Source organism: Chenopodium album, chromosome 6 (assembly GCF_948465745.1).
Source record: "Chenopodium album chromosome 6, dcCheAlbu1.1, whole genome shotgun sequence".
NCBI classification, from domain to species: Eukaryota; Viridiplantae; Streptophyta; class Magnoliopsida; order Caryophyllales; family Amaranthaceae; genus Chenopodium; species Chenopodium album.
Window position 1 is genome coordinate 21,487,141 of NC_137839.1, and position 72,089 is coordinate 21,559,229.

The window sequence follows — 72,089 nt, forward strand, 5'->3', positions numbered from 1 at the left end:
AGGAACTTGTAAACCGCTCACGAGGTGAAGGTTACACCCTTAACGATCCAAGAGATCGTCAACTCCATAAGGTCTTGAACCAAATAGGGTTCGGGGACGAAGGTACAAATCCAACCTAAAAGAGATTGAACCTGCCCTAATAATACGCCTCTACTTTATTCTGATCGTATTCATGTGCGCTTTCTGATTAACATATAATCAATAGGTTTAACCCTAAACCTGTTTATCTATGTTGGTTGAATTTAATGCACAAATAAAACTATTATTGGCGATCACTTGAATTATAATCATAATTAACCCTAAATAAGATTATTAATTATCTTATTAAGCGTGATTACAAGTACAAATTCCCTTTAAACATGCATAAAAGGTGTGATCAAGCAATAACAATAAATATATATCAAGCAACATAATAATCATAAATCATAACAATAATAATAATTATAATCATAGTAAATCATGTTCATGTTAAAACATAATAATAATAGCAAGATCTTAGGCATGATACTAACAAGATTAATAACAAACCCTAGCATGTCACTAAACAATAAAGATCAAAGCTTTAACCCTAACATGATACTAACAATCATAAATATTAGGAAGAACATAGGAAGCGTCATACTTTTAATCATACTTAATATTAAAGTTACCCTAGACATGATACAATGAATCAAAATAAAAATCTAAGCATGATTTCTATATAATAACATCAATAAAAACCATTAAAATACTTACTTTGATGCCTCGTACCTCTTTCTAAGAACAAAATACACACGTTAGTAACTTCAAGGAAAATAATAAACAAACAATTAAATTAAATCATTGAAAGAGAGATTTGGGACCAAACCCACAGAATTATCAAACCTTTCACGTCTAGGGCGAAGGCAACTTCGAATATGGCTAGGTGTATCTAGATCTTGCGAATGCGGAATTTTTACATTTGAGAGAAGGATAGTTTAGAAAAGAGAGAGAGAGAGAGTAATCAAGAAAATCTTGATGAGAGTTGGTGAATGAAAACAGAGTTTTTAACACGTTATTTATAGAGAAAATCAACCAAAAAGATAAAACATCAAAAACAGAATTCTGATGCAAAAGGCCAAGTTAGCGCCAAACGCTGACCTTAGCGCCAGACGCTAAAGCTAGCGCCAGGCGCCAAGCGTAGCGTCGGCGCTACAACTGGTGTTTGGCGCTGACTCAAAAATTCACGGGTTATCTCAAAATCAGATAGAAATTGCTGTACAGGAGGATAAAATCGTATTTTCCTCAAAAACGTTCTTTTATTCTGATTAAAACTCTAAAAAGTCAACAAAAGTCAATTTATCAATGCTAATTGAATTAAGAATGAAAAGAACTTTCTAGAAGAATCTAGAAGACTAAAACCATTCCTAATTGCATTACGAATTATAAATCTATATTAGGCCTTCCTCTAGATCATTGGGCCGCATATAAGGCTCAAACCGGGCCCAGTTCAGTAAATTGGCCATAACTTCCTCAATATTCATCGGAATTGGGCTTATAATATATCGTTGGAAAACTCTTTTAAAACCCAATCCAACTACACTACTATTGGACCCATATCATGGACCAACCAAACTGGATTGACTGTTTTCTTAAAATAAGTTTTCAAAAACAGAGAGAAGAGAAAAGAAATTAAAACTATCCGCAACACTAAACTTTTTACACTTTCACTTTGTAATACCCCAAATTTTGGAGTATTAATTTTGGAGTATTTTTAGTCAACGATTTCTTTTCAAAAAATAAATAAACTTTAAAACTAATTATTATTATTTTTAAATTGTAAAAAAAATTATTATTATTATTATTATTATTATTATTATTATTATTATTATTATTATTATTTTCGGATTTGATAAAATAATAATAAAAAAATAAAAAAAAAAACTGATTTTGGATAACATACAGAGATTGGTTTGGAAGCTGATAAAAAGGAATTTTGAAAATCTGTTTACTGAGTTTATGTAACAAACTCAAGATAAGTTTGACCCTTATCTTGTGAAATTTCTAGAGTGCTAAACAACTCAAATTATATAAAGCCCCCTTAACCTCAAATTTCAATACCGTACTTTCAATCTTTTCTCAGGTAAACTATCTCTTCTAAAAAAAAAAAATTAATAATAAATATTTTGACGAGTTCGGAAGTCACCGCAACTCGTCACTCCATTGTTTCGGTTTCAGTATGTATTTGGTCTATTGGATTTTTGTGCTTATTGATTTCTAAAATTTAAAAAAGAAAAAAAAAAACGATTTTGTATGGCTTCAGTGGAATTTGGGATTTGGGTTTTAGTGGAATCTTGGGGATATTGGTGATGATGATAATGTCGGTGATGATGATGATGGGTGATGGTGATGGTGATGGTGATGATGTACTCTGTAGTCTAATGGTGGAGATGATGATGATATAATACTATCCATCTAACTCTATAATTAGTTGTTTATATTTTGTTTTTGGGGTGACTAGATTATGGATTGTGATAAATTAATCACACCCTCAATTTTTTATATATATAGTCGTATAATTATCTAACTTAGAATCATTTATTTGTAGACGGAGGCTACTAAGTGACCATTCCAGGGGTTAATTACCTTGAGTTTTACGCACGATCAAGGTAATTTTCAGTGTCCATCATCTTTAGAATCCCGTTAGGAAATTATTTTGAAATTATATGTGATGAGTGTGTTATCGTATGATATTATGGAATCATATATTATATATGAGTTTTCTATTTTGTGTACTAGTATATGTAATTTCAAAAAAAAATATGATTGTTTGTTATCGTATGAGTTTTTTTTAAATATAATCTTGGGTATTGGATGATTGATTATACGTGATCGATGGTCTATATGTCATGTAGGATGACTATGGTCTAATAATACTGAAATTGAAGTGTTGTTACTTGAAATTAAATTGATTTGTGCAATACTTGTGTACAGTGTAATTGGATGATATAATCTAATAAAATGTACGGTGAAATTTAATTTAAGAAGGGAAATGAAACTCGAAAGGGTGAAGAACAGGTTGCCCACTAGTAGTGATGGTTGCTACTAATTGGTTTAATTTATTGTATATTGTTGTTAGTCTTCCTCCTAATCACTGGGTATTATTGAGGGGTGTGCACACTAGGGACATTCTGTTTTATTTTATGGCCAATTGGGGTTACGCGCGATCCTCTGTAAAGTAGGTGGTGACAGGGACTAGTCCCGGCTTACTGGCGTTTTCTTTCCCTTTGTTAAATAAAGTAATAATATGTTATGTGACTATTTGAACTTGGTTGAGTATTAAAATATTTATGAGACTATATTATGTATAAACTGTTTTGAAATAAAATTTATTTATTTTACGGGATGGAGTTGGAATTACTCAGTTTATCTGATTTTTGGGAGTTTTCTCTCTTTTCTTGTTTCTGATTTATTTTGCAGGTTGGTAAAAAGGGTACTCGGTTACGTATGAGGAGACGTTATAATAATCACGTAGCTAAGACAATTTAGTTTATCCCCGAATTTAATTATTTCCTCTCAATTATTGGTTTCAAATAATTGCAGTTTTGATGTAATGACTATTTTATTTTGCCACAACTTAAACCACTTAGTTATTTTAAATATTATGTTATTTTTGCTTTGCAGTTATTTTCTACGGAAAATAAGTGTAGCAATAACACTTCCAGAGTTCGATGGTTGAGTTTTTGAAAGTTAAAGGTTACTCTTATTGTTTTTAAAGACTCGAATTTTGGGGGTGTTACATATTTCATTCGATTATGATTCGACGTGAAAGGTACTCATCATTGGGTTTGGTTTTGGGGAGACACAAATGGGTGTCTACAGGTAGCTTTTATGAAAATTTAGAAAGATTAGCTTTTGAAATAAGAGGTAGCTTTTGAGGTAGCTGTTGAAAATTTAATCTATAGTTTTAAAAATAAAATGTTGATTTTTATATGTAACAGCTAGTCAACCGCTACTTTATCGAACCCTCATATGTAAATTATTTATCTTCACAGCTAACAGCTTGTTGATAGCTAACAGCTACATACACAGCTCACAGCTATCTCCACAGCTACAGCTACCTTCACAGGTATATTTTGCCGAACATAACCTTACTGGATCATTTTTTTTTTTAAATCCGAATATTTTTTTGTAAGTGACCAACTGGCAATCGGAACGTGTTTTACTGTGTGGTTTTATTATTTTAAATTCTTTTTAACAAAAAAATCTTTAGATAATTTAAGCTATTTAATTGTTTTCCTTTTTTTTTTAAAAAAAATGACTATTATAATTATCCATTTACTATAGCTATCATAAAAGATAAAAAAAACAATATATTGTGAATATTTTTTGTAAAAAAAACGTAAAAATAATATGCTGTTAAGATTTTTTTTAATGGATTGTTTTTTTATTTTTTTTATTTTATTTTTTTTAGTGGAAAGTTAATTTCTTAAAAAAAAAAGTAAATTAGGAAATTGAGAAGGGCATTTTGGGAAAACACAAATTTATCAACCAAAACCCCCTTTCTCTTTATATATTTAAGCTCTATTTATTTACATTTAGGCTACTAATACCATTGATACAATATGTTGGTGCATAGAAAAAGAATTTAAATTAGATTAATGCTTATTAATTTAACATAGTTCAAATAAATTTTGCATAAACTAATTTATTTAATGAAAAAAAAGTAAAGTATTTATTTAAATAATAGAGGAATATATAATAATTTATTCTAAAATTATGGGGGATTACATACATGTATCTAAATTAGCGTATCAATAAACATGCACTAATATGATTTATTGTTAGTAATTATTTTTCTACAAAAAGACTTGCGTGGACCTGGTTCACAATAATATTATCGTGGAGTCGAGGTTTACACACACGCAACAAACATTATATTGAATATAGTGATCCTTATTTTTAACATAGTAACCTTACTTATAACATAGTAACCTTTATTAAAACTTGTATAACGTTTAATATTATTGTGAACTTGAAATACGACATTATGACCCTATTGTGTCAAGTATTATCGGACGGACAAAAATGAAAACTGTGTCAAGTATTATATGACGGAGGGAGTACATAATATTATCATGTTCATTATTAATATTATAGATGTTCTCTCTCTCTCTCTCTCTCTCTCTCTCTCTATATATATATATATATATATATATATCATGGATGTTCTTTACAAAATAGTTATATTTTCTTTATAAAATAGTTACTACCTCCGTCAAATGTTATGTGCAACTTTTGCAAAAAACAGATAATCAAGGTCATGTGCAACTTTCCATTTTCTTTCCTATTTTAGAAAACAGAAAAACTTAAAAAGACCGATATACCCTTACTTAAAAATCAGTGGGGTGGTCCCATTTTCTCTTTCCCTCCAAATAAAATCAGTTTTCCCCACCTTATTTAAGTAGGGTGGTCCCATTTTCTCTCTTCCCTTTCTTTAATTACTTTCCGTTAACTCCCTTCAAAGTTGCACATAACATTTAACGAAGGTAGTAAATATTCTTTTCGCGTTTTTTTGTCTATACCAAGCAAGATACAGGCGGCAGTACCTTAAAATTTTCATGTGGCAAAATATAAAATACTCCCTCCGTTTTTAAATATTGCTCCATTTCTCTTGGGCACGAATGCCGATGCTAATCTTTGATCAATAATATATTTAATTACCAATAATTATAAATTCTAACAATTGAATTTTAATAATCTATTAATTGAGATGATTCCAACAAGTACCCACAAGATTATATTTTTTCTTATTTATAAATCACAAACATTAGTCAAAGTAGGACGAATAAATAGTGTAAAAAATAGAAATGAAGCAAGTATTTAAAAACGGAGGGAGTAATATTTTAAAGAAAGTTTATGGACCTTATGATGTTGAGTTGACATCCACTTTACTAAACAATGAAAGTTTAGGAACTAACAAGATGACTAGCTGGCACAATTTATTATACTATTGTAAGTTTAGGGACCAATTACGCTTATGTGTCGGAGCTCATCATTGCAAGGGAAGTTTAGGGACTTGTCCATATTTTAATGAATTCCATAATGATTGGACATTTGGACCATGTTGATATTAGGGATTAATAATTAGGCAAAGACATTTTATTTTCAAAAAAAATTAATTATATCAATCTATAAGAGATTAATTAAGATATTTTTAAAAATTATATCAAATTCACTGAAAATATACATAATAAGTTTTTTTTTTTTTTTTTTTTTTTTTTTTTTTTTTTTTTTTTGAAAGATATAAGCATTTTTTTTATTTATATTTAAATTCATTTTTCTTATTTAAATGGATAATGCTAACAAATTATCCATCCAAAGAGTACAAAGAGTAGCAGCTTAATTTTACTTTGGTTGTACAAAAATTCTTCAACATTAATTGTAAAGTCCCTAAAGTTTTTCTTAGTCATCACTCTTAGTCCCTAAACTTCGCTTAGTCATCACTCCCACTCCCTAAACTTTCTGACTCGACGCTAAAAAGCAGACTTCCCTAAACATTACTGACTCAAAAGTCCCTCCACTAAAGATGGCGAGACAAGAGTAATAGATAGACCAATTTACCTTATATGAAAGACGAAGGACATTCTGTCAAAAAAAAAAAAAAAAAAAAAAGAAAGACGAAGGACCAGATATATAACTAATAACAAAATTTAGAGATCATATTTTAGCTTATCTCTAATCTAGGTAGAGGGGACGAGTCTTTAATGACAGAGTAATGTTACGTCCACAACATTTGGATTACCACGGCAGTTAAAATTGACGCATAGAATAGTCAGCCTTAAGTCAAGCCCAGTCTCTATTAAACTATTAAAGTTGTCACACTCTCATACTTTATTTTTTCTTTTTTAAAATTCTCAATTAAGACATCAATTACCTTCTCCTTTCTTCTCTTAATACCCACCAAACTCACAATACAGTTGATACTGTGTTACAGAAGACGCTACTCAATTTCATTTCATAACAGCTGAATTCTCCAGGTCTTCTACTCGAATTCCTCTTATTTTTCTTAATTTCATCTTTAATGTTTGATTTCTGCATTTTGTTGTCAATTTTGAGTTGAATTTTTGTAGTGTTTTTGAATTTGCCTTTGTTAATTAATCTGAAGAATTATGCTATGAAGAATTAGTTGAATGTAATAATTAAAGATTTCTGAAGTTAGGTTGTCGTTATTGTTGGTGGTTGTTTCTGTTTTTTTATTTGCTTATTTCTTGCAGATGACTTCTTCAATTTGCAGTAATTGTATTGATTTTGTCTCCATTAAAAAATCCAAATTATTAATATCGCCCTAAATTTTCGTAATTGTTTTTCTTATTTTATTATTATTATGAGTATTATTATTATTATTTTTTTTTTGGCTCTGATTAATAAAATTTAAAGAATGTTAGCTTCTGTTGTAAGTTTCTTGCCATGTCACCGATTCCGGCGGAATTTCAGATTCCCGACCATTCTTGGGCTTTTGTGCTTCAAAATTATAGACACGTCATTTTTTTTTTTTTTTTTTTTTTTTTTAATATTGCGAATGAGCCACGAGACCATTACAAACAAGGGTGGGGATTTAAACATTCCCTCAATCTTAACCATTAGACCAAGACCTTGTTGGTGAGTAATAAGCATAACAAGGTACCCGTTAAAATTCTTGGAATCGGAACCGGAACCGGAACCTGTTGCTTGGGAACCGGAACCGAAACCCAAACCTGTTGAACATGTCCTCGAAATTGGGAACCGGAACCTATAGGTTTTGGTTCCAATTTAGGGTACCCTGTCTTGTAATATATTTAATATTTTTTTTGCAGATTTTTGTGTAAAAAACTAGATGGTTACTAATATAATGTTTATAACTCGCAAACAAAACAAACCAATAGTAATTATTGAAAATTTGTAATGCATATATTTATAATTGTAATTTTGATATTTATTAATTAAAAAAAATAGTATAAAATTGGTGTAAAATTTGAACTTAAGTGATACTATTATCAGATTACAGGGTACCCTACACGTTCCGGTTCCAAAAAATTGAGAACCTGAAGTGGAACCTATTACAATAGGTTCCCTATTTTGCTACTCGGAACCGGAACCTCTTGTACAGGTTTCGGATTCGGAACCTGCGGTTCCTAACATGTTCCGGATCAGGGTATCCTAATTTTTGCTCAGCCCTAATAATAAGTTTGCGATGATAATGATTACTGTAAAGTGGTACGAGTAATTAACTTTTTTTAGGTAAGTTTTTACGTCTTCACCGTGTCACAAAGGTACTCCGTTTGTGATGGAGATGTCAGTTTTTGACCCGACCTGTGAAACTTCTGTTATTGACCTGCACCCAACCTGGTTACGAATTATGACATAGGAGTTGGTTATGACCTGATGAGTATCAGAAACTGATACCAATAATCTAAGACCGGAGTCCAATCTGCAATTGATTTGAGTCGACCCATAATAGACTTGATGCATATGTAATGACTTGCCTAGAGTCTGGAACTGAAAGTCTGGAAACATTATGTCCCTGAATTACTTCTCTACCTTTGTGAGCTAAAATGGTTGGAAAACTCACTCCCACAATGCCACACATAGCTGTGCAAAACTATGCTTACAGGTGGAACATTGGCATCACATAATTAAAAGATGTGGTCTGATGCCCTAGTCCGAAACTAGAAATGATATTTTCTGATGAGTTGCCATGTAGGCAATAGCCAGAATAATGTTTACTGATATTGGCTTAACAACTCCTGCCCCATGTTTGTCCCAATTAGAGAAGCGGTGGGTCACTCAGATTAGTCAGATACCAATATCACAGCGACACTGTGACAATGCGGCCTGGATGGGATCTGAGGCCGAATAGATCCAGGTGTCTAGCTGCTTTTAACTACCTCAACATCCTTTACTGTTAGGAGATAACCATACCAGTTTTGGTTCTATTCCTTATTTTTATGTGTTTAAAAAAAATCTTTCTTAAACGGCTAAGTTAACTGTCACAAAATTCTCAAAGAAAACATTGGATTAATTTGCTTGTGTACTCAATTTTTGGTTAGTCTATAGTCTTCACTGAGACAACCTGGCTATGCTTTCTTCATATATGATATGATTTTATGTCTATCCCCCAGCCACACACCCAATTTTAATTTCTAATAAGGTGGTGTTCATTTAGGGACAATAACTGCCATAGCACCAACAAGTTATAATTTTCTACAACTCTAGTAGAATTGTGAATTTCTGTACTTGCTATTGTAATTGAGGGACTATGACTTACACGTGGCACCGTTCTTTGTTAAAATTTGGCAGGTTCGGGAGCATTGATATGGATGCTAATGAAAATGAAAGGGATGAGGTGCCAATGTTGTCTGTTAACCCTCGACTAATTTCCGATGATCCAGAAGATTCTTCATTCTATAATTTTACATCACGGGCTCGAAGTGCATCTATGTCTGCTCGTATGAGCTCTTCAGAGTCTTGGCGGGAAAGTAATTTTTTAGGACATACTGGTCCTTTAAGAAGTGAAAGAACTTCATTTGTACAGATGAGTGGTCCTTTGTATGTTAGAAGTAAGGCAGAAAATTCTTATGATGACAAATCTGAATCTACTGATAAAAAATTGCAGTTGAATCACAAGTATCCTGTGAATAATGGAATAATCAAGAATGAACAGGTTCATGATAGTTACCCTGAGAAAAATGAACATCTATTGAGATCTGGTCAACTGGGAATGTGCAATGACCCTTACTGTACAACTTGTCCCTCATATTACAATTACAGGCTTCCGCAGGGAAAATTTAGGAGGACTTCTGATATATTTGATACAAAGGTGATTTCTCATGTATTCTCGAAATGCATCATTTTGAATGGCTTCTCTATTTTGTGATACTATTCTAGCTCTAGATGAACATGGAATATTTTATGCATCTAATCTGCTTCTTGCTTTACTTATTTTTGGGCTCATTGCACCCATTTTCATTGTTCTCATCTTTGTTCTTTCCCTTTCTTCATTACTTCAGTGTTCTAGTGGTTGATTGTTGCTCGTTGGGGTGCTACTATATCCTAGGAGCCATATAGGTAGCTTCAAAATCAATGATAATGTTATCCAAATACCTTTAAAGAAGATCTTATTCAAAGTGGGGTGGGGGTCAAATATATGTATCCTTACCATTGTAACAACAGAGGTGTACTTAGCAATTTTAATCTGTTATGCAACATTGTTCTGTTACTTCACAATTAGTGGAAATGCAAATACTTTAAGGCCTTGCTTGGATTGGGGGTAATATATTAAGGAGTTAATAAAAGTCAAACTTGAAAAAAACATAAGTAATTAGAGGTGTTCTTGTAGGAGCCAATGTGTTTACAAATAAAATAAAGTGGTTGTGCCAAGAGGAAAATAGAGAGATGGAGGAATTATTACTTAATATTGAGGGTAATAGCTACCCACCCTCCTCCTAGTGTAACTATTACCCCAAAATGAGCACTTCATACCCCAAAATGGTCCATCACTACATAATTTTCCTTAATCACTATCTTTTCCTTCCCTATATTCACTTTCATTTTGCTTAGTTTGACTTTTATTACCTTAGTAATACATCTCTCTCAATCCAAGCGTGCCCTAAGGAGCGATTTTGATTAGTCCATTATTATCCAAATATCTGCAACAGTGATTTACCAATTTGTTTGACTGTGTACATCATGTAGATATGTTAATTGTGGATGTTAATAATTTCAATTTCTTTCCTCCAGTTTCAATATGTGGACAATATGCTTTTTCTATTTGTGTAGATGTGACATGTAAGTGTTCTAATTGTCAGACTGTCTCAAATTCAATCTGTCAATTGCCTTACCTATATGAGTGGCTTAGTTTTGTATTTTTCCGTAGTTTCTGTTTGAGAGCAGTTTGTCTTCATATTTTGTATTCTCTGGTTGATATTAATGTATAATTCTTATTTCTACAGATTACTATAAAAATAAATAGTTGCATAAGTTTTGAGATCTTAATACTAGTGCTATATGACATCTTGCTTCATCAGTTATGTGCTTTATATACTGGCTGTTAACAATGTGACTGGTGCATGTTTGTCAAATATATGTAGTAAGTTAAGTGCTCTATAACTGCCTGTTAACATATTTTATCTCCCTAAGATGAATAAGAGTAGACATGGTTTTTAGTTAATGAGTAGGATGCTAATGTTGACAACGATAGCTGGAAGCTTGTATGTAAATATTTATTTATCTACTTGCTGTAAATTTTTTTGGGGCAATATTCTTTTGCACATGTTGTTAGAACAGCCTTGCTACTTCCTAGTTTATTTTAAAGGCATGCAGACGTGTCTTTCATTTGCACTATTAAATTAAAAGCGAAGTTTAGCCATTTTTTTTTCCATAAATTCCTTTACTAGTACATTTTTCCATATTAAGTGAAATATCTGATTTCATCCTGCTGAAATGGAATCGAAACAAGAAAGGCTGCGTGTTGTTACACATTGAATTTCACTTCAATTGCACGTCCTCCTTTGTCTACATTTAGCTTTATGTAATGTAGTAATTTCTCATAGGTTGAGGAAAAGTTCCAAGCTTTTTTTTTTTGGTTAGTTATGTTATCATTTATACTGTACTGCAAATATGCATGATTTAGCTTATGATCTCCCTATAAACATCAGGACTTCTTTATCAATTTTTCTTTCAATCTGTAAGTTATTATTATTTTTTTAATTTTTTTAATATTTTTTTTAATTTGCAGTTTCATAATGCACTCTATGGAGATGCCAAAGGATGGGCAAAGAGATTGTGTTCTTTTCTGTACTCATATCTCCCTGGAGTCATGAATCCTCATGCCCGAATCATACAGAAGTGGAACAAGTTTTTTGTCATCTCTTGCCTTGTTTCGATTTTCATTGATCCATTGTTTTTCTTTGTGCTAGCGGTACTAAAGGTAACTCTCTTCCTTTACCCTTTGTTCTTTCAACTCCTTTCTCCATCTTCATATCTCATGTCTATCAAAGTGTGTACTTTCAATTTCATGCACAAGCATGGCTGCTACATACAACAAGGTGTGCACAAAATGAGTAAGGTGCCTGTTTTACATCTCGAGCAGAATGAGGTTTCACATGGCTGTTATGATAATGATATGTCTCCAATGAAATCAAAATTCTCTATTAGCACTCAGCCAGTTGGGATGAGTGGCGGATGTTCATTGCATATACAATTTGCAAGTGCTTATTCTTAATTGGAAGAACATGGGATTTTGGCTTTTATGAGGATAAGTTGCTTGGTGGGATTATACAAAGTAGAAAAAATTCAGGTTACTAATGGAAACAAGAGGGTTTGATTGAGCGAGGGATTCTGTAGCATAAGGGAAGGTAGGGGGGATGGACTGTGCGAGGTGAAGGAAGCTTATGGAGTTGTGCATGCAGAGTATTATTTTTTTTTTCCCTTGTCTTTTTCTGTGAGCTTTTCAAAGTATGTCATGATTGTTATCTAGAATGCTTTTGTATGTGTATGTGGTGATTCTGGTGAATGTTTTGGGGAGTTATCCTAAGAATTAAGTAAGCTTTCCTAGCAATATCACAATATTAATTTCAAAGTGAATATTAAAGAGAGGTTATCTTGGGTTTCGTCTTCAAGGGAGAGTTACAATTCTAAATTGTGGGTTTTGGTAGGGCAAATAAGTTTCTTTAGCAAAATGCACTGACAGCAATCTTTTGGTGGTTTGGTATAGATGATAGGATGTTACCGTCCTGTTTGATTTTCCATGGGATAATGTGACGGTTTTAGCTTCATTGTGGGTTAAGATGGCTATGGATTTCCTAGTTAATCTATGTAGGCTGGATTTGTCCATAATGCATGCTACTTTCTCTTCAACTCACAAATATGTGATTTTATTCTTATTTTTTCCTTGCTGCACTACTTTCTTATTGGAGATGTAAAACCTCAACTGATTCAACATACCAGTTATATTGGACCGTGTCTTAAGGAAAAGTTTATTATGTCCTATTTTGGGATTTTGATAATGCTGCACTTCTATAATTGGTATAATTCTTCTCTTTTATAGGATTCAAAGTGCATAGTCATGGAAAAGGCTGTGTCAACCACATTGGTAGTTTTCAGAAGTCTTACAGACTTCATTTACATATTACATATCATTCTTCAGGTAAATAATTCAATTTCTCATACTTAAGAAGTCATAAATGATTAAGATTATTGTAATGTGAATCATCAACATTTGCTGCTTTAGGTTATCATATAATAGATTCTTGCAAAATTGTCAACATATTTTGTTTGCGGTTGTTTATCATGGGATGTGACTTGGTGAAAACATGTTCATGCTGAGTATAAGTCAATAAATAGTCAACAATTTCTATGTCCTTTTTATTTGCTAGTAGATAATATATTACTATAGTAGCCCATGGTTTATACTTTAATATTTTTAGTAAAATGGAACTACATGTATTGCATTGAGTGTTCTCCATATCATTATTTTATCATTCTTTAAGAATATGTTTCCTCATGAGGCATTTTCAACATGAATTTTGGGAGGTGCTCATGTTTGTGAGTATGACCCTAATGAATTCCAATTAGCAAAATTATCCACAAGTCAGAATTCTGCCACTGACAACTTTACAGGATCACTATCATGATGGTTGAAATGTCCAAACAATTAAGCTGAAGAAAAGCACAACTTGAAAAGCATAGTATTGGGACTTGGAACTTTGTTTAGGGAGCAAAGCCTTTGATTCCGCCATCACTGTGAAGAATCCATAATAATTACAAATAACTTGAAAAAGGGGTGCGTTTGCTTAAATGAATGTGATAGGCTTGGTGTCCTTTTTTTTTTTATATAAATATATATTTTTTAATCAATTCTAGCTACATTACTGGGTGTTTTGTTTATTGTTTAATCTATTGATCTTCCCATATTGAAATTCTGACTTGCTGTAGTTTAATGACAGTTTCGGTTGGCTTATGTTGCTCCTGAATCTATGGTGGTTGGTACTGGAGTCTTAGTTGATCAGCCAAGCAAAATTGCCCGTCATTATGTGACTGGATATTTTTTTATTGACTTTTTTGCCGCGTTGCCCATTCCTCAAGTAAGGTTCCCCCCCACCCCCCTTCCCCCCTCTCCTTGCATGCTAATGTGGTTAATTACAACTAAGCAGTGTGCTTTGGCCTTGCTGAGTAAAAAATGAAATTAGTCTTCCTTGTACTAGAAATATGTAACACGGATTGCTTACTATACGGATACTGTCCTTTTTTTTTAATTTTATTTAATTTTCTGGAGAATCATTGTGGAATCATGCTGTGTTTTTTTTTTTTTTTCCGGTGCTTATTGCATTGTATTTTAAGAACAAGAAGTATTTGTTCTGAATGGATATCATAAGAGTAGAGGAAGTAAAATTTAGTGTGCAGTGATGTTGACACAGTAATGCCAAAATAACTTTACCCTTGTAATTTACTAGCATTCTTTTCCCCAATAATACCGGTGAAAGGATATCCTAATGTGCAAAGCTCTAGAATATCTTCCTCTCTATATCCTCCCGATTCTCACCCCCGCCCTTGTGGCTCTCTAACACCAAAAAAAAATGATGTTGGAGACTACACAGTCATGTGACTCATGGTACATGATTATGTGCCCCTTTGTTAAGAAGAAGGCTAGTTATATGACACGTGATTGTGTAACTTGTTCTTTTCAGAAATGTGTGTGTTTCTCACTTAATTTTAGGGCCTACTCTATCAAGATCATTGATATTATAAGTGCATGCTATAGACTAGGAATTTCAGAGATTAATATTCTAGAACTAGGATGTAAGTAGATGAAAGCTTGGATATTTGATTAATGGCTATTTGAAACTAACGGTTACAAGGAATATAGCTTAAGGCTATAACTCTTAAGGAAGATTAAAGCTACTTCTACTCTACAGCCATTCTCACAAATCTCTTGCATACTACTGTTTCATTGCTACTTCTTTTTCTACCAAGCATTCATCCATATCCATGTACCCTAATAGTAAAGACTCTTGTCTTGTTCTGCCATGGTGGCCTTCAGAAAACAGAACATCAGCTACCACTCTCCAAAGTGCTTCATTAATAACTTTTGGCCTCATTCTCTTTGTTGATTCTCCTTGCTGCCCTGTTACAGACCTTGTCCCCCAATGCTGCCTTGCTGTCTCTTCCTTCTTCCATAGACCCGAATAGCCTGAGGTTGTGGTTCGATCCGGTTGATTGCAGTGCATATCTAGACCTAATATGATCTTAAAAAGGCCTTTAATTTAGGGCCTACTCTATTAAGCTCATCATATTATAAGCGCATCACTCATTCATATTGTTAGCTATATTAAATAGCTTGCATCGATCTCCTATGCAGATGCATGATTCATCCTAGAAACTCATGCTTAGGCATCAAATGCTTTTGCACGATCTAAGACCTTGGTGCTTTGGTCACTCTGGATCCCATCAAGCACTTCATGACTCCATGAGTCATTGTATAGCATATGCAAGCGGCTTCAAAGCTATCTGTAAGCCATGCCATTCTAAAGGCATGATTAACTTGTCTTGCCTACGTTGACTAAAGTAACAGGAATCTTGTTGCATGTTGCTGTTGGTTACTTCTATTGCTTGGACTCACTGCCCCCTTTTTTTTTTTTTTTTTTTTTTTTTTTTTTTTTTTTTAATAAAAGCCATTAATATAGTAGGAATCCAAAATTTACAAATTGTTAGCAAGCTTTTTAAAGAGCAAGTGTGAGAAAGGAATCACATTCTTTCTAACTATGAAATTTGAAATAGCTAAATTACACAGGATGAGAGCAAAACATGTAGTGAAGAATGATCATTTGCCTACCTAAAGTTTTCTTGATAAACGAATTTTATATATGTTCCTCTTAACTTAATGTCTAGGATAAAAATATCGAAAACTTTGATATGAAGATTGAAAACAAATTGAGACAATAATTTTCATGTAAATGACTGCACCGAATGAACATTTTAGTGGATATCATTCCCTTTGTCCATATGTGTAGTATACTACTATGTATTGAGTGATGCATTGGTTAGCAATTGGACTTCCTAGCTTATTAACGATAAAATTGAAAAGTTAATGAACTTCCACATCTATACTATTCCCTTTATCTCAAAATAATTGACATAGTTAAATTTAGTACACATGCCAATGCTCTGGTTTGACCAATATATATAATTAAATATGAGTAAAATTATAAAAAAGTTTATTATAAAACTTTATTAAAATATTCAAAAACAATATTTCACAATGAAATTTGTATTAACTGCTTAGTAAGAAATTATAGTGAAAGTTAATATATGAATAGGCAAACGTGTTTAGTTATTATAAGATGGAGGGAATAATATTTTTAAAAAGAGAATTTTACATGTTAATATGCCACGTGTCATACCTATGAATTCTTATCCCTTATTTTTATTCTAATTTTATGTATATATCTATTTTAATTAATTTTACAAATATCCCATGATCTCTTTTCTTCTCATTTGCTGTTCAATTTAATAAATTTTATTAAAGAATATTATCTTTGATGATAATCATAAATACGTCTTGTATAACAATAAGAATGTCATTTTCCCAATACATTTTACCATCTTAATCTTCAATTTTTGTGTTCTAATTTTTTTTTTGTTTTTTAAGAAAAATAAATAAATTATAAATTCCTTTAACTTCCAATATTTGTTTCCTTGCAAGTTTGATATATTTGCTACATGTACATGGAGAAACTATATAGCTTTCTCGTTTATCCCATGCATTAGCACAGTTACATTTTAGGAAAAATAGATTGTTTGTACTTTGTATTATCTTGTGTTAAAGTGTGAATTTTTGACAATTTGCCAAATTAGTATTATTTTTTACATTATCCACATGCTATACACAATCTTCTATACCTGCTTTCCTGAATTTATTTTAAAAGAGTGACTTTTGCATCACATAAGCAGAAAATAAAATCAATAATTTATTGGAAGGTTATCCACGATTATAAAGATTGTGTTTCCTAGAATGATAGATAATGTGACTATGTCCAAATCACATAGGGATTACTGTACTAAAGATTTAATATATAGTTCATGTATATTAGGAATCAGTAGAGGGCGCTGAGTATTAATATACATGTGTGCATGTATATGCAAACACGTGGAATATATCTTGTATTTTCATTTAATTCATGTGGAAGTACACAAATTAGAGATACTCGCTCTTTGTTTGGTGATTTTCCAACTTCTTGTTTTGACTAGTTTATTGTTTTACCTTCCTTGCAGATTATAATATTGTTTATATTGCCTACATACTTGGGTTCATCTGGTGCAAATTATGCCAAGAATCTCCTCCGTTTTGCAATTCTTGTTCAGTATATACCAAGATTGTATAGGTTTCTACCTTTGTTAGTTGGACAATCACCCATTGGCTTCGTATTTGAGTCAGCATGGGAAAATTTTGTGATTAATCTGCTCACGTTTGTTTTATCTGGACATGTGGTGGGCTCATGTTGGTATCTTTTCGGTTTACAGGTTAGTGAGGATTGTTAGCCCTAGCATATTTAATTTTATACCATTTATTGCATGTCTCTTCTCTAGGTTTTTTTTGAATGAATGTCTCCTATCTAAGCTCTTGAAGTCATGATAAGTACTTTGAATAATAGAGGAAAGTTAATACAAAGCTAGAGTTATATTAGGCCCTGTTTGCAAAACATAGCTGTAGGGGTAGCTGTAAGTGGTTGTAGTAGTTGTGTTAGCTGTGGGAATAATTGTTAACCGTCAACAAGAAGATATGTTAGCTGAGAAGGTAGATAATATAAGCATGAGTGTTTGGTAAATTAGATGTTGTGCTGTTAGATATTTTTGTTCCTATATTGTAGAAAGAATATTAGCTACTACTTTATCATTTAAAAGCTAATGATATTAGCATTTGATAGAAGCTACCTCCACCACTAAACACTATCCCCACCATTGCTTTTCCAAACACTCAACAACTACTTCCTCCATTCTCATCTACTTGCAATGTTTGGAAACTGCACTTTTCACATTTTATCATTTGACCAGCTTTATTGATTTATCTGTTGCAAAATCTAGTCATATGAGATCTTGTAATATTAGTCTCAATTTATATTTTCACAATATGAATTTTTGCAAAATTAAGGGTTTAAATTATGCTTGGCAAACGTGAAACGTTGCGAGTAAAAACTTGAGAGTAGGAGATTTGACCTGGAATCCTTGTATACCTACGGGATGAGACTATTAATGGAGGTAATGAAAGGAAACAAACACCATGGTCTGATTGCGATAACCTTGTGGGCAAGACTTGATGCTCACAAAATGAGCAATTCCATGAACCTTATGAAAGTTTAATCACTTGGGATTCTTGGCTTTAAACAATTTGAGTCACATAAATGTGACTTAATACCCTCTTGAACTAGTACTTGTGGTCTCTCTTGGGTTGAGGATGGGACTCAACTTCGTTAGAGAAATAATCCTAAAACATTTCATTTGAGGAGTCTCCTTCAAAAAGACAATTTTTAAAGCAATGATTTAATTCATCATTGCCAACCTAAGCTGGGTATGTGTTCTTTCACTAATCCGATTAATATCAAGGGAACTCAATCATTGACCACAGAACCAGTCCTCCTTTAAAACAAATGTTGATAAGTATTGCTTAACTAGAGGACCTTGTAAATACTGGCTCCCACTTTTCACTTTTCTTATCATTTATCGTCCTGAAGTACTTAGTACCAACTGAGGCACTTCTAACTTCAGAACCATGACCTCGAAGAACCATGACACGTGAGTTTTTCTTCACAAGAAACCACCAACTTTTAAACACCTAGATTTGGAGTTAATACAGACAAACCCATGCTCAACAGGGATTGGACATTTCCTTAAATCCCAATTATTGCCAAAGCTTGAGCATATCGAAGAAACATCCAACCTTGAGGAATGGTCATGCAACTACAACCAACAACCTCAACCAATAGATCTCCTCTAGCAAGATACAAGATTGCCAAGAAAACTGCGGATAACAACTGAATCTAACACAAGGAAACTATAAAACTCCAAACACTACATTAAGCAGAGAATGAATTAACTGAAGAGGATTTCTATGCTTACCCCTTGAAATCAGATCTGAAATTCTAATTGGAAGGTAAATGTATTCGAAATAGAAAGTCAATCCCCAAATTTGCTGATTTGACAGCCAAAAGCTTGAATCCTTGTCATTTTCTACTGAGATTAAGGGGTTGCTATGCATATTCGAAACTTACTGGGAGTCCTTTTCTAGTAACCTAGATCAGCAGGAGGATCAACCTAGCTTGGAAAAGTAATTGGAAAGTTTCTTTTATATCCTTTTTCTCCTCCTTCATCTGAGCTTGAGACCGGTAGTGAATGGCACTAAGTGACATGCACATGCAGAGTTGGTTTATGAAAATAGAGATAAACCAATTTTCTGTTATCATAGCTTTTGTTTAACTATTCTCGTGACCACTCAATTCTTGATTTATATTAATAGAAGGAAGAGATGGAGAAAGACTATAACATAGTAAGAGAAGGAGAAAAGGAAGGGAAGTGGGAAGAGTATGAATTATGAGGAAAAAAAAAGTTGGAACATATATTAATGATCTTCATTACCCATTTACCCCTTTAATTTTTTTTTCTCAAAATTATAAAGAAACACGTGGGAATTCATGAGCGCATGGCACATAATTTTGGGTTTGAATTTTTGTACATTAGGTATAGATTAATTAATTGGTTAATGTATTGAGTATTGACAAATTCCAACTACTTTTCTTCTTCCCTTGTTACAGAGAGTGAATCAATGCCTGCGAGATGCTTGTCACCGTACTGGAAATAGTTCATCATGTATGAAGTTCATTGATTGTGGATATTCGAATCCAAAGCAGCATGCATGGAATTCAGAGTGGCCTAACTGGACCAATAATACAAATGCTCTTGATTGTTTTGTCAGCTCAGATGGTTCTTTTGATTATGGGATATATGCAAAAGCAGTGAACCTTACATATCGCAAAGTTGTGAGCAGATATATATATTCCTTGTTCTGGGGATTCCAGGTATGTAATTCTCACAAAGTGTGTGATTCACTGCTTTTTTTTCATTTATTAATGAGAATAATGGAACCATGAACATTATAGGCATCCTGAATTCTGATGTTCCTTTTTTTTTTTTCTTATTTAATATGTATATATATATATATATATATATATATATATATATATATATATTGTTATTTATTTATTTATTTTGTTTTATATTTTTAAATTTTCTTTTGCATTATCTCTGCTGCTAAAAACTTGAAGGTATAAATTGGATTAGTATCAAACTGCTGGTGAACTGTGGATTGGTCCTCAACTAGTTTGGTCCCAATAATCCTTGATGCACATCTTCACCATCATCCTATCGTTGCATCAATTGTTAGCCATAAGACATGTTTGTTTATGTTCATGCTCCATTATTATTCATCTCCTCTCCTCTACTCTCTCTCTTTCTCATGCCCTCACCAGGTATTGTCAAAAGATGACAAAGGCTATTATTTCCCCAGTGAAACTAAATAAATTAAACTTGATTGGTGGGAATAATCTTTACTCATCTTAAGCTAAATGCGAAGATGTATGTTTAATGGTTTGGTGTGTAATATTTGCATGCTGTAATGATTTCTGTAGAGACCAATGAACGTTTGTTGTGGAAGGCTAGTGAACACATAATTTTTTTGTCACCTCATGTCTATTAGCTCTTTTCTTCTTGCCTAGTGCCAACATTACCTCTAAAGGTGTCATGCTTGATTACGTGTTTGAATTCTCTCATTGTCATATCTTCCTTCAGTGATATTCTGTATACACATACAACCTGTGTATATATACTATAGCCATGCATGCATGCATGCATTCATACATACATACGCTCATATATTTGTCATGAACGCAGTTATGCATGCATGCATATACCTTTGAATGGAATTAGATTTAAATTTTTTTGCAAACTGGCTAACACTGTTTATTAGTTGTAGGAGGTTTCGTTAGAAGTTCCACTGACCTAGGGGGGCTAGGTACACGTTTTTTTCCATTTTGTGGAATGCATAACTTTGAAGCTTATGTCAAATGAACTATGTATTTTTGTTTTTAACAAGTACTTCCGCATTCTATTTAAAGTTTTTTCTGTGAGTTTCTAATATGCTCTATATAATTACTTTGGCACAATAAGAGAATGGAGTTATGAACTCAGATTTCCTACTGTACTTTCGTTAGCTTGATTCTCTACAATATGATTATGCTGCTATTGGAAAGTCAACACTCACAACATTATCAAAGGCTGAAATTGATTAGCATGTGGGGTTATGCAGCAAATCAGTACTCTGGCTGGGAATCTTGAACCAAGCTACTTTGTTTGGGAGGTTCTTTTTACCATGGCTATTATTGGGCTTGGTTTACTACTCTTCGCTTTACTGATTGGAAATATGCAGAACTTCTTACAGTCTCTTGGCCGTAGGTAAGCTTACAATATTCCCTTGGCTCCTACTACTGTTCTTTCTTTTGATATATATATATATATATTTTGTTTATGCACATGGATGTTTTCGGTTTGGCCCTTTGAATGTTGTAAGATGGTCATAGGCATGTAATATACGTCTATACATGCTTAGGATGCAACTGTTTATAATGATGCAAATTGGCAAACTTTTTCCTGCAGCAATGCTTATTGTTGAACCGGTCAATCCCTATGGAAAGTTATATTAAATTGAGTTGCACATATCTGTTGTTGCATAGTAATTTCTGTTGTGACCTAGATTCCTTTCTCATATTTCATGCAGTCCCCTGAAATATTGCTGAGCTCAATACTACACTGTCACTCGACTTACATTTCAACCACAGCCATGAATATGATGAGAACATTAGGGAATTGGGGTCCTTTGGAGCTTAGAAAAGACAATAATAGCTACTTTGATCTAGATTTATTTTTCAAGTGAGTCTTAAACATGCTTAAAACATGACTGGTGATTCCAATTTTACTTTAGTTTACCTTTTATGTAATTCTTCTTACAGAAGGTTGGAGATGTCACTAAGAAGGCGTGATGTTGAGCAGTGGATGAGCCATCGCCGTTTGCCTCAGAACTTAAGAAGGTATTCTTACTTTACTCATAACTTGACGTTTGAACTTTGAAGAGATAGAAAAGAGTAAACTTTTCTTGTGGAAGAAGCTTGTCAAGGTTTGTACTATCTCTCCGCAATATGACTACTGTCAAAAAAAAATTACATTACTTAGGTTGCTGGAGAAGATTTTTGAGCTTATGTCGAATGTCTTTATCTCATAGGTATTATAGGGTGTTTTATGGGTAATATTAAAGGGTGAAACTGAATGTTTCATATGGAGTACTTGGCTATCAAAGATTAAAAGTAAATTATAGGGTATTTTTATGGGTAATATTCAGTTAAAAGTAAGTTTTCGATATAGTCTATTCTATGGGTTACCACCACACTGTTAATTTTACGAAGTTTCTGTCAATTTGGTGGTTGTTAGGTAGTTAACAGCTTAACAGGTGAACCAGTAAGAACTATTCATATTATCAAGATAGCAAAAAATTTAATGGTTTTTTTTTTCAATTTATTTTTTTATAAAGATTTACTTAAGGCATAATTATTTCAATAAAACGCATATAACATTTATAATACTAATTTCAAGTGTCATATACAATGAATCCACAATCCAATAAATTAAGTTCTCTTTTTGGTCATGCAATTTTTTATCCACCCAATAAATTTTACCTGTAATTGAAATAAATTATCATGATTCATGAATATGCAACAAAAAATTAAAACCGGTATTTATGATCATTACTAGTAGATGGAAGAGGCTAAGTAACAATTACTACTATAGGAATTTATAGATGCGAGTAGTGGATTTCAGGAAAAAATTCCCTAATACCTAAACTGAATCTCAAGATATACACAAATTTTGTCAAAAAAAAAAAAAAAAAAAAAAAAAAGATATATACAAATCAATTCAATCCGCCTATAGGGGAAAAAGAAAATACAAAGAAAATTTTCAAGACCTTAGTTGCCTACTGAAGTTCAGCTTTCGTAGCTGTGCAATTGCCTGTTAAGTCAATGGTCACGATTGGTTGCATCTCTTTAAACACCATTTCCTCTCTTTCGATCTTTTTGTATAGAGAAACCAAAAAAACATTTTGATCGAATATGCTAAAACGGGAATAAATATTTCATGGAAAAGATGTACTTGACACAAACAAACAAAATGTATTGTATGTTAAACATGTATGTCCATCCTGGCATGTGATCCAACAACCTTGCTTTTTACAAGTCAAAAATTTACAATCACTTCGAGCTTATGGACATTTTATAATTTTTACTAGATGTTTGGATGGTGTAGAAGAAAGGAGAAATATGGAGAATGTCGATGATATATATGCACTGATATTATTATCAAATTGCTAGTACTGACACACAATAAAAGGTTGGTTGTGCTACCTGCAGTCAACTAATTCAGGATTTCTTTACTGCAGAAAAATCATAGAAGCAGAACGTTACAATTGGGCTGCCACTAGGGGTGTAAATGAGGAGATGTTGATGGAAAATCTTCCGGAAGATGTTCAAAGAGAAATAAGACGCCACCTCTTTAAGTTTGTTGAAAAGGTAAGATATGTTACTGTTGATGGAATAGATCTTATAAAGGTAGGAAGTGTAGAATTTCTCATGTTTCTCAACTTTCCTACTATTTTTTTCAAAGAGCATCTATTTATTTTATTTTATTCTAATCAGTTTGAGATAATGGTATATCTTGTGTGGTGCCCATCACACGGTGTGGCCACATTAATTTATAAAAATAATTTGTACACATTCGCTAGTATAAAAATGTGGTCTCAGTTGCAATTGCGGGAACGGTTGTGGTATCACGGTAACTGTATTGATGTGTTGATCGTGGACCGGGTCGTGGTTGTGGCGGTAGAATTTTATTTAAAATTTATTAATCCAAATGTTATAATCTAGGATTTTTAATTTATTTTATACGGGTTTTACAGTAAATTATTATACTCCGTACTTTATGACCTTTAAACCAAAACCATAAGTCCGTATTACTCCTAATAGTCTTAAGATTGTTTGTTTTTTGTTTATTCATTCACAACAATTTAAAAAATAAAAGGCCACCTATCATAGCAAGTGACCATTGGCCCATTATTGTCAACCAACTTATATTACTCTATAATAAAATAAAATATTAAATAAATAAATAAATACAGCCTACCAAACCCATTACTTCAACTTACATGTGATACCTTGTTACAGCTGACCTCCTATTTACTCTCTCTGTCTCTCTTTGGTTTTAATCTAAGAAACTCATCAGTTTCAATGGAGTTTCTCCTTGTTTTTTTTATCTACAAAATGAGTAATTCTTCTAGAAATTAACTGTATTTTAAGTCAATAATGTTCGATGCGGACAAGATTAATTTCGTATCGGCTGTATCGGCCAAAATCTCAGCCTTTTGAAAAATGTCGTGCTAAAACGGTAAATATCGGATCGGTAAATTCGAAATATGTTACAAATCGATCAGTTCACAACGTAATGGCCGCATTTTTATACCATGCTGATTCGTGCGAGAAACCCAATTTATTCATAAAAGTACCCCATTTTGTCCGTAAAAGTAACCCAAATTCATTATATGAGTAATATCAATTTATTTAAAAACTAATACATTTGTTCATTCAAATAACCCTATTCTTTTGTTTACATCTGTTAACTTATAAAGAAATGGAGAGAGAGAAAGAAAGTTTATTCAAGTAACCCCTATTCTTTTGTTTTACATCTTTTAACTTATAAAGAAATGGAGAGAGAAAGAGAGAGAGGGGAGGGGGGGGGGGGGGGGAGGGAGGGGGGGGGGGGGGGAGGGAGGGAGGGGAATAGAGAGAGAGAGACAGGGCATTATTCGGAGGTATCAACATATTTTCTAAATACGTAACCCTTCTTATCTTTTATTACTTACCTTCTCGTCTAGCAACTCTGGAGCATACTAAAGGGATGGGTAAAGAAGGGTCCACCTTCAAAGTTTTGATTGATCTCATGTATTTGTAATCCAAATCACATGCAATTTAGGTGCTACACGCGAGTGCAAGTTGCTCATCTTGCTTCCGTAATGACATACATATCTAAATATTGCAACACATTTTAAAAAAAATGTATTCTTTAACTTTGAATTGTGATCTTTTGGGTGCATGATATGCATCATGCTCTTGAGTGCATGATCGAAGCGTTGTAAATCATAAACAAAAGAGAGAAATAGTAGGGTTATGAAGTGGGATGTATTACAATTTTTCTAATCCCTCCATTTCCTCCAAATTCTTCACTGTCTAAAGCAACACTTCAAGTTTGTATGTGCAAGATTTGAAAATGATAAGGCATTATTAGCTCTTTAGACCCTATGTTACTCACACAAGGGTACGAGTTATAGTCTTGGTTTCTAAGAAGCGCGCGAGCGCGCCTCGCTCCATGGGAATTTGGCTTTAGCTAGGCGAGGCTCAGTCACTTACGGTCAAGGTAAATAACTAAGATTTAAGCTATAATTGAAGAATGATGGACATTTTTTCAAATTTAGACGACCTTAGTTTTACGTATATCATTATGTAATTTATTATGAATCTTTTTAATTGTCATTAAGTACAATTAAAGTAAAAGATAATTTGAAATAAATATATAAATACATGCGCCTTGCTTACAAAAGGCGTGCGCCTTTGCCTTGCGCCTCGCGCCTAGGCTGCAAGGACCATTTGCGCCTTGGTGTGTCTTGCGCCTTTTAAAACTAAGGTTATAGTACACGTACATATCCGTTGGAAACTTGGAATTTGTATAGAAGACATGGGGAGGTAGGGATAGAGTTGTCAAAAGCTGACTCGAGCCGAAGAATTTACACGTGCCCGATTATGACCCAACTTGTTTAAATTCGAGAAAATGGTGACCCGAATCTAATATGACCCCACCTGAAACATACCCTAGACCAGAGTTAACCGAGTATTTGAGACCCGAACCCGATCATGATCCGACTTAGAGATGACCCAACGTGAATATAACCTGTAAATTATTAACCTAAATCAAACCTAACTTGAACTGAGTTTGCCCCAAACCTATTTTAACCCGTTAAACCCTGAATTTAATCCGACGTGTAACTAACCTAACCTAAATTCAACTCGACTTGTTATTGACCCGACCAAATTCAAATCGACATGTTTCTGGCCCATCTCAAACTCACACTTAACCTGTTATTGACCTAACCTGATTTCAAATCACCTCAAATTTATCATGACCACCTTATTCATATATAGTTATATAGTTACCTACTAAGAATATGATGTTTGTTGTGCAAATAAGAATATAAGATAATATTATATAAATTTAATGACAATTTGTGTCCGATATGTGCTTGTGCCAACGAGTTACCATGAGAAGTTCAATAGTAAAGTGTTAGAATATTTCTATTTAAATTGAACCCGATCATGACCTGACGTGTTTGAACCAACCTAAAACCAACTCGAGACACGAGTTAACCTAGGTTTTTGAGACCCGACCAGACATAACCCAACTTTAAGATGACTTGAACCCGAGAATGACTATAACCCGTTATAACCTGTTGAAACCCGAATTTAACCCGACCTGTTGTTAATCCGACCCAAATTCAACCCGATTTGTTATTAACCCAATCTGATCTCAACCCAAACCCGATAGGATGTATGATTCAATATGACCCGACCCACATCAACCCAACCGAACCCGACCCGCAAAGGAAATGATATTCACCCGACCCTAGTTGACCCGACCCACATTGACCCATCTCAAACCCGACCCGATTACCTGAATCGACTGCTCTAGGTAAGGGACAGTGTCCTAAAACTAGACACACTTGTGTTAACATGTCTTTTATATAAATACTTCCTCACGTAAATACTTGCATCTAAGAATTGCAAACTTTCAAGGTAACGTATAGAACCTAGTTTGATGTTGGATGTGCTAATGAAGCACATATGTCTTGTTTGTAAAGAAAGTTTTCAACTTTGGATTACTGTGGACTACATGAAATTCTCTGTAGTTTGTTGTTTACTTATTATTTAGTTGAAGGGATAAGTCACGTAAGTGGATCTGGGTTAGATAAGCGATAACAACCTCTCTAATGTTGTACCTATAAGATGACTATTGTTTATATCTAATTGCAGCCATTTTGAAATTTTATGCAAAGTGGGTCAAAAAAACTTAGGATTTTGGGTTTAGGTCCTTTATAAAATCATCCTCTTTTATTTTATTTTTTCTTCTTATCCTTATTTGGTGAAATAATCAAATACATTTAGCAAAAATTAGGATAAAAATAACCAAAAGGATTATGCCTATATATATCTTACATGGACTATGTATGCAACCAGGTCATAGTGAAAATAAGGCTACACAATTTTGGCATCTTCTTTGACCTAGAGCAATGTTTAGGCACTAATGTAATGGTATGGAATAGTAGAGATTTTATACACTCCCAAGTCTATCAGTACAGCCATGGAATATATTGGTATGTGAGTATTTTTTTGAGGTTTATCCCAATTTGTCACTTAAGTAGTAAATCTTGTAATATCCAGAGTTTATGTAGTATCATTTCATTAGTAAATCTTGTTCCTTTTCTCAAATGAAATTTACATCAGTATTCATAATCTTGATTTATCTTCACTTAAGTAGAACAAAACAAGATCTTACACAATCTACTGTATCAAAAATTTGTCTGCAGGTTCGAATTTTTAAATTGGTGGATGAGAAGGAGCCTATTTTAGATGCTGTTTACGAGAGGCTTAAACAAAAGACATACATCAAGGACAGCAAAATTTTATATCAAGGAGGTATTATAGACAAGATGGTATTCATTGTACGAGGTAAAATGGAAAGCATTGGAGAGGATGGCATTGTTGTTCCCTTGTCTGAAGGAGATGTGTGCGGTGAAGAGCTTCTTACGTGGTGCCTTGAGCATTCTTCAGATAATAGAGGTCTACCTTTACTCTTTTGTTGGTGATTGGTATAGTATGTTATCTGACATCATAGTTACTTTAATTCCCCCTGCCCGATTGTGGAAATATCTTCTTACCTTTCTTTTGATATCCTTAGTTTGTAAACTTCGAATCTGGTATGAAGTTGTATTTACCGATGGGAACGATACATCATACTCCCTCTGTTCCATAAATATCTTCCCACTTTTTCGTTTTGGGTTGTTACTTGAAATTTTTTTGCACTTCTTTATTCCTTATTGTTGTTAATGATAGACTAATCTTACCCCAATTTGGCTCACTTTGTAGGACTAGTTTTTTTTTTTTTTTTTTTTTTTTTCCCCTTATTAAAAAAAGTAAGAACAAGTAAGCACATACACTACTTCATTCATATTCCTTGGCAGGGTAGGTCCACAATAAGTAGGAAGAATAGTTTGTGGAGACTTTTTTTTTTTGGTTGTGTCTGGGGGGAGGGGGAGGTCTTGAGTATTGTGTATTTTACACTTTAATCTTCAACATCAATTGGTGTGTGACTACTCATTTTCTTTTCTAATGTTACTCACTTTGTTCCACCTACTTTTAAACATATTTCAATGCTACCGAACTGTATTTATTCTGGTTCTCGGGCTTTATTGCTTTTGACTTTTAGTACTCAATGCACTTGAAGAAATATTTACAAATGTCTCACATTTTAACTCTTGCTCTATGTGGTGATAAAATCACCATAAGGTTTTTTTTTTTTTTCTTTCCTTTTTTGAACCTACTAATAATCTGTATGTCAATTGAATTTTGTTTTAGATGGCAAGAAAGGTAGGATATATGGACAGTGGTTAAGGAGCAACAGGACTGCAAGATGTTTAACAAATGTTGAAGCTTTTATACTCAGAGTTCGGGATCTTGAAGAAGTCACAAGTTTGTTTCCAAGAATCTTGCGAAATCCAAGAATCCAGGGAGCTATAAGGTTTGTTTACATCAATACTTTTTTCTTGATGAGTACGTAATTAGCAAAGTTGGCTTTGTTACAAACTATGTTCAATGCCTGGGTATGTTAGTTTTAAATATTTATGTGAGAAATGCTAATTAAGTACGAAATAATTGCTCTGAGGCATATATTCCCTTATCATGTCAACTTGAAGTCCATGAGCTCTTTTTAGAATAACATGTCTGTATTTTGTACAACAAAATTATTTTTATTTAAATTCTCTCCCCCTCACTTGTGTAGAATAAAGGTGGGGAAGAAGCTTTACATGTGCTCAGGTCAAAACTGAACAAAAGCTTCTCTAAGGCATATACTAAATGAAGAAAAAATCAAAGCTAGACTATAATCAGCAGCCAATAAACTCAGCACCAGACCACACCATCTGAAAAAGCACTCTAAAGTTTATAGTTTCAGAAAAAACAATCTGAAAAAGAACAATTTATTTTCTGCAGGCTTTGGTTGCTATAGCAACTTCAGAAAAACTTTGAATTGGTCTAGCAAATTTAGGTAGAGATAACACCCGATGCCAAATACCAGCATGACAAGATTTTGCCAAAAAAAAATAAGTGCCCCACAAAGAGAACAAGTGTAATCACAAGCTACGTTATTGCACTGCAAGAGTCTGTCAGTAGTAGCAGTTGTTTTGAACAGGCCATTGGATTAATAAACTCTTTGGACTAGCTTTTGTTATTGCACATAAGCCTCTTCCAGGTTACTTAAGATAACTACTCCTGTTCAGCAGGATAGAGATACTTAATAAAGATCCCTAGCCAGCTTGTTGACAGGTCCGACCACCAATATCATCAATATTGGATAGACAACCCAAAATCATTCTCATCATCTAGGACTTGCAAGTTTCCTTCAGTAGACTGTAGATCTCTTCTCATAATAACAGTGGATTCATTCTCTCATAGATAGAGATTCTTCGTATATAAACTTTGTGCAGTAAAGGCATACTAACTGTGTTCAAAGAGACTGAAGCTTTTCTTAGGAGCTTCATTGCTATTCATCCCGAGAAACATTATGCAGCAAGACTCCACCTCCTTTTGAAATTTGGGCATAACAAAGAGCTGGGACCAATTGTTCACATGCTAAATTAATATCATAAATTTTTTAGGATAATAATGCCGTTTAGTGATTAGGTGAGGTTGACAATGAAGACAATGTCCAAATTTTTGTTTACAAATTGGAGATGCAGTTTCATTGCTGAGGAGAAGAGAAAGCACGCCCTAAAAGAAAATTAAAGGAGAAAGTATTAGTCTTTGAGCACAAAGGCCCTACTACCCTACCTAAAGTGGTCCTTTTTGGAACAATATGTTACTTGCAAAATCGGTTTCTGTGTTACCAGGACTCAGGTTTGGGTGTTCTATATAGGTACCTGTTTGAGTGAAAAGTTTTTAGATTTTATACTTCCTGTAAACACTTGACATTTAAAACATCCCAACTACTGCTTTGCAGCAAATTCTCAGGTTTGTAGGATCGAGCTTTCTGTTTGCCCAGGTGTTAATTTAATTATTATTATACCTTCTTGCTAGGCACTGCTTTTCTTCATCTCGAATGGGTAAAGTTCCAATTTAGAGCTGTGAAGAGAATTTTCTTTTTTCCATTATGGGATTCTAGCTCGAAAGTGAGTGTGGACACTTTATGGCAATTCCCCATCTCTTGGGACCCAAAAATTAGCTGGAAAAGGCAAATTACCATGGATAAGAGCTTTATAGTAGTTGTTATCTTGTGATTGATGATATTTTGCTCAAGTGTGATGTGATTGTTGAGAGTTGTTGTTTTAAGTGTGATGCGAGTAGTTCGCAGGAAGAGAGTTGGTGTAGTTATTATCTTGTGATTGATGCTATTTTGCCTGTTGGTATCTTGGTGAGTTGTCTAGAGTGCCATAGAATTATAATAGTAGAAGAATTTGGTGTGATGACCTCCCTTTCGAGTTTGTCATTGTGTGTTTTCATCGTTTGGTTTCATTTCTAGAAATTACTGCTCCTTAAGGCTTCCTACTTTCTCCCCATCCACACACACAACGAAAGTCAGGAATTAATGCTGCCTTGGTTATTAGCATGAGTTTAGCATAACGCCTTCTTATTTTCAGGTATGAATCCCCGTACTATAGATGCCAAGCTGCAACAACGATTCAAGTCGCTTGGAGGTACAGAAAGAAGTGGCTAAATCGCATGGAGACTAGAAGTAGGTCAAAAGCCTAGAGTCACTTGTACAAAGCTCTTACTGATTTGCTGTAGCTGTGAAATGACAACCCTTTTTGTATACTTCGTGTATAGAAACTCTTTTACACACTTTTATACTTGTAGACCTGTGGTGACTATTGTTATAGTCTTGTAGAATCTTTGTTTTCAGAGTGTGAAATGTGATGATTACTAACTGGTACAAGGAAATCTATCCAAGCCGTTTTATTACGTTTCATTTTATTTCCACCAATAACACCATGTATCAAAATTTGTCTTACTCAACAGAATTGTCTCATAGTAATACTACTATTTCTATCCCTATTTTTTTTTATTTTTTTTTTATTTTTTTTTATTTTTTAAGATACATCTTAGTATCTTAAAACATTAATATTTCTAATTTTGTACAGCAAAACATTTAAAATTTTTATGTTGATAAAAATACATTATTACGAAGTACGAATCTAAGAGTATTCTTAAAGATGGGCACGGGCCGTGTCGGCATGATTCCGGCACGGCATGGTGGTCGTGGGCCGTGCCGTGAACACAAATCTGGGAATCAGCACGGCACGAGGCACAGTGGCCAACCCGTGGGTCGGCACGCCGGCACGGCCGGACACGACACTTGTTTTTTTATTTTATTTTATTATTATTATATGTATTGTTGTTTTTTTGCTAAATTAATAAAATTATTTATATAAACTTAAACATAATTAGATAAACAATTTATATAACCTTGATTAAAATAAAGTTGTTCAAAACAAAATATATTAATATTGACATAAACATAAATTAATAACATCATTTATATAAAATTAAGTTGTACTAAAAAAAAAATATATATATATATATCGTTTTTTATTTATATTTATTATATATATATATATATATAAAATTGGCACGGTTTGGCCCGCAGTTCGGTACAGCACGGCCCGCCATGCACATGGGCCGTGCCGTGGGCTGGAGAGTGTTAAATTTAGGCACGACACGGCACAACACGCCCACCACTGCGGCACAGCACGACCCGTTGCCCACCTTTAATTATCCTTAGCCATTAACAATTTGGGGTGGTTATTAGGAGAAAGGTTGTAAAAATAAAAAATGTAGAGAGAGAAATCAAAGGAGAATTAAACCAATAATCTAGTTGAGATTATAATCGTTTCTCAAGTGTTGGTTTGAATACACTAAAATATAGTGCTAAATGACAACTGCCAACTTTCATTGGATTCCTTTCCTCATTTATTATCTAGTGACGTGGGAATGGGAGGTTTTGACACACAATGCATTGATCAATGGTCAAGATGCATTTAGAAATTATAACCGTTGTAATTCAACAATCATAAGTTAAAAATACAACTAGTGTGCACCTCAGACGATGATCCAGATTGCTAGTTTGTGTAATTCTGTAATTTATTTATTGTGTTTGACTATTTGTATAGTTAGTGTGTGTGGTGGTTCGGGCGTTGCCTCGAGTGTCACTTTTTTTTTACATCATATGTATCTTTTTGTTTGTCTTATGAAAAATAAATGAATTATATATTACCTCTAATTTACTTAATAAATGAAAGGGAAATATATTATTTTGTGAAATTTAAAACATAAAAAAGTTGGTTGAGATGGTAAATTATCGCTTGTATGAATAAAAGGTTATAGGTTCAAATCTTGTTCAAAGCATATTCGATAATCTAATAGCAAAAAAAAACCCACAAAATTTCAAAACTCATCGCAATCCCAAAAAATCCGAATCTTCAAACTTCCTATTCTAACCTTCCAATTAATCTCAACTCATTTTCTGATACAAATTTTCAGCAATTTTTATTTAAATTCACATTCAACAATTTTTAAATTATAATTCATGTTGTCAAAAAAAAAAAAAAAAAAAAAAAAATCATGGTTCACAGAATGTCAATATCTCAAATTCAAGTACTTTCACTCAATTCTCTTTTCAACCACCACAAAATCCTAAGTATTCATATTTTCAAAGTGTTATCCCATCTTTGAAGACTATTCAGATTTCTCAAGGTGATTCGACATTTCCCGTATCTCAACATTTTTTTAATGTCACAAGTAAAGGAGCATTTTTGAGTTTCGATTGCTCATAGACATCGAATGCATCAAACAGCAACGTCAAACTAGAAGTTGAAGAAAATGAAGGAGGTCATGAAGGAGGCAATCAAAATGGAAGAACAAAGTTTTGGTAAAAAACTGAAGCGGTTCTTATGAAGGTTTGGCTTGAAATTAGTCAAAAAAAAAACTTTGATTAAAAAAACGAGTAAACGAATTCGGGTCAAGGTATCATGTTTAGACCCGTACCCAGATTCGTTTTATTTTAAGGGATCCGGATCATCCGACTCGGATCCGTTGAGTCTAGATTTTGAAAACCCATATTCGTAAAAAACGAATATGGATCCTCGGATGCGGATCGGGTCCGTATCTATTGCCATCCCTAGTCTAGAATGCTTCCTTCAACAACTTTCGAAGCAAATGTATTGATAAGTGTCATTTATGGCACTCTTAGGCTAGGTTTTCTTTGTAGTTTTATACTTTTAGTCTTCTATGTCGTGTTTTATAAGTGTGTTGAGTTTCCCGAGGTTTGATTACCAAGGAGGAAGATCGAGCGCATTCAAGGAGGTTGATGGAGCTATGTTCGGGAATCCAAACATGCAATTCAAGCTAGCTCCACAAGCACAAGGACCTTGGAAGCAATGCTTTGGCTCGAAGTTTTCAAGTGCTTGGAAGATAAAAGAGCTGCCCTACTCGCGGGCATCGCCTCGAGTGCACCAATGATAGGGATGCTCGAGAGCACGGAGATCGATCGAGCAAGCGAAGGAGGCAGGCCACAAGCACCACAGCAGGGGCGCGGGCGCGAACCTCACTATGTTTGCGCGCAGATGCTGCTTTGCGCGCGTGCGGCCTGGGTGGAGCGCACGCACCAAGGCCCCCGTTTGCCTTCGATCAATTTTCTATTTATAGCTTTTGACTTTTCCTTTTTTTTTTGGGGGGGGGGGACGACTTATTTTGTACTCGACACTTATTTTCCAGAAATAGTATAGAGAGACAGTAGAGAGAGAAGCTTAGGATTACTTGATTGTACTTGAATTTGACCTTTGATTTCAACTTGATCTTGGATTTCTTCTTCAATTCAATGAAAACTTGTGAGATTTCTTTCCTTTGAACTAACCTTTTTATTGCAATTTCCTTTAATTCTTGAATGTTTGATTTGAATTTTATTCTTTGCTTTAGAATTTGTTGAGTGATTGAATTTCTTCTTGATTAAATTTGAAATGAATCTGTTTGTGATTGAATTTGTTTTGTTTTTCAATTTCACCATGATTAGTGAGTAGATTAGTTGCTAGGGAGAAGGGGAATCATGCTTGATTGATGATTTTTGCTAGTTGATGATCCTAGATTGATTGAATTGTTGCAATTAAATGGGTTGACATAGTTGTGCATGTAATTAATTAGACTAAGAGTGATCAACCTATAAGATTAATCTAGATTGCATTGCAATTTTCAACGACATGAACCCTTGATTTGAGAATTGCTTCAATTGATTGAATTTGATTGTGATTTTCCTTGATTGCCATTCACAGTGAACCCTAGTTTGGTTTATAGGAGATAGCTTTTAGATTCCATCGATTGCAATTGTAATGTTTGAATTGATTGAGTGATCCATCAATTAACATAATCATTGAGCTTGCATGTGGAACCTATATCCCTAGTGTTTAGTATATTGAATTTCTCGATTTATCTAGTTTTCTCGATACCTTAGGTACCAACCATAACCTTCTACAATCTTCGAAGTAGCTTGACCTAGGCTATAACTTACATCTACTCATTACTTTGGGTTCGACCCTTGACTTACCATATACTCATGTTAGGTTGGTCGAGTATTTACAAATTTAGTTTGGCTCTAGGAAAGGGTAGAAAACGACCTACATTTTCCTTGCTTCATGTATATACTTGTATTTGTGAATTTTTTTGGGCCATAATATGAATCAAAGGTAGTTGGTTCATCCATGCAAGATGGAAAAACACCATAACACTGCCATTCGAGGACCCAAAAAGCACAAAAATAAGTAATCTAAATAAATACTAGTACCTACAATCTAATGTAGGTAAATATTCCTACACCACATTCTAAAATCATTTTTGTGAATTAAAAATAATTTTAATATTACAAACCATTGTTGTTCTCTCTCTAAAACTTTCATTCTCCATTTTCTCACTCCAAAAACTTCCATTCTCAATTTTTTTTTCTAAAACCTTTATATAATTTATAATATCATTAAAACACAATGGGACAACATGCTAATGGCATGTGTTACACATTGGGAGTGGAAAAATAGTCCCATGGCTTGGAAAGCACAATATGAAGGCCATACCAAGAAGGCTACACTCATTTTGGAAGCCGTTGTAAATCAAGATTTATGGATTTGGCATGCATTCTTTGAAATCCCTAGCTTTTGTAATTAATGATCTTAACGTTGTGTACAGTTCTCTAGTATTTGACAATGTTCTGAAAGGTTCAGAACCTCTAATTAATTTTATGGTAAATGGCCATGAGTAAAAACATGGGTAACTACTTAACAATTACACTCAAGCTAAAGTTTTGAGAAGGTACCATGAAGAAGATCGCCCTTGTAGGGAATATTTCAAGCATTACCCCAAACTTGAACCCCACTGTGATCATACACTAAAGTACGGTGGCGTCCAAAGGGAAGGAAGCTAGAGCAAAAGAGTCGCCAACAAGTTTTAAAGAGTCGCCAACAAGTTTTAGGAACTTGTAAACCGTTCACAGGGTGAAGGTTACACCACTTAACGATCCAGGAGATCGTTAACTCCAACAGGTCTGGAACCAAAACTGGAAGTTCGGAGATGAAGGTACAAATCCAATCTAAAAGAGATTGGACCTGCCCTAATAATAGGCCTCTACTTTATTATTTTCGTATTCATGTGCGCTTTCTGACTAACATGCAATCAATAGGTTTACCCTAAACCTATTTATCTTTGTTGGTTGAATATTAATGCACAAACAAAACTATTATTGGCAATCACATGAATTATAATCATATTAACCCTAAATAAGATTATTAATTATCTTATTAAGCGTGATTACAAGTACCAATTACCTTTAAACATGCATAAAAGGTGTGATCAAGCAATAACAATAAATATCAAGCAACATAATAACAATAACAATTATTATAATCATTAATAAAATAATCATATTAAAAATAAAGCATAATAATAGCAAGATCCTAGGCATGATACTAACAAGATTGATAACAAACCATAGCATGTCACTAAAGATCAAAGATCAAATATATAGTCCTAACATGATATTAGGAAAGAAAATAGGAAGCATCACAGAAATCATAATAAGCATATTTGATATTATAACTTTTACCCTAAACATGATACTAGCTAGGAACCATTGTTGTCATTCAAAACATCAAGTTAGGGAAAACATCCTAACATGATACTAGGAATCAAAATAACAAGCTAAACATGATTTCTATATCATAACTAATAACAAAATACACACGTTGGTAACTTCAAGGGAAATATAAAACAACAATAAAATTAAATAATTGAAAGAGAGATTTGGGACCAAACCCTCAGAAATTAAACCTTTCACGTCTAGGGAGAAGGCAACTTCGAACTTGGCTAGGTATGTCTAGATCTTGTGAATGCGGAATTTTGTATTTGAGAGAAGACTAGTTTAGAAAAGAGAGAGAGAGAGAGAGAGAGAGAGAGTAATCAAGAATTTCTTGATGAGAATTAGTGATTAAAAACGGAGATTTTAGGTGGCTATATATAGATAAAATCAGCCGGATATGATAAAAAATGAATCAGAGTTTCGAAAAGAATAAAACACGACGCTGTCGGCAACCACGCCCCTGTCGCCAGACGATAGGGCTATAGGCAGACGCCAGACGTGTCGCCAGACGCCAGGTCTGTCGTCGGGCGACAGATTTGTAATGCGGCGCTGCAATCAGTTTTTCCATGCGGATTCATCTTTTGATAAAATTTAAGCGTACGAGAGGGTAAAATTGTAATTTCCTTAACAACACTTCTTTTATTCTAATTAAAACTCTTAAAAGTCAATTTATCAATGCTAATCAAATTAGGATTCAAACGAACCTTCTAGAAGATTCTAGAAGACTATAATCAATCCTAATCGCATTAGGAATGACAAATCATAATAGGCTCTCCTCTAGATCATTAGGCCGCATATAAGAATCAAACCGGGCCCAGTTTAGTAATTTGGCCATAACTTCCTCACTATTCATCGAAATTGGGCTTATAATATATCGTTGGAAAGCTTTTTTCGAACCTGAACCAACTACACCATTATTGGACCCTTGATATGGACCAAACTAAACTGGATTGGCTATTTTCATAAAATAGGTTTTCAAAAACAGAGAGAAAGAAAAGAATTAAAAACTAACCGCAACACTAGACTTTCCATACTTTCACTTCATTCGATTATGATTCGACGTGAAAGGTACTCATCACCGGGTTTGGTTTTGGGGAGACACAAATGGGTGTCTAAAGAAGCCCCCACTTTGACTAAGTTTGGAGAAACGCAAGTTTCAAAAACATAAGTCAAAGTATCGATAGGGACGGAGAATGATTCAAAACGTTCTGCGATCCTAAATCATTCTTGTAACTCTTATACCTGCAAACTAGCATTAATTAAAACAGATAAAAGAGTTAAGAAACGCGTATCTTGCACCGTCGAGCACACGTATCTGAAGGTAACCGATTTGTGTTGCACTTACTGTTGTGACAATCTTCCACAAGCTAGGGAACGCCATCCTGTTGTTTTGACGATCTTCCGCAAGCTAGAGAATACCGCCTGAAGATTGCTACGCCTGTAACTGCCTCCAATTCCGCCATGATAGACTTTTGCAAGCTAGACAACCCCATCGAAGATTGCGTCGCCTGAAACGACCTTCTAGCGCTTTGTGACCATCTTCCGCAAGCCAGGGAACAGGACCAAAGATTGCTTTGCCTGAAGCTATCCTCATTTGTTGCGACAATACCCTGAAGTGTATCACCGAAGACCAACGCCTGTCGATCCTTTAAAGCTCGCCTGAACTTTTCTTTTTGCTATGCCAGTGCGTTGGCGCTTTGTTGCTTTTGAACCAGTATGTCAATGCTTCTGAATTGTGAACCAGTTTGTCGGTGCTTCTTGCTATTTATGAACCATTATGTCGGTGTCTTTGTAGTGAGCCAATGTTTATGCGCTTCAAGATAAGTGAGACGATCATTTATCAAGTCGATCACTTAATGTGATTGTAAGCGAGATGATTACTAAATCATGTCAAATTGCTTATAGGGGCTAAATGGCGTACCAAGGAACCCTAAAATTGTTGTACGAGGTCAAAATAACCATTCTGAGGTGCTTCGAGCTCTGTCGCCGCTACAACGCCGTTGGCGCCGCGATTTTGCTCCATCGCCAGACGTTGCACTTTGTCGCCTGGCGACAGAGCTGTCGTTTGACGCCAGAATCGGGAATTTCGTATAAATCCCCTTTTCTTCCTCATTTCGCTGCTACTGCTCTTTTTCGTCCAAGTTCGCCGCGAAAGTTTGAATTGCTCAATCTTGCTCGTTTCTCAACCAAATTCGCTCAAATTTGTTGCAAATCGAAGCTTTGTTCATCTAGTTTCCTAATCTATGTAAGTTTTTTTCCAAACTCACTCGAACTTTGATGAATTTTGCACATGTTTGTTCATGAATTTCTTGAAAATTCAAAACTTATATTGCTTAATTTGCTTTGTTTGTCAAATTTTATGCCATGAAATTGCTTGATTATGTTTGTATATTGCCTTGGGAGTATTTTGAGACTTTTTTGACTCAATTTGGTGAAGAAACGAACAATTCACCATTGTTGGACCTCTTAAGGTCGGGAAAACAATGTGGCTCGTTCTTGATGTTTTTGCTAGCAATTCTTGTCTAATTTGTCACAATAATTATCATAGTATTGCAAGAAATTGTTTGGATGCTTGAAAAATGCCATATATGCTTGAATTGAAATTGTGCTCTGTTTTAGTACTACGTACTCTGTTATTTTGCGAACATAGTATCATGCAGCTAGGCGAACCTTAGATACTATAGAACCTTAATTTTTATAAATTTTGCATAATGTAGTATGGCTAGACAGCGAGGTTTGGGTTCACGGTCCCGAGACACGCGACGGGAGCATGAGCCCGTTGAGGAGGATGCCGAACCGTCCACTTCTCTTGGTCCCCTTCCTAAGCGGGATGAGCGGACACTGTACTTTTCCCCAGACCACCACATTTCTGAGAGGGTGCATCGCGGGATTACTGTTGGTAGGACGCGTTGCCACGGCTCGGGTAACGACACTCTGGGCAAGCTGTACAACACGTACTTCAGCATCGATGAGGGGTTGCAACTTGTCTGGGAGTCTTGCGGACTGACTGCCCTGTTTCGGGCCACGCAGGCCATGTACTCTTTTGACGGGAGTCACCACGTGGTTCGTGCTCTGGTAGAGTTCTCCTGGGACACCACCAACACTTTTCACTTCCCTTAGGGTGAGATGATGGTCACCCCAGTCGACTTTAGTCTCATCTCGGGACTGGAGTTTAGTTCTACCGCACTGCCGTTCGACAACTCCATCAGCGTCTACTCTCCTGAGGTTGATGAGTTGTTGGGTACGATTGCTGTTCGGGCCCGTGCTGAGGTGGAGCCATCACGATTCAGCTCCAAATGTATTCGTCGGTCTACTCTAGCGATAGCTTTTGAGGACGATGCGACCACCCGGGAGCAGCGGGTGCGCATCTTCGCAATTATTTTGTTGTCAGGGACGTTTTCCCCTGACAGGGGTAGTAAGGTGCTGCTTTACTACCTTTCTGCTGTCCGCGATCTTCAGCTGATCGGGACTTATGACTGGGCCAACTTGGCCTATGCTGACTTTTTGCACGCATTGCAAAACTCCTGTGGACACCGGTCTTACACAAGAGATATCGCACTTTTCGGCTTCTAGAGAGTCGTAAAGGCATACTTCGTCTCTTACAAAGTTAGCTCTAAGCTCTTGTTAGCACTTGCTGATATCTTTTATCTTTTTGGCTAAGTAGCCCCCAAGTGATATTTTATTGACCTTGGTTTACTTTTTTGCCAGACCGAGCTTATCGAGTTTGTTCCTCCTCGTATGTCTATCCACTATCAGGGGACATACGGGCCTATTGAGGAGATGATCCCTCCGGCTCCCGAGGATCAGTGTTTGTCGAGCGATCTATTCCTTGCCACCAGACTCGGGTGAGTTATTTACTTGCTATTTGTTCATATCTGTCTTGTATTGTTACAGATTTTATTTCTTTGACAGTTCTCGCTCGAGGTGGCTACGGCGATGGCGAGGTGCAGGATTGATGTAACTAAGGGATACATGAGTAATGAAGATCTGGAGAATGCTATTATGGCATTTGGTGAAAGGTGCAGTAACATCTCAAGAATATACAGGTGATTGATCAGGTTTTTTCTGCATTGACTTTGTTGTATCTTGTATATCTTTTGTATCTTGTATTGTGCATATAAAAAAGTAAACTATGATAATAAACTTGAGTAATTGATATTCTCATATACCAAGTAAATTAAAAAATTAGAAAATAAAAAGGAATTGTTGAACATAATCTTTATTCGGGTTTTAGACCATAATTGATTTCACTAACTTGAAGTTTGTTCTTTCCTTGAGGGATTTTACATATTGCTGCTCAGTATTGGAAGGAGTGTCAATGGATTTACACTGGTAGTATTCTCTCTGATATTTTTTTGTTGTGTGGTGTATTTAGCATTGACTAATGCATCGTTGGTTTGGTTTCATGCAGTGGGTGATGGAAATTTCTAATAGACCAGGCAGTGAAGAACCTGAACCTGCATTTAAGGTGAGTTGTTCATGTTTAGAAAGAGGTCCTTGAATGTAAGTTGGGTTTTTTGCTTGCAGTCAATAACATTTGGTTCATCCTATCAAATGTATTGAGTAGCGTGTAAAATTAGGGAGGTGCCTTTTAAACTTGCTAATTTGTAGACCTATCATGTCATTGGTGTAGTTCATTGGAAATGTTCATGGAGATGAACCTGTTGGACGCGAACTGCTAATGCATATTGCAAATTGGCTCTGTGATAATCATTTGAAGGATCCACTGGTATTTATCCTTACATTCTGGGGTAGGCAGTTATTCGACTTATAATCTTTGCTTTCTATTTGGCAGTGTATTTTTTCCGAAATTATGCTTTTGCTGCTATAAAATTCGCAAGATAAAAGAGTTCATGTAGATCATACGGAGTCACTATGTTAAAATCATAACATGCTTCCAAATCCTGCTATTTGTTTTTAAACGATATAATGCTTAGAACGCCTAAACAAGCTCATGCCTATAGATATTTCTTCTCAAATTTCTCCTTTTTAAAATGTCTCATAAGAGATGCACCAATGTGATGACAAAGATAATGCGTCAATTCTTCTTTGTAACCATATTTCCAAACAATTTGTTCCAATAATATGCAACCACTTCACAATGTGAGAAAAGACGAACTTTCAACTACAACTTTGAAGGCATGATGTACACTGGTTAGGGGCTCACAAGTTTTGATGCAAAGGAGATGTATGTAGAGAATTTTTTAAGTGATTATAGACAGATTTCCAAGTAGACAAGCCAGAAAAATACCCCTATCAGTCTACAACATCCTAATTGGTGAATTTCTCCCAAATAGCAGGATTTGGGATGAGGATATCACTAAACTTTTAGCGAGGGAATGCCATGCTAAAGGGAAGGGAACGAGACAAATAGTGATTGCTTCCTTTGTTAGTCTCATCCTCAGAGCTGTCTTCTAGCTGGGTAATATACTGTCTTGATATGAGATTTTTTGGCAGTTGTTCTAATAAAAGAGTGAAGAGATGGTTAAAATAAATCTAGAGGCATAGAGGAGAAATAAATGTCTATAAAAACTATTTAGTTCTCCGGGTTTATGATTATTTATTGTAGCCAATTTGGGGACTCGAAAGTGCATGAAGTCTCTATGTAATATTATGATGCATAAACTGCAATTTGGCAATTTATTTATTACCTTATGTGACTATCATGATATGAACCATGCACAAGGGAAGATGATAATTAGATATTTAGGAGAAAATAAGCCTGGGATTTGGTATTAATATTCATGTTTAGACATGTGAAGTTGATTGTAGGTTTTGAAGTCAGGGTTATCAGGAGTGGGATATGTTAAGCTGACAGCACTTGAATATAGAGAGAGGGAATAAGAAGGATTGAGTCTCTCCTCTTGTAAAGTTCCTACTTTTGCTGCAATTGATTTATAATATAATTAATTCCCACTTAGCTTGTAGAGAATTTCCATTATACATGTGGATGTAGTATGAAAATTATAAATACTCATTTTTTTTTCTCTCATTTAGAAAAAAACATGTACACCTAGAAGTCTAGGATGTAGGATGTACAATGGATATTGCCTGCAGTAAATTGCTGGAATGTGGACTGTTGATAACTATCAGTTTGTACATGGATCGAGCGAATGGAGAAGATATATGTCACCCTTAACGTTTTTCTTTATCTTTTGAATATCATACTTTTTTTTTCAGTTCCCATTTTTGTAAAATCTCCAATTAATAGCAAATTTTGCCTGGATTTCTTGACCAAGGCTAATTTTTGAACCATGAGCTGATTAAGATTAAATCATGATTGAAAAGGTGAGGATAATTCCTTAGGGGCTTAGGGAAGAGGAGTTAATGGTGCCTTGCGAAAATTTACATCTCATTTCCTGTATATCAATGAAGAAGGGGGGGGGGGGGAGAAAATCATTCTACAATGCACAACTAATTTTGGATTCACTAGAATCACAACGTCGACTTATGTGTATCTTCAGCATCGTTCTCTATAACAATATATTTTCAAATGTCGAAAAATAATAAATAAATAAATTAGCATGAAATTAAATTGTGAGTTGATGTATAGAGGTGGATAAGAGATCCTCTTAAAGTGACTAACTGACTAAGTCTACGAGAAAATATAAATATCTTGCATAATGTTAAGATCTTTGTACCTTGCCCCACCAATACACATTAGAAAAAAATAAAGAAATTATAGTTTGAAGACTCATAAGATTTTTTGTTTTCAGGCAACATTAATCGTGAAAAATGTACACCTTCATATACTACCATCAATGAACCCAGATGGATTTGCTCTTAGAAAGAGAGGGAATGCCAAGAACATTGATTTGAATCGGGATTTTCCTGATCAGGTATGTTTAGTTACGTTTTCAACATCATTCATAGGTTTGTAAATATGTACAACTAGAATTTTTATTATTATATCATTATTGATTTTCTAATAAAAGAGCACCATCCTAATTTTGGAGCGATTTCCCGCAATATTGTTAAAGCAAAATTAAATTTCAATTGTGCATCGGTTTAAAAACAAATTCACCAAGTATTGTCCATGTAGGATCGGTATTGGGCGTCTATTATTATCTTTTTCCTTTGGTTCAACATAAAATTTCTAGCAACATAGCGGTACTATTTATTTATTTATTTCTACTACAGTTAGTTGTTTCCCAATTTAAAATTAAAAAAAAGGACTTAAAAAATAGCCGGTATCTTTCCTTTCATAATAAATGATAGATTCTGTGGCCAAAAGTAGTAAAATTGTAGATTGATAAGTTCAAAAAGAAAGGATATCTGTATTGATGGGTTATTATATTAATTCTTAATTTTTAAAAAATTATTTCTAATTTTTAATTTATTTTATTTATTTTTTAATGTTTTGTATATAAAACCAAAACCAGTAATATTGTTAGTGGTTTTAAAAAATAACTATTGATGACATTTGTGGTTTTAAGCTGAACCAAAGACCAATCCCGTGTGGATGGTACTTTAGTAATTTGTTTTTCAATCAGTGCGGAACGGGAATTTAATATTGTTTCAACAATATTGAGGGAAATCACTCCTAATTTTGTGCTTAAGAATTAAAAAAATTATCTCATATTGGTTTAGCCATAACTCTCCTGTCAGAATCCTTTTGAGGGTATCCAAAGGGATGCTTGCATGTCAATGTACACTCCCCTTCTCTTTGCCTAGCTTCCTTTACTTATTTTTTAGTTATGCATGTATATTTTGTCTAGATATAAAAAGTATGTATCTTTTGCATGTTAAGTTTCTGGAAACCGAATGTCTTGTCTTTTAGTTTAAAAGCATGAAAGCAGCTCAGGTTTTTTTGCGATTTCCTCTTATCAGAAGTTCTGGCCTTCAAGGATGTACGCCCTCTTGCAATTCTGCTTAGGAAGATATTTTATTATATTTATGTGAAAAAAACAATTCATGATAGTTTTATAGCCATTGCAATATGATTTGGTAGTTAGATGAACCTTACCTTATTGGTCTATTCGGAATATATATAGACTTTCTTATTTGAAAAAGCTACTTTATCTTTTTCTTTTCTTATGGGGCTATTGATGATGTTTGTGGTTACCTTGGTATATCTTAGTTTTTCGCCATCAACGACTTGGAGGATGCACGACAACCTGAAACAAAAGCGATAATGCTGTGGTTGAGAAGGATACAGTTTATGGCGTCTGCCAGTTTGCATGGGGTATTTCCTTCTTGCCTCGTATTTCTTTAAATTCTGTCCATAGTATGTTACTCTGGTGTGATCATTTATCATTGAAAAAAAAATGTTAAAGAAAAAAGTTGAATGTTCATACTGCAGTTGTTCCAAATAGATTACCATTAAAAAAAACTTGTATGTTTATCTCTACATCGATCTATAGATATTGAGTAAAATTCAAAAGTTTTACCTATATATCTCAGTTGATCCAGGGTGATAAATTTTGTGAAGAGTTTGAAAAAGGAGTACATGTTCAATTCTCAGTTGATCTAGGAATATTGATTAAACTTGGAGCATAAATTATATCTTGAATTGATAAATTTGTATAAGGTTTATGAGATTCACTTGTTGCTTTATGTTTAACAAGAGACATTTGAAAAATAACTAGGTAAAAACCTTCTGGATAAGAAAAGGAAGATAAAAAAATTGCTCTTTGTTTAAAATTTTATTAGGAAGTCTCAAATCCGTCATCTCCATTACCCCAGTAGACCCTGTCAAATTGGCATATTGTGAAATATTTAGGTATGTATTTATTGCATGCTTCTATGTTGGCTTGTCTTTGATTTGCAAAGTATTAAGATTTTAATCATTTTATTTAATTAGGTGTAAATTAATGCATCACCTCGTAAGAGTTGATAAGTGCAGATTGTTGGTTCTTTAGAAGAAAGATCAACAATAAGTAGCAAGTAGAACATTAAATTTCCAGCCTTCACTCTCTGCGTTGATACTGAACTTCTTACAAGTAAACCATGTCCAATATCTCCTGACATTTCACTCTCTTTCATTCTGTGTTGTGCATGCCTTCCCTTGCAAGCCTATTCTCTTGATACCAATTATGCCAATCCAACTCTTTATTTTCCATTTATTTTGTCATTTGTTAATTTTATTAATTTTTATAAATATGGACCTTATTGAAATCAATTGATTAATGACTTAACTCTTGTTTTCTAATGAACTCAATATTTTGTGACACATATTCATATTCGTCAAAGAGGGGATGATGCTGCTTATCAAAACATTATCTGTTGCTTGCTGGTTGGTAGCCTATAGTTGCTGTTTGATTTATGATGTGTCTTTCCTTGATTTTGCAGGGTGCTCTTATGGCAAATTATCCCTGGGATGGCACTCAAGATAAAAGGTATGGAGTAGTGTTTTTTAAACATCCTTTACTGTTAGATATACTCCAGTCTCCGATCAATGCGTGTATGCTTAGAGAACCAGAATGCCATATAACGTATGTGTTTAATTTCTGAGAACCAAGTAGACATCTAGAAACGAGTATTACTTTTATCCTACAAAGTCTACGTTATATTCTATCATCGTATATTAGAATGAGTTGATCTCATTGATAATTTGTTATTTTGAGCCCTTTCGGTACTTGTCTGAGGCTACCAAGTAGCCATCATATATGTGCTTTTAGTAATTATCAAAGCCTTGAATTTCCCAATGATGTTCTGTTATTGCTCTTGGAAGTGTGTATCTTTAATTTTTAACCAAATAAAGAGCTCTTTTTTATTGTCTGCCATTTATCTTACTTCCTCCTCTCCCCTGGCTGATATCATGACCAAGATTCTTCCATCACCTCAGTTCAATGCTTTGAAGTCCAAGCTTGGCATGTTCTCTCCATCCCAAGCTTGAGGGGGGATGTGAAATATGGCACTACATGTTGCTTACTATGGACTAGCACACAGGGGATTTATTCTCACTCAACAACCTCAACCAACTTGACAGATCAGCTTTTATTATTTTTGTAGTTTGTTATTTTTCTCTTCTTTGTAATAAGGAGTTGAGTAGTATATAAGCTCTTCTCCCTTTGTTCTTCTTCTTCTTCTTCTTCTTCTTCTTCTTCTTCTTCTTCTTCTTCTTCTTTCTTGCCTCAATAAATCTCTCTGTAAAACTCAGAAGCTTCTTCTACTTTTCATCAATGAAGTTTTAGTTCTAGAATCAGAGCTCAAAGATTCTACGAATAGAGCAATGATGACTAAATAAATCTGTGTGTCTGTGTGATCTTTCAACAATTTTTCTCTTTAATTTCTGCTTCGTAACAATTAGAGATGTGGTTGTTTAAATAGGCTTATTTATGGCACGCATGATTAAAGTGAACTTTCTCGCATTTAACCATCTTTTTTCTCCATTTTTTGGTGCACATAATATACTTCAAATTTTTCTTACACTTATAATCGTCTCATGAATAAGTCTATACAAATCACCAACTCACAAATAAATCAAACTCACTTTTTAGCAAGTTAATTGATTATATTATGTTTTTGTCTAATGTGTTTTTTTTTTTTATTTTGCAATTTTACATGCTAAAAGAGCGGGTAACACCACAATGTTAGGAACGTAATAAAATAAATTGGGTCAAATTTACATGTGTTAAAGTATGTACTATCCTATTTAAAAACTTTAAATATTGAAAACGTGAAGAATTAAAGATTATTTAAAGAGATAGAGTAATAAAAGTTGGTACATTGAAAATGCATATTGAAGTGAACCCCTAACATGACACCAAAATACTTAATTTGTACGAAGCATATGAATTTTCTAACATATTTACTCATATGGTTCTATTTAATTTATAACCAAGTTTTCTTGGCTCTCTTATTATTAAGATTCTAAGTTCCCAACCTCAAATTATAGAGGAAGCCATAGGGTATGAATCCGATCAACAAGTGAATGAATTGAATTTTCTGTCTCCTTGTATTCTAAAAAACAACAATAATATATACTTGTATGAAAAATCAAATACTTGTTTATAATATATATGCATATCATTGAATAAGGTAAAAAAACATTCAAAGAAGACACCATTGGCTAAGCCATCTACACTCGAGTGATCCTGAAGAACTTCGACTTGTAAGACACCATTCTTACATACTATTACGTAAAACATTTTGTCTAGACTATTAAACTATTATGAGGTGACTATGTTTATGTGTTATTCCCATTGCACCAAAAGTTTTTTGAGGTGATATATCTAACTATTGAGATCAAATATCTCTAACATATGTTGTAAAATAGGAGTCTACAACTAGTAGTTACAACGAAATAAATCAAGAAAAATTACAAAGGAAAATTATAAAGAACCTCTTGAACAAGACAATGGAAGAAAGTCGGTGTGTCGTGATAAATCACTGACTTTGAAAACGAATTCCGGTGCAACCGTGGTGCTCAATTGTATCCACTGGTTCGTCCCCTAAGGTTACACACCACTTCCACACTAAGACACTTTAGGGTGAGAGTTGGAGTCTATGAAAACTTATGCCCAAGGTAGAGTAGAATTGTGTTTAGCTTTTTTGTGTATATATTTTCTGATTTTCATGGATGAAATATATAAAAGATTCCATGGGAGATGAAGTGATTCATGAACATAATGAGGGAGCAAATTAATCAGAAAGTTAAGAAGGTAATAACCTCCAAAACGTCTAATTTATGAGGATTAAGTAAAGGGGGGTTACACAAGAATCCCAAGAGGAAGAGGAATCCGAGAAAAATGAAAATGGAGCATCAGATGGGCGCGCTCGGTCGGGCCCATGACCCGCCCGGCCGGGCGGTTGAGTCTGCTCGATTTCTCCTTCTTTTTTCCTTCCGTTTTGCAGATTCGGCCGCCCTGCAGGGCCCCCCTACCCGCCCGGCCGGGCAAGCTTCGCCCTGGCTCCATTTCTTCTCTTTCTCACAACAATCCCCCACAAAGAGATGAAATGCTAACAACAAAAATTTGAGAGGCAACATTTGGGCATAAGAGGAGCTAAATACATAACACTAAGATATTACATAAGTAATTTGAAATCTAGTGCTTAGTATAATAGAACAATAAGTTACAAATGTAAGGGTGGAATAACCCTTGAAACCCCCACATTCTTGATCATGGAGTGGACAAACCTTGAAACTCCAAGATTTAACTCACGACACATACTACACATACATCGCTCCAACATTTTACATAAACTCTGAGAAGAGATATGCTTTTTATAGCCAAGCATATTCACCTTAGGTCTAGTAGAGGCTCTAGAAAACCGGCCAAGGTTTTCATAGAGGATGGCTAGTCCTCACAACCACATAGGTAAGTCCTAAAGTGCGTCTCAATAGCACAAAGGACTTATTCAGAGCATAAGCTCAACCTCACAAATACAACAACACATTACCACACATATCACCATAGGAATAGGACAAATTGTAATGTGTATCATGGCCTTAGTCCAATTCCCCTCGATGATTCTTCAACTTTCTTTCTTGTTAATGCTTTCGTCAAAGGATCCTCCAAGTTCTTTTCGGACTTCACATAGTCCAATGTAATTACTCCATTCTTGAGAAATTGCCTCATAACTTTGTGTCTCATACGAATATGTCTCTTCTTTCCATTGTAGTTGTTTTTTTTTGCAACTCCAATGGCCGCTTGTGAATCACAATGCATGGACACCGGTGATGAAGACTTCCCCCACAAGGGAATGTCGGCTAATAAACCTCTTAGCCACTCCGCTTCATGACCTGCCAACTCAAAAGCAATAAATTCAGACTCCATGGTGGAGCGAGCTAGACATGGTTGTTTTGAGGACTTCCATGATATAGCTCCTCCACCTAAAATAAAAACATAACCACTAGTAGACATCACTTCATCATTATCGGTAATCCAATTTGCATCACAATAGCCTTCTAAGACATTAGGAAAGAGATTAAAATGCAAGCATACCTCCATAGTACCTTTAAGGTACCTTAGTAATCGATGAAGAGCAACCCAATGTTCCTTGCTTGGATTATGAGTGTATCTACTAAGTCTACTAACGGCATATGCAATGTCGGGTCTTGTGCAATTCATCAAGAACATCACACTACCAATTATCCTTGCATATTTCTCTTGAGAAACACTTGAATCCTTGTTTTTCACAAGCTTCGCGGTGGGATCATATGGTACCTTGCTAGGCAACACGTCAAAAGAGTCAAACTTTTTAAGTATCTTTTCTACATAGTGAGATTGACTCATGGAAAAACCGTTCTTCATTGTCCTTAGACGAATTCCAAGAATAACATCGGCTTATCCTGGATCCTTTATTTCAAACTTAGTAGAAAGCATTGCCTTAGCATCATTCACAACATCAATGTTAGTACCAACAATAAGCATATCATCAACATATAAGCATATTATAACACAAGATGATACACACTCTTTAGAGTACAAACAAGAATCCGAGGAATTGGCAACATAACCACAACTCCTAAGAGTACTATCAAACTGTAGGGAATAGTTTCAAGCCTTTAAAATCCCACTAGCTTGAACCCCACTGTGATCATACACTAAAGTATGGTGGCGTCCAAAAGGGAGAAAGATAGAGCAAAAGAGTCGCCAACAAGTTTTTAAGGAACTTGTAAACCATTCATAGGATGAAGGTTACACCCCTTAACGATCCAAGAGATTGTCAACTCCATAAGGCCATGAACCAAAATAGGGTTCGGGGATGATGGTACAAATCCAACCTGAAAGAGATTGAACCTGCCCTAATAATAGGCCTCTACTTTATTCTGCTCGTATTCATGTGCGCTTTCTGACTAACATACAATCAATAGGATTAACCCTAAACCTGTTTAATCTATGTTGGTTGAATTTAATGCACAAATAAACTATTATTGGAGATCACTTGAATTATAATCACAATTAACCTAACAAGATTATTAATTATCTTATTAAGCGTGATTGCAAGTACCAATTCCCTTTAAACATGCATAAAAAGGTGATCAAGCAATAACAATAAATATAATATATCAAGCAACAATAATAATCATAATCAACATCATGAATAATAATAATCATCATAATTAATAATAATCATAATCATGTTAAAGCATAGCAAGATCCTAGGCATGATACTAACAAGATTAATAACAAACCCTAGCATGTCACTAAGCATTAAAAATCAAATCTTTAACCCTAACATGATACTAACATGAATAAATATTAGAAAGAACATAGGAGGCATCATACTTTTAATCATACTTAATATTAAAGTTACCCTAGACATGATACTAGGAATCAAAATAACAATCTAAGCATGATTTCTACATCATAGTATCAATTAAACCATTAAAGTACTTACTTGGATGCCTCGTACCTCTTTCTAATAACAAAATACACACATTAGTAACTTCAAGGAAAATAATAATCAAAGAAATTAAATTAAATAATTGAAAGAGATTTGGGACCAAACCCTCAGAAATTAAAACCTTTCACGTCTAGGGCGAAGGCAACTTCGAATATGGCTAGGTGTTTCAAGATCTTGTGAATGCGGAATTTTGTATGAGAAAGCAAGAAAGAATTTATTCTAAAGAATGAATGTTAATGAAAATTGATGAATGAAAGAAATTAGATGAATGCTAATTGATGATTGATTTGTGAATGAGGAGAGTTGATGATAGAAGAAGAGAATTGATGATTCTTGACGAATCTTGATGATTGAAAACGGAGTTTTAGATACGATATTTATAGAGAAAATCATCCGAAAAAGATAATTTAACAAAACAGAGTCTGAAGATCGAAAAACAACCTTGGCGCCAGCCCTGGCTAGTTGGCGCCAGCACCAGTGGCTAGCGCCTGGCGCCAATCCTGGTTCCAGGCGCCAAGGCCTGGGGTTGGACGCCAAACTGACTTTTAACGCGTTTTCGAAAATCTGATAAATTTCCCGTACTGGAAGATAAAATAATATAATTCTAACCGAAAATGCTATTTGATCTTGATTAAAACTCTGAAGAGTCCTTATTGAATTAGGAATGATAAAGAACCTTCTTGAATGTTCTAGAAGACTTAAACCATTCCTAATTGCATTAGGAATGATAAATTATATTAGTCCCTCCCCTAGATCATTAGGCCGTACATAAAGCTCAAACCGGGCCCAGTTTAGTAAATTGGCCATAACTTCCTCAATATTCATCGGAATTGGGCTTATAATATATCGTTGGAAAGGTCTTTGCAAGCCCCATCCAACTACACCATTATTGGACCCATATCATGGACCAACCAAACTGGATTGGCTGTTTTCTTTAAAATAAAGTTTTCAAAAACAGGGAGAAGAGAAAAGAAAAAAAAACTTTCCGCAACACTAGACCTTTCCACACTTCGTTTCATTCGATTATGATTCAACGTGAAAGGCACTCATCACCGGGTTTGGTTTTGGGGAGACACAAATGGGTGTCTACAGAAGCCCCCACTTTGACAAAGTTTGGAGAAACGCAAGTTTCGAAAACGAAAGTCAAAGTAGCAATAGGGACGGAGAATGATTCAGAACGTTCTGCGATCCTAAATCAATCTTGTAACGCCGATACCTGCAAAACTAGCATTAGTTAAACAGACAAAAGAGTTAAGAAACTCGTATCTTGCACCGTCGAGCACACGTCTCTGAAAGTAACTGATTGTTGCTGCTGCTGTTGTTTTGATGACCTCCTGCAAGCTAGAGAATGTCATCCCGCTTGAAAACCGCTACGCCCGTAACTGCTTCCAAATTAGAAGATTGCTTCGCCTGAAACTATCTCCCCCGCTGTGATAATATTCCACGTCCAAGGGAATACCATCGAAAATTATTTCTCTTGAAATAATTCTCATCCGCATTGATAATATTCCACGTCCAAGGGAACACTATCGAAAATTATTTCTCTTGAAATAATTCTCATCCGCATTATGATCATCTTCCATGTCTCAGGAACTATGATCGAAGACAACTTCGCCCGAAATTACCTTCAGTTGTTTGTGACAACTTTCCGCAAGCTAGGGAACGATGCCGAAGACATCCTCTCTTGAAGTCATCCTCATTTGATGCGATAATTTTCCCAAGGAAACTACCGAAGATCCACACATGTCGATCTTTAAAAGTTCGCCTAAACTTTGCTCTTGCTATGCCTGTACGTCGGCGTTCCTTTGCTTTGAACCTGTATATCGGTGCCCTTTGCTCTTGAACCTATATGTCGGTGCCTTTTGCTCTTGAACCTATATGTCGGTGCCTTTTGCTCTTGAACCTATATGTCGGTGCCTTTTGCTAATGAGCCAATGCTTAGGCGCTTTAAGCTAAGTGAGACAATCTTGTTATCAGGTCGATCCTTTATGTAATCAAGCCGATTACCTAATCATGTCAAATTTCTTAGAGGGGCTAACTGGCGTACCAAGGAACCCAAAATATGTTGCAGAAGGCTAGCACAACCCCAACAGGTGGCTGGCTGCTTTGGCGTCGCTGAAAATCAATCAGCGCCAGCCTAAAGGCATTAGCGCCAAGCGCTGGCGTTGGCGTCAGGCGCCAAGCACAGAACGTGACGCCAATGCCTAGGGATCGGCACCAGCACGGGAATCTCCTTTAAATTCCAGTTTTCGTTCATTTCTTGCTCTGGTTTGTCGCGAACGCTGCTCGAAGAAACCGAAAGCTTCATTTGATTGTTGCTCACTCGTTTTTCAACCGAATTCACTCAAATTTGTTGCAAATCAAAGCTCTTTTCATCTATATTCCCGATCTATGTAAGTTTTCCTCAAACTTACACCGGTTTTTATGAATTCTTGGCATGTATATTCACGAATTTCATGAAAATTCAAAATTTATAATGCTCAATTTGCTTTGTTTATCAAGTTTTATGCCATGAAATTGCTTGTTTATGCTTGTATATTACCTTGGGAGTAATTTGAGACTTGTTTGACTCAATTTGGTGAAGAAATGAGCAATCCGCCATTGTTGGACCTCTTAAGGTCGTGAAGAACAATGTAGCTTATTCTTGATGTTTTTGCTAGCAATTCTTGTTCAATTTGTCACAATAATCACTATAGTGTTGCAAGAAATTGTTTGATTGCTTGAAAAAATGTTGTCATGCTCAATTTGAATTTATGCTCTGTTTTAGTACTACGTACTCTGTTTTCTGCGAACATAGTATCATGCGGCTAGGCGAACCTTAGATACTATAAAACCTTAATTTATGATGATTCTGCACAATGTAGCATGGCTAGACAACGAGGCTCAGGTTCACGGTCCCGAAACACCAGACGGGAGCATGAGCCCGTGGAGGACGACACCACACCGTCCACTTTGCTTGGTCGGTTCCCGGAGTGGGATGAGCAGACCTTGTTCTTTGCCCCTATCCACCACATTTCTGAGAGGGTGAGACGGGGAACCGAGCCTGGGAGGACACGGCATCACGGCTCTGGCTGTGATGGTCTAGGCGACTTGTACAGGATGCACATCGCCAGAGACCGCGAGACGAGACTCCTATGGGAGTCCTTCGGACTAGTTGCCTTGTTCGAGACCTCCGAGGCTATGGTCGCCTCCAGCGGGGGTCACCACGTAGTACGCGCTTTGGTGGAGTTCTTCTGGGACACCACCAACACCTTTCATTTTCCCTGTGGTGAGATGATGGTCACTCCTACAGACTTCAGTCTCATCACAGGACTGGAGTTTACTTCTGTGCCGCTGCCGTTTGACGGCGGAATCGACGTCTTTTCTCCAGAGGTCGAGGAGTTGTTGGGGCCGATTGCTGTTCGGGCCTGAGCTGAGGTCGAGACGACTCAGTTCAGTGCTAGGGGAATTCGCCGCTCGACGCTGGCAGCGACTCTTGATGGCGATGCGACCACCCGAGAGCAGCGGGTGCGCATCTTCGTGTTGATGTTGTTGTCAGGGACATTCTCCCCTGACAGGGGTAGTAAGGCATTGCTTTACTACCTCCCTGCTGTTCGCGATCTCCAGCGGATCGGGACTTATGATTGGGCCAGCTTGGCCTATACTGACTTTGTTCGCGCGCTGAGGGACTCGTGTCGCCACCGGTCCTTTAGGACGAACGTCGCTTTGTCTGCTTTCTGGAAGGTCGTAGAGGTAAACATTATTCCCTATAAAGTTTAGCCCTACATGTTAGTTAGCATTTACTCACGCTTTAACTTTTTGTAGATCTGGTTCTACGAGTACTTTCCTTCCGTCGCGCCGGCGAGACCATCGCCGAGGGGGTATCCGGTGAGCGCCTCTTGGGGCGGCCACCATGTGGACCTGTCTACTACACGTGTCCGGAGTCGGATCATCTCGGTACGACTTTTAGTGTTCATCTTGCTCTTCTACGATGTTTTAGACATGTTCTTACCTGATTGGTGCTTTTTATAGGGACCTGAGGTAGTATACCGACTGTGGGGCGGTTGGACAATCCCTGGATTAGCCGCACAGTACTCTGCTGAGCGCCGCTACTTTCTGGGGACCTACGGAGCGGTTGTATACTTAGGAGAGAGAGTTGCTAGACAGCACTCTTCCGATGTTTTTGTCGTTTCCTGCTCCTCCACCACGTCACATGTTCGACGAGAGAGAGTTGTCGAGCATGGCTGAGGAGTCTGGTTCCCTCTGGCGGTCCCATGTGATCCTTGAGCGGAGTTATGCTGAAGAGCTACTTCCTTTGTTGGCTCCAGCCCCTGTACCGGCCGAGGATGTGAGGGCAAGATCCTTAGCTTTTTGTTTTTCGCTGAGTAGCTCCCAAGTAATGCCTTACTGATTTCTTTCTGTCTTACCAGGGTGGTCCCACTGAGTTCGTGCCACCCCGTATGTCCATTCATTACCAGGGGACCTACGGGCCGATCGAGGAGATAATTTCTCCGGCTCCTGAGGGCGAGCGCTTCGTGGAGCGGTCGATTCCTCGTCACCAGACTAGTGTAAGTCTAGTTTTAATTCAGAATCTTGTATCCAGTTATCATGTATATTCACTGACTTATTTTCTTGACAGTTCCCACGCGAGGTGGTTTCGGCTATGGCACGATGTATAGATGCCTTCCGGAGCCAGCTCGTCCGGATGAGGAACGCGGCTACCTGTCGTCGAGATGACGCTGTCCGAGAGGTAACTTTTCTTTATTTATTTTTTCTGCATTATGGCTTCAATTTTACTATGTTTCTGATTTAATTCTTTTTGCAGGGTCAGCCGATCGCTTCTCACACCCGTACGAGGCCTGCGGGGCGGAGAGATCCGGCGAGATCTAGCCCGAGACGTCGTCGTACTTCGTCCGGAGGTAGAGGTGGTCGTTCCGAGGCTGCTCGGGCCGACGTTGCTGAGGGTTCAGGATCTTCTTCTGAGGGTGCTCCTGCTGCACCGGTAGGAGAGGCTACCTCGGCTTTCATAGGTGGTGGGATGTACGAGGTTGGCTTGTCATTGCAGCAGCCTCCGCGGTCTCAGCCTCAGGTTGACCTTGGCTGGAGTGGTCCTGTCTTGAGTTTTCCTCCTCCTACGGAGACTGGAGCTGGTGCTGAGGCCGGAGCTGGTGGAGAGGTGACTCCTCGGACAGCGCAGTTTTATGGCATGATGGGCCTACGTCCTCCGGCGCCGTAGTCTGTTTCTGTATATGTATTTTACTTTGACTTTTTATAGAACTTTGCCTTTGACTTATTATTTAGACACTTTGTATTTTTTATATGTTATGTTATTGTAAATTCATTATTATTTATTATTATGTTAGTGTATGTTAGTGTGTGCAAGTGTGATAACAATTTTGCGCAAAAATTCCGTCATTTTTATTATTGATGGAGGGTATTATCCGACTCTCTCCCCCAAAAGAAAAATAAAAAGGAAAAATAAAACGGAGAAAAAAAAGCTGGTTTTTTTGAAAATTAATATAAAATCCAAAAAAAGAAATAAAATTAACTAAAAATAATTGCTATATTTAATTAATTAATTAAGAAAAGGATAGAAAAAATATTTAGAAAAAATTAAAACGGGGTCATAAAGTCATTAACCGACTCAAGTTTAATATCAAAACGCAATTGAGCACGCGCGGCCTTCCTGCTGACTTGGCGCCAGCTGGCGCCAGCCTATGGCGCGTGGCGCCAGGCGCTACACTTAGCGTGTGGCGCCAAGTACTGATGGGTGGCGCCAATGTCGGGGTTTTGACGCCAATTGACGCTGACTCCGTATTTCATTCAGATTGAAATTCCTCGCAATTTGTGCATAAATAGCCCCCTGCTCAGCCGATTCTTCTCATAATTTCATCGAAAAAAATATTCTTCTCTTTAGAAAAAATAATAATCATGTCTTTAGTCACTAGAACCTTCACCCAATATTCTCATGAATGGTGTCGATCTCTTAATGCTAGAGAAAGAAAAGAATTGGATTTGTTTCACTTGGGGGGAATTTATGGCATCAAAGGGGTAGACTTAGACATAGACTTCATACATACCGCTTTAGAGTTTTGGAACATCGATACACATTGTTTTAGAATAGGGTATGATGAAATTAGCCCTTTGCCAGAGGAATTTGGTGCTATTTTAGGCTTCCATGCAATAGACCTGGTAGTAATCCCTAGGGTGGATGCATATTACTACAAGGATTTTGAGCGCTTCTTTAATTTGAAGGAAAGGGATTTATCAAAGATAGTAGATGGCAATGTAGTGAACTTGAAAGAATTCTCACGCTACTATTTTGATAAACCTCTTTCTGAATCTTTTCACATATATAGAAGAAGGGCGTTCTTATTCTGCATGCTTAATCAATATTGTCTTAGTAGTGGTAAAATTAACGATAGTCAATCAATTATAACCACTGTGCTAGAACAAATTGAATCAGGGAGAAATCCAATGCCATTGATAGTTGGAGAGACTATGATTAGTCTAGATGAATTGAAAAGGGACCCAAAAGCACCTCTTCGCGGCTCTCCAATTTTATTACAGGTAGAAATATAATATTTTTAATTACAGAAATCAAAAAATATATTTTTGTATTGTAATATTAGTTTATTTGCATTGCAATTTTTTTTACAGATGTGGCTAATGGAGAGGCTAGGATTAATTAGCCCTCCGGACGACATTGAAAATTATACGCCCACTTATTTCGTGAGGAGGAAGAAGCGCATCCCTAAAATTGGGCGCCATGGGTGGAAAAAAGTCTTTGAATCACGTGATTTTGCTATCAAGTGGGTCATCCCATGGTGGAAAATAAAAAGGATGGTTGGTGTTAACAAGCAACCTTTCTGCTGTCTCCCAAGCTTGTCTCGTGTAACATATTATTATCCCTGCAGAGTAAAGAGACAATATGGCTTGCTTCAAAATATTCCTTCCGGGGATCTTCGTCCTCCCTATGAGTACCCTGTATCTCAAGAAGTAGATAAATTTGACACTTACTGGAGCGCTAGACCATTATGGGAAGTGATTACCCAAAAGGTTCCCCCTTCTTTACCTAATGGTGTAAAGAAGTGGTTGTTGAAGAAGTCTTCAATTGATCAGGGTAGAACTGATGTGAAGAATCGTCTAGGTGACAGGGTGACACCGGCCAAAGAACGCTTAGGTGCAAGAATTGAATTCAAAACACCTACAATGCCTAAGAAGAAGAATTCTACTAAAGACAAGGGGAAAAGGAAAGCTACCAACACAGACAAAAAGGTTTGGGTGGAAAAGAAGCATGGGGTGCTAGCGGAAGGGGAAACAATCTATTCCAAAATTGAGTGTAGATCCTCTAAAGGATGCCTACTAGCTAAAGTAATGGATGAAGAGGAGGAAACAGAAAAGAATTGGAAAAGAGCAAAGAAGGAGAAGAAAGATTAGAACATTGCTTAGCTTTAGATTTATTAGATTGTTAAATTTTATTTAAAGTTAATTTATTTCATCCTTATTTAAATTCCATTAACAATGTAATTTTATTTTATTAATGAAATTTTAGCTTTCAATTAAATTGTTACTTTAAATTTATTTTATTAAAGCAATGAAAAACCGAAAAAAAAAATTAATTTTCCAGAAATTCTTCGAGTACGGAAGTCGAAAATTTTCCGAAAAACACCGAAATTCGCCCAGATTTTGTTGCTGAGTTGGCGTCAGTAGTTGCAGATTGGCGCCAGCTGTTGAGGTCTGGCGCCAGGCGCCAATTCCATCGTCTGGCGCTAATGGCTTGTGGCTGGCGCCAGACTCTGTTCTGCGACGCCAATAGTTTTTCGACTTTGTGTTGACTTTTTGTTGATTTTGGAACGCGGAGATGTCGAAAAATAAAGTGGCCGCACCCGTAAAGGGTTACCTACGTATCCTTTCCTAAGGAATCAGGCCTAACGTAGCTCTCTTGAGTGTCCTACTCAAGTAATTATGGGTAGTATTTTTTAAGTTGGTCAAGATTGGTCATGTTTGAGAATTCATTGCCATCCATATCAGTTAATTTTGCAGCACCACCTGACAGGATTGTTTTGACAATGTAGGGGCCAGACCAATTAGGTCTAAACTTTCCCCTTGGATCTAAAACATTTTTCCTTAGTGCTTTTAATACCAAATCTCCTACTTTGATATTTCTTGTCTTGACCTTCTTATTAAAATGTCTAGCCATACGAGTTTGATATCACTGAGTGTGATGTGGAGCTTCTAGTCGTTTTTCGTCGAGTAGGATCAATTCTTCATATCGTGCCCTAGTCCATTCGACTTCATCAAGTTTACTCTCTAGTGCAATGCGTAAAGATGGTATTTCTAGTTCGACAGGTTGTACGGCATCCATTCCATATACCAAAGAAAATGGTGTATTTCCTGTTGACGTACGGATTGGCGTGCGATAACCCCACAGTGCAAAGTGAAGCTTGTCAGGCCAATCCTTATAATTTTCTGTCATTTTCTCGATGATAGTCTTTAAATTCTTATTAGCTGCCTCGACTGCTCCGTTTGCTTGAGGTCTATAAGGGGACGAATGATGATGTTGGATACCATATTTATGTAGCAATTCTTCACATTCGGCTTGAAAGTGAGTTCCATTGTCACTTATCATTTCATGTGGGACTCCATATCGACAAATGATATTTCTCTCGATAAAGAGTGCTACATATTTTGCAGTGAGTTTAGCATATGATTGCGCTTCAACCCACTTCGTAAAGTAATCAATTGCTACTAGAATAAATTCGTGGCCTCCTGTCCCTGGGGGAGTGATCTTGCCAATTATATCAATTCCCCATGTAGAAAATGGCCATGGTGATGTGTAGGTGTAGAACAAAGATGGAGGAACGTGTTGTAAATTGGCATAAATTTGACATTTAGGACATCTTTTCACGTATTGATGGCAGTCCCTATTCATGGTAGTCCAATAATACTCTTCTCGCATTATTTTCTGGACTAACATTTTGCCATTTACATGAGTTCCACAAATTCCTTCGTGGACCATTCTCATTATTCTTTGTGCATCCACCTTTCCTACACATAGGAGAGCTCGACCTTTAGGTACCCTTTTATGTAGCTCGTTGTCTATGAGTACATATTGAGAAGCCAAAAGTCTCAAGGCTCGTTTTGCTGTTTTGTCAGCATGAGGAGGGTATTCTCCATTGGTAACGTAGTTGAGAATGTCTGTGTACCATGGTTCTTCTTCTCGTTCTTCATCTTCGTCTTGGACTGGGTCGTCGTCTTCTATAGCCTGTATATATGCTGGTTTGTGCCTTTTTTCGATAGTGAGAGGCATTTGCTCGATATCCATGGGAATCCTAACCATTGAGGCTAATCTTGCCAAGGCATCAGCAAATTGGTTTTCTTCTCTAGGTAGATACGTGTATTCTACCTTCTCTAACTGGTCAGTAAGAGTTTCCAGATAAGTTTGGTACGGGGCTAGGCTTTCGCTCCTTACTTTCCACCTTTTAGATATTTGATTGATAATCAGAGAAGAGTCTCCGAATATCCTTAACTTCTTTACTCCCAATGCCAGGGCTGTTTCAAGTCCTACCACACATGCTTCATATTCAGCAGCATTGTTGGTATCGTCGAAATCAAGCTTTATTAAGATTGGGACGTGTTCTTCTTTAGGTGATACTAGTAGCACTCCGACACCACATCCCTTTTGGTTAGAGGCTCCATCGAAATACAAGGTCCAAGTATCATCTTCGGTGACCATCAAATCTTCATCTGGAAATTCATTGTCCTGTATTGGTGTAGAGTCTTCTATTGGAAAGTCTGCCAGAAAGTCTGACACCACGGATCCTTTAATAGCTTTTTGTGTCATGAACCGCACATCGAACTGGGCTAAGTTGACTATCCATCTTGAAATACGTCCATGGAGTGTTGATTTCTTGAACAAGTATTTGAGTGGATCTAATCGGGATACTACGAAAACGGTATGCACCAACATATAGTGTCTCAACTTAGTTGTGGCCCACACGAAAGCGAGGCACAATTTCTCGAGTGGTGTATAGCGTGTTTCGTATTCGAGCATCTTCTTACTTAAGTAATAGATTGCATTCTCTTTGTTTTCTACCTCTTGTGCTAGCATGGCTCCCATTGTCTCTTTGGTAACCGTCAAATATAACCTTAGAGGTATTCTAGGAAGTGCTGGTGCTAATACGGGAGGATTTGCGAGATAGGCTTTGATCCGGTCAAAGGATTTTTGACACTCATCATCCCATATTACTGGTACATTCTTCTTGAGCTTTTTGAAGATTGGTTCACATATCGTTGTCAGTTTTGATATGAACCTACTTATGTATTGCAACCGGCCAATGAATCCTCGAATCTGTTTCTCGGTCTTGGGCGGTGGCATTGACATGATTGCTTTAATCTTGGTTGGATCTATCTCTATTCCTCTAGAGCTTATGACGTATCCCAAGAGCTTGCCCGAGGTGACTCCAAAAGCACATTTTGATGGATTCAACCTCATATTGTATTTTCTTAGCCTTTCGAAAAATTTCCTTAAGGCTACTTGATGGCCTGGACGGTCCTTTGATTTCACAATCATGTCGTCGACATATACTTCAACTTCTTTGTGCATCATGTCATGGAGTAAGGCAGTTGCTGCACGTTGGTAAGTAGCACCTGCGTTTTTCAACCCAAATGGCATTACCGTGTAACAGTAAGTGCCCCATGGTGTGATAAAGGTCGTTTTCTCCATGTCTTCTTCTGCCATGAGAATCTGATTGTACCCTGCATATCCGTCCATGAATAAGAGAAGCGCGTGATTTGCCGTGTTGTCTACCAGAATATCGATGTGTGGCAAAGGGAATTCGTCCTTTGGACTTGCCTTATTTAGATCTCGATAGTCGACACACATCCTTACCCTTCCGTCTTTCTTTGGAACTGGGACGACGTTGGCGACCCATTCGGGGTATTTGGATACCTTGATGAAACCTGCAGTTATTTGTTTTTGAACTTCTTCTTTTATTTTAAGTGCTACGTCGGGTTTCATTCGACGCAGCTTTTGTTTTACAGGTTTCATTCCTGGAATTAATGGTATAGTGTGTTGAGCTATTTCTCTGTTAATGCCTGGCATATCTTCATATGACCAAGGAAATACATCGATAAATTCTTTTAGCAAGTTAATTAAATCGGTTCTTTCTTGTTTATTCAATGTTAGTCCGATTTTAACTTCTCTTTTATGAGTTGAATCATTTGAGATGTCAACTGTTTCAGTCACTTCAATTACCGGTGTTTTCTTTTCAAGTGTTTCCATTGCTTTAATAATTTCTTTATCTTTTTCATCGTTAGCTAAGCAATGTTCGTCATCTTGGGTTAGAGAAGAACACGAGGAGTAAGGAGAATGAGCGATATTATTATACTTTGAGATCATTACATCAAAGAGTGATATGTCCTCAGGGACTGGATCACTAACTATCCTAGGAGAAGAAACAGGAAGGGGAGGCATTATAGCTAAAGACTTAGAAGATTCTAAAGGGAAAGACCCTGACTCAGACTCTGACTCTGACTCTGACGATTCTTCAAACATCGGCCCTTGCCCTGTCGTGATTGATATCTTCCTTCCACTCGGAGTAGTCACCTTGATAGTCTTGCGCCACCCTTGTAGTGATCCTTCAGATGGAGTAATTAGCTTTGAGGGGTCGAAGTTTTCGCTTTGTAGGACCGTTTGAATGAGTGAGGAGTTATCTTCCTCATAAACTGGCTCATTCTTTTCTCACCCAAACAGCAATCCCATGACGTTAAAGTCAAAGCATGGGGGTTCTTTCTCCTTATGGATGGTAGTTGGGATTTCGTCAGTGAAGTAGCAATCCAAGAAAATCTCGAATCCTGGTTGTCGTATGCCATTTACAACAAATGGTTCGGGAAATTCATGGCATGGATAGTCCTCTCCTTCTTTTATAAACTGACCATTAAGCGTAAGAGGGTACTGATCCATTGGAATTGCTTTCTTTTGAATGCGAGCGTCCCTACGTGCTTTCAACTTGTCATGGGCTCTATCGATTTTGCTATCCCCTTCTTCTTTCCTAAGGTCATCCCAGGGAAGTGTCCTTGCTTCTTCAGCATAGTGTTGATAATCATGTTGGAATGGGGGTCGTGGAAAAGAGATGTCCTTTCATCCTCTTGGATTAAGGAGACTTCTTCGTTAAAGCCCCATAGGTCTTCGTCATCTTCGTCGTGCTCCACGTTGATGATTGGATTTTCTATTGATTTGATCCTCATCGGCGAAGCGTCAATAGTGATTGGGATTCCTCCAACTATGGCTTTCACTTGTTGGTGGAGAGATGAAGGGACGACCTTTATATCATGGAGCCAAGGGCGTCCTAACAACAGATTGAATGAGGCTTTGATGTCTACCACTTGAAAAGTAGTAGCATGTTCTATTGCTCCAGCCGTCACATTTAGGGTTATTTTGCCAAGAGCTTGACGACGAGTATTATCGTAAGCTCTTATTCCTTGTGTGGATGGAGTTAAATCCTCATCCCTTATGCCGAGCATCCTCGCAGTCCTAAGTGGGCAGACATTAATAGCCGATCCATTGTCTACAAGAGTCATGAGAACATTCATCCTTTTGCAGACTACCATGAGGTTTAAGGCCTTGTAGTGTTTGTCATCTTCTGGGGGTAAATCTTTGTCAGAGAAGGTTATTAGATTAATCGGACTAGGGAGATCACTCGTGAGGAAGTTAGCTAGTCCCTCAGGAGTGGTGTCAGAATCTATCCCGATTTTATCCAAGGCATTCATCACAGCCAACCTATGTTCTCGAGATGTTGCCAGAAGCTTCCATACATTCATCTCAACTTTTGTCTTCTTGAATTGTTTGACGATGTCATTGTCTTCGATGATAGGTATGGGAACTTGTTGTACAGTAGGCATAGGTTGTGTTGAAACGGGAGGTTGCATTCTCCTGGATCTTGTGAGGACGTCTATTGATGAATCTTCTTCAGCCCAAATGTCGTCTGTGGTGTATGATACAGAAGGTGAAGGTCCTACTATGTCTTTTAGATAGACATCTTCTTCATCACTGTCTCATACTCCATTAACAGTCATGTCCTCTTCTTGTTGAACTTGGACTAATTCCTTTTTATCAATCATTTTCTGCACCAAATCCTTGAATTTGAAGCAGTTTTCTAGGGTGTGCCCTCCTGACTGATGGTACTGACAATAATATCTATCTGTCCTTTTTAATGATTCAAATGGTCTTGGTTCGAGAGGTTTGACCTTGCCACTCTCGGAGAGCATTTCAAACATTTGTGCATACGGGATCCCAATTGGAGTATAAACTTTATTGCTCTTCTTAGGTCTTTCGGTGACTTGTAAGGGAAAATATTTTGCCTCATAAGTCGTTTTTACTGGTGTGAATTCTCTTTTAGGTTCTTCATCATATTTCTTGTGAAGTTCGTTCATAATTTTAAGAGTTTCACGTAACAGTTGCGATGTCTCCCTCATAAACAGTGTGAGCACTCGTATGTCTACCTCATTTGCTGGTTCTGGAAGGTTATCTTTGACATCGAAAAAGATCTCTTCTTCTCCTTCTTCGACATTGGTTGCTTCGACAGGCTTAATGAGAGATGAGGGGTCAACTTCGCTTTCTTCATCGGAGATAGCCAAAGTATGAGCTAGAGGTGCATTGTCAATACTCGGCTTCTTACTGGCAGGGGGCAACGGCAGCTTGTTACTGTCAATTAGGTCTTGGATAGCTTCCTTAAGCTTCCAAAAGCTTTCAGTAGAATGGCCCCTACCTTGTTGATATTTGCAATGTGCGTTGGGGTTCCAGTTAGGCGACCTCTTCTCAACTGGTGGATCTCCAAATGGTCCAATGGGAGTTATAAGACCTTTTGCATTTAATCGATCAAATGCGGTGTCATAACTCATGCCAATATGAGTGAAGTTTCTCCTAAATGGTTTCTTTTGTCCTTGGTTGTTCATGGCGAGAACTTCTCCTAGATTAAAGGTGCTAACATTATTTGAGTGGGCGGTTTTGGAAGAAGAAGGATTGTCGGTCTTCTTTCCTTTCCAGCCACTGTTGGAGCTATTGTTGGCAACTTTAAATTTAGCCAAGTCATCTTTAATATTAATCCCAATATCATAAACAGCCTTAAAAGTATGAAGGTTATTTTGATATTTAAGATGTTTTGAATATTTTTCTTGAAGGTTTTTAATGAACAGTCTCACGGACTCTTTTTCACTTGGTACCTCGATCATTTTGGCCGAGGTTTCTCTCCACTTGTTAAAGAAATCAGTGAAGCCTTCATTCTCTTTCTGTTTGAGGATTTCAAGTTCTCTATGGTCAGTTTCGACTTGAATGTTGCACTTGTACCTATCAACGAAAGCGTTTGCTATGGATTCCCAGGTAGAGGTCTTTTCTTTTTCAAGAGAAAAGAACCATTGTTGGCAAACGGTCTCGAGAGATAGCGAGAACAGAGAAGGGAAGACTTTCTTATCGATACCCTTGATACTCATTATTGTTTCAAATGCTCTTAAGTGGAAGTAAGGGTTGTCGATTGCTCTAAATTTTGGGATGTCGTTGGCACTGAACTTCTGTGGAAGAAGATCTTTATCCACCGAGACCCCTTGGGATGTGAGTTCTTGAAACTTGTAGTCGCTGGACAACTTGCTTAGGCTCTCTTGCATGAGGTCCATTTGTTGTTGCTTCACGGGATCGTCGATCTTGAGTGCGAGAAGCTTCAGTGTCTCAGTTACAGTAGCCAGTTGGTTCTTGAGATCATTAACTTCTTCTTGAGTTGCCATTATGATTCTTGCTTTCCTCTTGAGGGCTATAGGTTTGTCGAAAAGTTGGACTTGTACGAAGAGGTTATCTTTGATTAATCGTCCTTCCTTTCTTGACCACGCGCTGTAAATTTAGCCAATTTGTGTTTTAATTACTTGACTCGAATCAATTTGACTTTATGGTTTTTATGTTTTGTAAAAAAAAAAAAGTATGCATATTTTTAGGGAGCAATAATGTACATATATTTAGGGAACTAAGTATTATTATTTATTGGAGGATTAATATCCGACTTACCCCCCTAAAAAAATGACGAAAAAACGCGCGCACACAAGACTCTCTTAATCATGGTCAAGACATGTGTATTGGTGTGTGTTATTGAGTGTAAGTGACATGTTTGGACTCTTGTGTAAGACCATGGGACTTAGTGCCTAAACTCGAACATTAATTTAATTAAGCATCATTGTCGGCAAAATTAACCGAATTAAACAGGAAACTGACTAATTAAACATTAGGTGATGACTCGACAAATAATCCGAACTGTCGGCCAAGCGACAGGACTGGCGTCACAATACATTGATTGGCGCCAGACATTTTAGTAAATGTCTGGCGCTACACACCATACAGTGGCGCTAAAGCTCAGACTTTGGCACCAACATTAGAGCTTTGGTCTGGGACTGTTTTCGGTATTATTAGTCAACTGGGGTATGCCTAAAGTCGTACTAGGTCAATTCCGATTAAAAAAAAAGAAAAAACTTTATTGACTCAAATTAATTAATTAATTAATTAATTAGGCAAAGTTCTTTAAGTCATTAATTTTAATCTCAGCACAAATCAACAAACGGTTAAGAGGAGCATAGAATATATATGCACAACAAATAATGCACAATTAGTCAAGTAGGCACAATATGATGCAATGAGTTCGCAACCTAACCATGGCTCTAGTTCTCTAAAGTTCGGGATATGGTTTAGTCAAATAGGGTCCATGGTTAATTGTCCAGATACACCGCGTAGAAGCCTAACCGTGAAGGGTTAACGCGTGTGGATAGGACACCGCGAGTTTTTAGAAAAAACTCACTTCCATGGTTTGGTGAATTCAACCTCTCAGATGTACCCTTTGTTGCCAGGAGCGTTCAATCGGGTAGATAGAGCATGAATTCCCAGAGGGTTATTTCCATATGTAGAACACATATGGGTTTCAGAAAAGTGAGAAAAAATTCAATCAGGAAGCAGGATCGAGCAAACAATACGAAAAACCGGTCGAAATTAGAACGCATATTTCTGGCTCGGTATTGGGGGAAATTGGCGCCAGCAAACAGAGACTGGCGCCAACTTTTAACTATAGCGCCTGGCGCCAATACTGGCGTCTGGCGCTACGGCTAAAAGTTTGGCGCCAAGCTCTGGCCCCTGACGCTACTTCCCACATGCCTCAGCAGCTTTCTGTGCTCAATAAAATCATCCAGTTTCGCGCGGTGTTATTTCAGTCCTAGTTGTGAAAGACATTTCTCAAATTTCCTACGTGTAAAATCCTTATGTTTTTGACTCATTACGGATGGTCTTTCCAATGAGAACCTTTTTATGCATATGACACAATGTTAATCAAAATTACGAACATGAAATACTAAGAACTTTTCGAGTCTCATCCATTCATTCTAAATCATTGCCGAAACAAATTCAGGAATTAAAATAGAAATCCTCCCCAATGGAGTCGCCAAAAACTGTAGGGAATAGTTTCAAGCCTTTAAAATCCCACTAGCTTGAACCCAACTGTGATCAAACACTAAAGTATGGTGGCGTCCAAAAGGGAGAAAGATAGAGCAAAAGAGTCGCCAACAAGTTTTTAAGGAACTTGTAAACCGTTCATAGGATGAAGGTTACACCCCTTAACGATCCAAGAGATCGTCAACTCCATAAGTTCATAAACCAAAATAGGGTTCGGGGATGATGGTACAAATCCAACCTAAAAGAGATTGAACCTGCCCTAATAATAGGCCTCTACTTTATTCTGCTCGTATTCATGTGCGCTTTCTGACTAACATACAATCAATAGGATTAACCCTAAACTCGTTTAATCTATGTTGGTTGAATTTAATGCACAAATAAACTATTATTGGCGATCACTTGAATTATAATCACAATTAACCTAACAAGATTATTAATTATCTTATTAAGCGTGATTGCAAGTACCAATTCCCTTTAAACATGCATAAAAAGGTGATCAAGCAATAACAATAAATATAATATATCAAGCAACAATAATAATCATAATCAACATCATGAATAATAATAATCATCATAATTAATAATAATCATAATCATGTTAAAGCATAGCAAGATCCTAGGCATGATACTAATAAGATTAATAACAAACCCTAGCATGTCACTAAGCATTAAAAATCAAATCTTTAACCCTAACATGATACTAACATGAATAAATATTAGAAAGAACATAGGAGGCATCATACTTTTAATCATACTTAATATTAAAGTTACCCTAGACATGATACTAGGAATCAAAATAACAATCTAAGCATGATTTCTACATCATAGTATCAATTAAACCATTAAAGTACTTACTTGGATGCCTCGTACCTCTTTCTAATAACAAAATACACACATTAGTAACTTCAAGGAAAATAATAATCAAAGCAATTAAATTAAATAATTGAAAGAGATTTGGGACCAAACCCTCAGAAATTAAAACCTTTCACGTCTAGGGCGAAGACAACTTCGAATATGGCTAGGTGTTTCAAGATCTTGTGAATGCGGAATTTTGTATGAGAAAGCAAGAAAGAATTTATTCTAAAGAATGAATGTTAATGAAAATTGATGAATGAAAGAGATGAATGAAAGAAATTAGATGAATGCTAATTGATGATTGATTTGTGAATGAGGAGAGTTGATGATAGAAGAAGAGAATTGATGATTCTTGACGAATCTTGATGATTGAAAACGGAGTTTTAGATACGATATTTATAGAGAATATCATCCAAAAAAGATAATTTAACAAAACAGAGTATGAAGATCGAAAAACAACCTTGGCGCTAGCCCTGGCTAGTTGGCGCCAGCACCAGTGGCTAGCGCCTGGCGCCAATCCTGGTTCCAGGCGCCAAGGCCTGGGGTTGGACGCCAAACTGACTTTTAACGCGTTTTCGAAAATCTGATAAATTTCCCGTACTGGAAGATAAAATAATATAATTCCAACCGAAAATGCTATTCCTGAAGAGTCCTAATTGAATTAGGAATGATAAAGAACCTTCTAGAATGTTCTAGAAGACTAAAATCATTCCTAATTTCATTAGGAATGATAAATTATATTAGTCCCTCCCCTAGATCATTAGGCCGTACATAAAGCTCAAATCGGGCCCAGTTTAGTAAATTGGCCATAACTTCCTCAATATTCATCGGAATTGGGCTTATAATATATCGTTGGAAAGGTCTTTGCAAGCCCCATCCAACTACACCATTATTGGACCCATATCATGGACAAACCAAACTGTATTGGCTGTTTTCTTTAAAATAAAGTTTTCAAAAACAGGGAGAAGAGAAAAGAAAATAAAACTTTCCGCAACACTAGACCTTTCCACACTACGTTTCATTCGATTATGATTCGACATGAAAGGCACTCATCACCGGGTTTGGTTTTGGGGAGACACAAATGGGTGTCTACACAAACTTTTCATACCATTACTTAGGAGCTTGCTTAAGACCATACAAGACTTTCTAAGCTTACACACCTTGTGTTCTTGCCCTTTCACCACAAAACCTTCCGGTTGAGACATATATATTTCGTCCCCAAGGTCCCCATTAAGGAAAGCCGTTTTGACATCCATTTGGTGAACAACTAAGTCATGAATAGACGCTAGTGCTATGAGTGTTCATGGTGGCAATCTTAGTCACGGGTGAGTAGGTGTCAAAGAAATATATACCTTCCTTTTGGGTGAAACCTCTAATCACAAGTCTAGCTTTGAACTTATCTATGGTCCCATCCGGTCTAAGTTTCTTCTTGAAAATCCACTTACTACCTATAGGTTTAGTCCCGGATCCATTTCTTCTCTTTCTCACAACAACATACAAATGAGTCATTAGGACAGTACAATTTATAATGGACAAGAGGAGATTTAAATATGTGACCTATTGTACAAGCTCGTTTTGTCCCCATTTAAATGACATTATAGTTTCAAGCAAGAATTGAAATCATTACAAGCGCTATGTGCGCAATGATTTGGTTCAAGGCCTCATAACTTTTTACCTACAAATCTTTTGTAGCTGATTCAACTTTAATTACATGGTTCCTTGTTTCGAGAGCTTCAACTTGATATATTACACGTCCAATTATGTTGGGAAATGTATGAGACTAACATTTGAATTGCATGTGGCCCTACTAAGGCGTTAGCCTCAATATGGGGCTTATTTTTAGAGGAAGTATTGAGATTTTAAGGCTTCCACAACCCACCTCTCCCCACCTCTCCCCTTATACTACCTCCGTTATATATAATAGCAACAATTGGACGTAAAGTGTGAGTGAGAGATGTCCAATCGTTGCACTAAATATAATCGGAGGTAGTAGTAATTTTGAACCCCAAGACCTCCCCCCGGTAGTTGTAGCAACTTTGAACCCAACTTTAAATGATCGAAAGGTGTACAAGAGAGAGCTTTCCTTTTAGAGAAATAAAGTACTCCGTAGATATTAGGTGGCTTTAGATAGAGAAGACCTTGAACCTATCTATATAAATTTACAAAGAGAGAGCTTTCCTTTTAGAGAAATAAAGTAGATAATAGGCGGCTTTAGATAGAGAATAGCTTGAACCTATTTATATAAATTTCATCCTTTTGCAAACAAAGTTGTAATAAAGGCACATGAATAAAGTATTATCTTATTTTCGGTTTATTTCTTATTTAAGTGTACTGATTATGTTTTTTTTTTTTTTTTTTTTTTTTTTTTGCTCATTTCTCTGTGGATTGTTTTGTGGTGAATGATAGTGGTGAGGAGAGATCTGCAATTTTCTGGCTATAGTAGTGATGAAAAGAGAGAAATTGGCAACGGAAAAGGAGATAAAAAGTTGGTCAAAGCAGTTGACATAATTAGCTACATTGATAAAAATAAGTACAAAGTTGGTCAAAGCAGTTGACATAATTATCTACATTGATAAAAATAAGTAGCATATCCATCTTTATGATAATCCTGTTGCTTAACATAACATAACATAACATAACATAGGATAAGATAAGAGGAACACATTCATCAACACCACAGATATCCTAGTTTGTAGTAATACTATTACACCCATATTGGTTTGGGTAACTCCTCATACAAGAGGTCATCACCATCACCAGCACCAGCGAGGTTCACAACATTCATGGAAAACACGCCACTTAATCTTCGTGGTACACACATTCATGGAAAACACGCCACTTAATATTCGGGGTCACTGTGTATACGGAATCCAGATCTGAGAACATTGAAAACACAATAAGTAACATTACCACATGCACACTAAAATGTATACTACACTTGCTACACTTTCCATGGAGATAGATAGTAAAGGCAAAAGGACTATTGAACTGACCAGACAGCCTTTCAGCTTCATCTGGTGTGAGCTTTGCATAGAAGTTCAACGAGTTATATTGTGGACTCATCTTGAACTCAGGGCTGCAACAAGATTTCAACCCACACACACACACACACATATTTTAGGATAAAATAAATATATTTTAGGATAAAATTGTTTAGCTTTTTTATTTTCAAAAAAACTTATCATGCTTCACACACACACACACACACACACACGTGTATATATATATATATATATATATATATATATATATATATATATATATATATATATATATATATATATATATATATATATATATATATATATATATATATATATAAGAGTATACAGACGATTATTAAAAGGACGGATATACCAGCCAGCATTTCTCATGATTTGACGGAACAAAATCATCATATCTTCACCAGATCCACGATGCTTTCTGACGTCTTCCAACTCCACAAGGACAACGTACTGTAGTTTAAAAAGTATTGAGTGTCATTCCCTTTTATCATATAAACAATAACTGAAAGAAGATGAGTGCAAAAAAAAAAACCTCTTGTCCAAGAAGCTCAAGATATTCTTCATATTTTTCTGTCCAAAAAAAATAATATAAAAATCAAAAACCAGATTATGAACAATTATGATAGGTACATTTATGCAAAGGAAATGGATGTACTATAATGAACATAATAAAGTAAGACTTGCCATCTTCGGAGTCAGAAGATATCTCCAGCTTTGCCTTCTTAGGCGCTGAAACCAATCACATCAAAAAGTCAAGCTATGAAAAATGCAGTAATGTAATAACCATGATAGGAACATTTATGTAAGGAAAATGGTTGTACTATAATGAACATAACAAA

General features: G+C 36.0%; 3 protein-coding genes across 5 annotated transcripts in view; 2 read left to right on the top strand and 1 right to left on the bottom strand.

The window, feature by feature from the left end:
• Window positions 1–6,665: 6,665 nt before the first annotated feature.
• Window positions 6,666–31,517, top strand: LOC145635947 (putative cyclic nucleotide-gated ion channel 20, chloroplastic). Its single transcript, XM_081687346.1, has 13 exons — window positions 6,666–6,998; window positions 9,298–9,817; window positions 11,735–11,926; window positions 13,046–13,144; window positions 13,944–14,081; window positions 17,269–17,517; window positions 19,803–20,066; window positions 21,353–21,498; window positions 22,053–22,130; window positions 23,531–23,660; window positions 27,779–28,031; window positions 28,827–28,989; window positions 31,103–31,517. The coding sequence occupies exons 2-13, from the start codon at window positions 9,314–9,316 to the stop codon at window positions 31,212–31,214; spliced, it is 2,328 nt and encodes a 775-aa protein (XP_081543472.1). The 5' UTR covers window positions 6,666–6,998; window positions 9,298–9,313; the 3' UTR covers window positions 31,215–31,517.
• Window positions 31,518–40,572: 9,055 nt separating this feature from the next.
• Window positions 40,573–46,089, top strand: LOC145636777 (carboxypeptidase SOL1-like). Its single transcript, XM_081688328.1, has 7 exons — window positions 40,573–40,682; window positions 40,938–40,968; window positions 41,048–41,104; window positions 41,270–41,365; window positions 43,353–43,475; window positions 44,717–44,821; window positions 45,928–46,089. The coding sequence occupies exons 1-7, from the start codon at window positions 40,573–40,575 to the stop codon at window positions 46,087–46,089; spliced, it is 684 nt and encodes a 227-aa protein (XP_081544454.1).
• Window positions 46,090–70,744: 24,655 nt separating this feature from the next.
• The window catches only part of LOC145634727 (uncharacterized), a 3,293-nt gene continuing 1,948 nt past the window's right edge, over window positions 70,745–72,089 (bottom strand). For all 3 annotated transcript variants that reach the window (XM_081686118.1, XM_081686119.1, XM_081686120.1), the window contains exons 5-9: window positions 71,935–71,979; window positions 71,783–71,820; window positions 71,603–71,700; window positions 71,239–71,321; window positions 70,745–71,121 (exon numbers count right to left, since the gene is read on the bottom strand). In XM_081686118.1, coding sequence (XP_081542244.1) covers window positions 71,045–71,121; window positions 71,239–71,321; window positions 71,603–71,700; window positions 71,783–71,820; window positions 71,935–71,979 — 341 coding nt within the window. In that variant the 3' untranslated portion in view covers window positions 70,745–71,044. The remainder of the gene's footprint in view (window positions 71,122–71,238; window positions 71,322–71,602; window positions 71,701–71,782; window positions 71,821–71,934; window positions 71,980–72,089) is intronic.

What these genes read in the sequence shown, in the direction of transcription:
- LOC145635947 (XM_081687346.1), top strand. Translation starts at nt 9,314, where the DNA reads ATGGATGCTAATGAAAATGAAAGGGATGAGGTGCCAATGTTGTCTGTT. An exon ending in TTACAGTCTCTTGGCCGTAG is followed by an intron (nt 21,499 to 22,052) that starts GTAAGCTTACAA and finishes TTCTTCTTACAG; the next exon opens with AAGGTTGGAGATGTCACTAA. An exon ending in TCTTTAAGTTTGTTGAAAAG is followed by an intron (nt 23,661 to 27,778) that starts GTAAGATATGTT and finishes ATTTGTCTGCAG; the next exon opens with GTTCGAATTTTTAAATTGGT.
- LOC145636777 (XM_081688328.1), top strand. Translation starts at nt 40,573, where the DNA reads ATGGCGAGGTGCAGGATTGATGTAACTAAGGGATACATGAGTAATGAA. An exon ending in AACATCTCAAGAATATACAG is followed by an intron (nt 40,683 to 40,937) that starts GTGATTGATCAG and finishes ATTGCTGCTCAG; the next exon opens with TATTGGAAGGAGTGTCAATG. An exon ending in ATCGGGATTTTCCTGATCAG is followed by an intron (nt 43,476 to 44,716) that starts GTATGTTTAGTT and finishes GGTATATCTTAG; the next exon opens with TTTTTCGCCATCAACGACTT.